This window comes from Crinia signifera, chromosome 4, assembly GCF_055691185.1.
Source record: "Crinia signifera chromosome 4, ASM5569118v1, whole genome shotgun sequence".
NCBI lineage: Eukaryota > Metazoa > Chordata > Amphibia > Anura > Myobatrachidae > Crinia > Crinia signifera.
The window spans coordinates 331,234,461-331,306,549 of record NC_139220.1 but is presented as its reverse complement, the minus strand read 5'-3'; positions in this window follow the sequence as shown (position 1 = coordinate 331,306,549).

Below are 72,089 nucleotides of genomic sequence, written 5' to 3'. Positions count from 1 at the left end.
CACTCGCGTAAGCGTCCTTGTCAAAACCTGCGTATTGTTCCCGCGACTATAACGTAGCGTCCCTGTAGTCGCGTAAGAGTCCCTGTCAAAACTGGCATAGTGTTCCCACGACTAGAGTAGTCACTCATAAATAGCGTGCTGTTGACCAGTTTAGTCAGCGTAGCCAGTCATAAATAGCATGCTGTCGACCAGCTTAGTCAGCGTAGCCAGTTGTTTGCGCGGCAGTTACGTAGTTAGCGTAGCGTGTTCACGTGCCAGCTTAGCGTAGACAGCGTCCCTGTCAGATGCAGTGTAGTGTTCCCACAAACAGCGAAGCGTAGTCAGTCAGCTGGTTGATTGAGCAGTACGCAGTTAGCGTAGTCAGTCAGCTGTTAGATTCCCTGAGAGTCAGACATATTACAGTCATGGCTGCTGGAAAGCTGACATTGTTCAACCTGCCACAGACTGAGAAGGAGTCGGTGGCATTTCTGCAGAGCCACAAATTCCTGGCTGACACCCAGACTGCCCCAATGGGCACCCTATGAGGCCGAGTGTCAGGGAGCGGATGTGGCGATGCCATATCCACAGCTGCAGAAAGAAGGTCAGCGTCAGGGCTGTGCAGTGGTTCAGAGGGTGCCATCTGACCTTTGTCATCCTGATCAGATTCATCTTCTGCTGGGCAGAGGAGCTGACAATCATCTGCTTCTGCGAGTGACACCTGGCCATCTCGCAGAAGACAACCATACTCTATAATTACATGATGCGGGAGGCCTGCACCGTCGACCTCCTGTCGCAGCCTCACCGGCGTATTGGCAGCCCAGGCACCATTGTTGAAGTGGACGAGAGCCTGTTTGCCAAACGGAAGAACCATGTTGGTCGCATGCTGCCCCAACAGTGGATCTTCGGGGGCATCTCCAGGGAGACCGGAAAATGCTTCATAACGGCAGTCAAGAGACGTGATGCCAGCACCCTTATGGCTGCCAATGAGAGGCACGTGCAACCGGGGACCACAATTTATACCGACTGCTGGCGGGCCTACAAAATGGAGCAGCTGGAGCAGGCTGGGTACCACCACACCAAGGTGAACCACCGGTACCACTTTGGGGATCCGGAGAGCGGGGATCACACCCAGAACATTGAGAGGCTGTGGGATTCCTGCAAGAGGCACAATAAGCGCCAAAGGGGCACTGCGCGCCATCAGCTGGACTCCTACTTGCAGGAGTTCATCTGGAGGAAGACCCTTGGCACAGAAGACCCCATCCAGCACATCCTGCACATGCTGACCCTGCTCCCCCAGGCAGAGAAAGGTGAAACCGTAGAGGCAGAGACAACTGCGTCAACTTCGGCTGCTATTTCTGCCAGTACAGTTTCCAAGGAATTACTTTTTCAATTTTTTTGTGTCTTTTTTCTTCTTCTTGTTCATTATATTGTCATTTGATCATTTTTCCTTGATTCTTCTTCTTAATCTGAACTAAAAACCAGTTACAAGTTAACACATGTCATCATTACTGTCTCAGATGTATGATATGGCAGGTGTGAATGTGTTCTCTAAACACCCCCACCATCCACGACAGCCCGAAGCATGGCGAGCGCGGCGAGGAAACGCGGTACGCGTCCTACCAAACGTTTTATACCCCCACTATCCACATCGGCGTGAAGTTGATTTTATAAAGTGTGGCGAGCCCGAAGCATGGCGAGCGCAGCGAGCCCCACGAGGGGAGGCAGAATACATGTGAAGTTACCTGCGTCTCCTCGCGGGGCTCACTGCGCTTGCCACGCTTCGGGCTTGTTGGCTCGCTGCGCTTGCCACACTTCGGGCTTGCCACACTTTACAAAATCGACTCCACGCCGACGTGAATAGTGGGGGTATGAAAAGGTCGGTAGGACGCATACCGCGTCCGTTCGCCACACTTCAGGCTGGCATGGATAGTGAAATAAACAAGGTCGACAGCTGTTACGTTGACAAGTGTCATTGTCGACAGGTTTACTAGTGTTTTTCACATTTTAATGGTCTGTGTCTTGTTTGGAATAATGCTGCACCCCTATACCCGACTAAAATTTAGACACTTTAGCATCTATATTTAGATGCACCCTTGTTAGCGGTTTAGACGCTGTACTTAGATGCTATAGCATCTAAGTACTAGAGGCACTCTTCAGATGTCCCCTTCGTTAGCAGTTTGCCGGGGTGTCTACTTTAGGGTCATACTGTCTACAGCAGTGGTAGCCAACCCTAGCCCTCGAGAGCTACCAACAGTTCACATTTTCCAGACAACCTAGCTGCTGCACAGCTACACTCATTAATCACTGACACATTTTAAAAGATCCACTGATGGAGCTAATTAGCTCACTTGTGATTCTGTGAGGAGACCTGCAAAACATGCACTGTTGGTAGCTCTCGAGGACTAGGGTTGGCTACCCCAGGTCTACAGCATTTAGGTCTACAAGCATTAGGTCTACACCACTAGGTCGACCTGCATTTAGGTCGACGTGACTGAAGGTCGACAGGGTCATTAGGTCGACTTTTATAAGGTCGACAGGGTCATTAGGTCGACTTTTATAAGGTCGACAGGGTCATTAGGTCGACATGGGGTCATTTGACTGTTTTATGAGTCGACATGTGCCGACAGATGGTATTTCATGCCCTACCATCCACTAGGGCATGGTGGGAGAATAAAATAGTGTGCCAAGCGTAGCGAGGCACCATGCCCGAAGCATGGCGAGCGCAGCGAGCCATGCAAGGGGACATGGTGCTATGTTGACTCTGTCGACGCTTGAAAAAAAAAAAAAAATACATTTGAAAAAAAAAAAAAAACATGTTGACTTTTTTACTGTCGACCTAATGACCCTGTTGACCTAATGACCTTGTCGACCTTCAGTCAGGTCGACCTAAATGCAAGTCGACCTAATGGTGTAGACCTAAAGCTTGTAGACCTAAATGCAGTCTGACGAATGATCCCATTCCTACTTTAGACGCCCCCTGTGTTAGCAGTGTGCCGGGCTGTCTATTTCTCTGTGGAACTACAAGTGCCACAATAACCTTTCAGCGCTGGGCTGCCGCGGAGTCACTACGCTGACAACTATGCAGCACAAACTGTTTGTACTGTGTGATGAGATGCCGCGGGAGCGGGCATCTCATAGCACACATGGCATCGGCAGAATCTGTGTGTGTATGGGAACCATAAGGCAGCCGTTGGATTACGCTGATAACGGAGCTTCAAACAAACAGTGTAGCGCTGCTGCCGGCGCTACGCTGATAACGTAGCTTAGAGAAGTAAGGCAGCCAGGACTCAAACATAGCGTAGCGTAAAGCTGGCGGAATGAAACTACACAAGTACCATGTAAAAATACAAATCAAGATGGCTAAATTAGAGACTGAACATAAAATAGCTGCAGATAGCAAATCCAATCCCCAAAATTTCTAGTTATATAACCGGGAAATGGTTAAGGAAGGAAAATATTGTCCCACTAAAAATAAGCAGGGTATCCTGGTAATAGAAGGAAAAGAGAAAGCGGAAATATTATTATTAAATAGTCAAAAATAGATTACAGAACCTAAATAGTAACAAATCTCGTGGCCTGGATAAAATACACCCTAGGATACTAAAAGAACTCCTGTCATAGCACTACCATTATATCTAATATTTGGGGAATCAATAAACACGGGGACAGTACCAAGGGACTGGCGCAAAGCTAACGTAGTATCGATATGGAAGAAAGGTAGCAAAAAGAGGATTTTGGTACTTACCGATAAATCCATTTCTCTGAATCAGCAGGTGACACTGGAAATCACATTGGGTTTAGAGTTGGGAATGCTGGGAGCTAGGCACTACTAATTTGTTTAGGGAAGGCTGGCTCCTCAGCCCCCAGTTAGGAAATTGTCCTACTAGAGGAGATGGTAAATAGTCAACTGAGACAACAAACATGCAACCAAACCATATCTATAAGCGTAACTAAACTTGCACGAAAGAATACAAAAGGCAGGAAAAACTCCGGAGCGGGGAGGTCGTCCAGTGTCACCTGCTGATTCAGAGAAATGGATTTATCGGTAAGTACCAAAATCCTCTTTCTCTATCATGCAGCAGGTGACACTGGAAATCTCATTGGGGAGGTTCCAAAGACCATGCCCCGGGTGGGAGAGCTCTGAGGATCCTGCAACACAAGACGACCAAAGGTCGTAGTGGAAGAAGCAAAAGTATCAAATTGGTAAAAGCAAACAAAAGTGTTCACTGATGATCACGTGTCTGCCCTGCAAAACTGAGAAGCCGTAGCTCCTCTTTGAGCTGCCCAAGATGTACTCACAAATCTAGTTGAATGAGCCCCCAAGGTCGAAGGTGGAGTCTTCCCCACCTGCACATACACCTGTGTATTGGTCAGACGTATCCACCTAGCCAAGGTCTGTTTTGACGCAGGCCAGCCTCTGCGGAATGCGTCATAGAGGACAAAGAGACAATCCGAATTTCTGATAGATGATGTCCTTGACACATAAATCATGAGAGCCCAAACAACATCCAATGTAGATTGAGAAGGGGAGTCACCCCGAAAGGCAGGAACCACGATGGGTTGATTTACGTGGTAATTTGACACCACCTTCAGAAGAAAGTACGGATGTGTACGCAAATCCGCTCTATCTTCATGGAAGATAAGATACGGGGCCTTAAAAGATAAGGTGCTGAGCTCAGACACTCGGCAAGCTGATGCTAAAGCCAGCAGTAGCACGGTCTTCCAGATGAGGAACTTCAGAGGTACATCCTCTAGAGGTTCAAACGTCCTGGACTGGAGAAAAGATAGAACCAAGGCTAGGTCCCACGGAGGTGTCGGCTGGACAAACGGAGGTTGGACCCATATTACCCCTTGCAAGAAAGTTTGGATTTCTGGGATGAGCGCTACCTTTTTCTGAAAGAGAATGGATAGAGCTGAGATCTGAACCTTCAGAGATCCCAAACGAAGACCAGCGTCCAGGCCCCTTTGGAGGAACAATAACATCCTGAACAACTTAAATGTTCTAAAAGGCCATCCCTGAGATCTACACCAGTCTGCATAGGAGCGCCAAATGCGATGATAATGTGCCGCCAAGCATTGTTTACGAGCTCTTAACATCATCGGAATGACAGATCCAGGAATTCCCCTGGCTCTTAAAACTTCGGTTTCAAGAGCCTCGCCATCAAATGGAGGGACGACAGCTTCTGATGGTGGAACGGACCCTGTTGTAGAAGGTCGTGCCGCTGAGGAAGAGGAACTGGTTTGTCCACCAGAAGTTGTTGGATGTCGGATAACAAACTTCTGCGCGGCCAAAATGGGGCAATGAGGATTGCCTGGACGGATTCCCTTTTCAACTTTTTGAGAAACTGGCCCAGAAGTGGAAAAGGAACAGGTACACCAAGCTGAATATCCACGGTATTGCTAGAGCATAGGTCCCTATGGTGTGTGGATCCCTTGTCCTTGCTACGTATCTTGGAAGCTGATGATTTCTTTGAGATGCCATCAGATCTACCTCGGGAGTTCCTCAACGATCCGTGAGTTCCAGGAACACCTCGGGATGTAGGGCCCACTCCTCCTGGGTGGAGATCCTCTCTGCTGAGAAAATCTACCTCCAGGTTTTTGACTCCCGGAATGAACACGGCGGTGAGAATCACCTGTCTGCTCTCTGCCCACTGTAGAATCTTGGATACCTCTGCCATGGCCATCCTGCTTCTCGTGCCTCCCTGTCGATTCACATAGGCAACTGCTGTGGCGTTGTCCGACTGAATCTTCACCGGCCTTTCTTGAAGATAATCCTGTGCTGCTAGCAAGGCATTGTAAATTGCCCTTAGCTCCAACACGTTGATGGATAATTGACTCTCTCTGAAGTCCCATCTCCCCTGGAGACGAAGACCGAGCACCACTGCTCCCCATCCTTAGACTGGCATCTGAGGTTAGGAGAATCCAGTCCCAGATGGCAAATCTTCGTCCCTGTCTGAGGTGATCCGAGTGGAGGCTTGACGAGCCAGAGCTGATAGCCGAATCAGTCTGTGTAGAGATAGATGTGAACCAACTCCTTTCCTTAGGAGATCCAGCTGGAAAGATCTTGAATGGAATCTTCCCCAAGTTACCGCTGGGAAGGAAGCTACCATCTTCCCCAAGAGCTGAACACACAGGTGAAGCTGAACTTGACACGGTTGCAGAACCCTGCGGGTCAACATTTTTATGGAACGGATCTTGTCCTCCGGTAAGAACACTCTCTGTGCTGTGGTGTCCAACCAGAGTCCCAAAAAAAAGAATCCTTTGGGAAGGAGTCAGAGTGAACTTCTTGAAATTCAGGATCCATCCCGGGTTGATGAGGGTCTGAACCATCAGATGTGCATGTTCCTCCAGTAGTGCAGCCGACGGTGCCTTGATGAGCAGGTCGTCCAAGTATGGTATTATGGTCACCCCTTGATGTCGGAGTGAGGCGATAATGACTGACAGAGTCTTTGTAAAAACACTGGGTGCCGACGATAACCCAAAAGGCAGGGCCCTGATTTGGAAGTGGTCCTTCCCTATGGCAAACCTTAGGTAAGCCTGGTGAGGCTTCCAGATGGGAACGTGAAGGTAGGCATCCTTGATGTCCAACGAGAGCATGAACTCGTTCGGTTCCAAGGATGCAATGACAGAGTGAATCGACTCCATCTTGAAGGGTTGGTATGAAACCAATAGATTCAGGGATTTGAGATTTAGGATGGGTCTGGCTGACCAGTCTGGTTTTGGCACTACAAAAAGATTTGAGTAGTACCCCTTGTTTCTGTGTCGCCGGAACCTGGATGACGACCTGAGACCTTAGTAAGATATCTATCGCCTCTTGAAGAGCCAATCTCTTGTCCAAAGACACGGGGAGAGCTGTGGTGAAAAACCGCGTGGGAGGAGGAAGGTCGAACTGGATTCGATATCCGTCCGAAATGAGCCTGCGAACCCAAGGGTCCTCCGAAAGGGATAACCACTGGTTTCTTAAGTCCAATCGGCGAGCTCCCACCTGCGGTTCCCCCACGAAAGCTGGCAAACCGTCATGCCATCGGTTTCTGTGGTGGCTTAGGTTCTTGAGGTCGAGTGTTGGAGTGAGGCCAGGCTACAGTCCTCTGGAGGACTGAAAACCACGTCCTCTACCTCGAAAGGAATGCTGCGGAGGCAAGGACTGAAAAGCCGGTCCTGTATAATGATGTTGCGCTGGTGGAGCTGTTGAGGGGAGGAATTCTGACTTACTGTAGCTTGTGAAATCCATTTATCTAGCTCCGGTCCAAACAGGATGTCTCCTGTGAATGGGAGTCCTTCCACTGCTCTCTTGGACTCAGCGTCCACTTGCCATGAACGAAGCCATAACGCTCTCCTCGCGGATATGGTGTTGGCCGAGATACGAGCAGATGTCAGCTAGATATCCTTTGCAGCGTCGCCCAAAAAGGCTGCAGATTCCTTTATGTGCTCTGCTAATTGACCAATTTCATCACGAGACATACCCCAGTCCAATCCTTCTAAGATCATTTCCGCCCACCTAGCATTGGCCTTGTTTACCCAGGCCGACACTATGGAAGGTCTTAGCTGGGAACCTGCCACCATGTAAATGGTCTTTAGGGTGGCCTCTAGTTTGCGGTCCGAGGGATCCTTCAAAGATGATGCTACAGGGACCGGTAATGTCGTCCTTTTGGATAGTCTGGACACGGATGCATCCACCGATGAAGGAGTCTCCCATCTACTTAAAGCAGCAGGGTCAAAGGGATATAAAGATGGGAAATGTTTAGGTATCTGTAAACGCTTGTCTGGGTGTTTCCATGCTGCTAAAAGTTGATCCTGGTTTGGGCAATTAAAAGCAATAGCAGACCTCTTTGTCTGACCAAACAGATCCAGCTCCTGAGGTTGAGGAGCAGGGTCCTCTGGTAAATTGAGAACCTGCTTTACCACTATAATAAAGGCTTCTATGCCGCCAGGGGTAGGTTCTGGTTCAACAGGATCATCCTGCACCTCCTCCCACTCCCCTTCCTCCATTTCTTTAAATGGAGGCTGTTCCTCGTCAAAATCATCTGACTGTAAAATAGTCTGCAAAGTCCGCTTTTGGCTAACCGAAGCATGTTTGTGGGTCCTGTTCATTGAAGAAGCTAAGGACTCCACAGATTTAGCCAGGGTTGAGGCCCACGCAGGTTCTGCTCTGCATGACTCGGCCAATTCTGCAGATAATCTGGACATATTCCCTGCTAGCAGGGAAGCCCAGTGGGGAGCAGGAGGCTCGTCCACCGGAGGCTCGTCCACCAGAGACCCAGGAGGGGAAGCAGAACAGATCTGACAAACCGCGGCTTCCAGTCTGCTGAATACTGAGAGAATTTTGCATTACAAGAAGTGCAAGTAAATGCCTTCTGGGATGCCTTGGTGTTTGACCTGCCCGTAATGTTCTCCGTGCAAGTCCGTTCTGTACAAGCCACTTGCACCCTCCTCTCACACACACACACCACACTTAAGACTTAACCAGAGGCTGTGGGTCCTGGAGGAGAGAACAAGCCCCGTTACCCACCAATCACCCCTGAATACACCCATAAAAGCACTGGCATCAATAAGACCACTAAAAACTTGTGGAATATAGTCAACACCGATCCAAGCCTGCCTAGCCTACAGGGTACCCGTATACAGGCAGGGTATATTAGAGGGCGCAACATCGGTGACAGCTTGGTCAAATCTGATGTTTCTTCCATGCAGCCTAACCCCCATCATTTTTTGTCCAGAAAAGGTGGGTGTTATAAATGCACTGGATGTGTGACCTGCAGCTACATGGTTGCGGGGAGCACATTCAGGCACCCCCATTCTGGCAAGACATTTCAGATCAAACAGGTACTCACATGCAGTTTGAAATATGTGGTGTATCTATTAACCTGTCCCTGTGGTCTTAACTATGTGGGAAAGACCATTTGTACATTTAAGGAACGGCTGGCTAACCACAGGGCAGCCATCAGAGCCGCAGTGGTTAAGGGGCATAGTGAACAATCAGTAGCCCGCCACTTTCTAGAGGCCAAGCACAACATTGCCACCCTGAGATACCGCATTATAGATCAGGCCCCAGATAACAACAGGGGGGGAGATAGAGAAAAGCGGTTGTTACAGATAGAAAGCCGCTGAATACACAGGTTGGGCACTCTTGCCCCAGGCGGCCTCAATGAGACCCTAAATCTAGGCAGCTTTCTGTGAGCAATTCTTTATATAAAAAATTTTTCAAGGCAGGTTTACTTTTACAAAATTTGTTTATGCACATTGACCCCTTATTTGGTGCAGTGCAGTGGCGTGCTTTTAGCATGCACTGACCATGTACCTCCCTAGTGGTCTTTACAGCAAGTACAGTAGGACATCTCTGGTATCTCATCCCAAAAAATGTATTTTGCTTGCATATTTGTTTATATATAAATATTGTCTAACACAATGTGACATTTGATGTGGAATACCATGAGTCCTACTAAACATATATGCAAATCCTCCATGTTCCGATGTACCTGACAGTGCCATACATTGACTGATATTTATTATGGAATTATTAATAGACACTCAGGTATTCCAAAACATGGACCACATTGCCATCTAGTGGTCCTTCAGTGAATTAGCTGTAGGAATTTGTTCGTTTTTGTTTTTTTTAAACCATTAACACTATGCACTTTACACATTTTGTGTCATTTTATATTGATAATCACGCATAGCATATCCTGCATAGTGCGGGTCTTACAATTGCAATATTTTTCTTATGTTTATTGTTTTTCTTTTTCCCTTAGTTACTGTGACCTCCCCGCCCGGAGACCCGTAGGGTCACTTCCTGGGTGAACCCGGAAGCAGAATGCGGTGGACCCGGCCGGGAGAAGGAGCAGCAGGGAGGGTCTTCCAAATGTAAGTTTTTTGTATTTAAACACTGCACAGTTGTTTGTTAGAGTTGAGCACTTTTTGGTCCGGACGACGGGGAAACCCGAAACGGCGTTGACCGCCTCACAATAAAGTTTATTTCTACTAAGCCCTGGAGTGACGCCTCACCTTCAGCTTTCATTATATCTGGTGGATACTCCACCCTGGATGGCACCCAGGCAAGAACACGACGAGTGCGGGGAGTGCCGGACATCAGCAAGACACATTATATATATATATATATATATATATATATATATATATATATATATATATATATATATATATATATATATATATATATATATATATATATATATATATATATATATATATATATATACACACATACATAGACGGAGGGTGGCTGGCACTCCAGAACGTGAACCCCATTCGGGGTTGAGTTGCCCAGGTGCACGGTGCTGACAGACAAGCTGACAATATAAGTAGAGTAGGGGGGTTATCCGGCACTCATAGGACTAGCACAAAGTAAACGGACAATGATCTCTACCATGGACCGGACCTGAATCTAGTGATGACTTTGCTTGAACTAACGCTCAAGCGAAACTACTTCCTTTTTGATCGCAAGTGGTACCTACAAATGCAGGGGTGTGCCATGGGATCATGTGTGGCACCGGCATTCGCCAATGCCTATATGTTCGCGACTGAACACCAAGCCTTCTTCACAGACCCAGACATCGCCAGGCACATTCTCTTCTTCAAGAGATATATTGATGACTTGCTCCTTATATGGACTGGTGATGAGACTTAGTTCCATGATCTGATGACCAGAATAAATGGTCAACCTGGGACAATCAAATTCACATACGAGATGTCAACCACCACTGTACACTACCTCGACGTAGAAATTTCAATTCGCAATAACAAAATCAGCACTGGTCTATACAGAAAAAGTACAGATCGGAATGCGACTTTACATGCAAAGAGCCAACACCCCATCTCTACCATCAAAGGCCTACCCTATTCGCAGTTTCTCCGGGTACACCGCATCACGGATGATCCAACACAGACCAACAAAGATATTGATGCCATGATCCTAGACTTCTTAGCACGGGGCTATAACTTGGAAGAACTGCTCTCGGCAAAACAGAAGGCCTTGAGCATTCCTAGAGAAGAGACCCTGATCCCCAAAACCGAGCAAGCTCAGACCCCCAGAAAAAGAATCCCATTTGTCCAAAGGTTCAACAACTCCAGCCCTCAACTCATCCGCGCCTGCAAACAACTGTGGCCCTTGATCTCCACAGATCCTACGGTCCCAGCATTACAAGACAGTACCTTGATGCCGAGTTTCTCCAGAAACCGAAATCTGAAGGATATCTTGGTACGGAACGATGTTTCCAACTTTACCAAACCCACTCCCACTAATTTCTTGACGAGGAAAGCCGGATGTTACCGGTGCACAGGCTGCACCACCTGCAGCTATTTAGAGACTGGTCCTTCTTTCCGTCACCCACAGACCGGCCGAGAGATACCCATACGACACATCCTGACATGTACCACAACCCATGTGGTGTATTTCATTAGATGCCCGTGTGGGCTTATGTACATTGGGAAGACCACCCGTCAATTCCGGGAGCGGATGGCCATGCACCGTTCCAGCATTCGACATGCCATCGAAGGGACAGCGAGCGCGATAGAGCAACCGGTTGCTCGCCATTTTAAGGAAGCAAGGCATGGACTGGCAACCCTCCGCTATAAAATTATTGACTGTATCCCCAAAAACCTGAGGGGGGGTGACCGTGACAAGCGGTTACTCCAGTGCGAATCCAGATGGATCCACCAACTGAAAACAGTCTTCCCCGGAGGCTTAAATGAGAATCTATACCTGGGATGTTTTTTGTAGCTTAGCCCGTGTTTTTCTTATGACATGCCTATTCATTTCATTTTTTGCTTGGATGCGCCTATTTCCCTAGGAGCCCTAACATCTTTATTTTTATTCAATTGCATCATTATCTTTTGAATACTTATTCTTCCCAAATATACATGTTTTTGGTTGATATCCCGTGAACAGGGAGGCTCAGACGGCATCCGTATAGTCATATTACTCCGTTATCCCCCTCTTGTTTACTTTCACAGTTCCAGCCAAAATGCTGGACTTTGTACTCATATACCCCTTTATTACATTGCTATGCCCTTGCCATTCCATTATTACTTATTTTGCTTCTTATTATGGGAATGTTTTTTTGACATGTTTCTCTTTCACTGTTTTTTCTGTGTGTAGGTGGTTGCTTGGTTACGCACGTCAGCCCGTACGTACACTGCCGGGAGGCACGGGAGCGTGCTCGTCGCGGGAGCGTGACGTCGCAGGTGGCGCCGGACCAGGGGCGGTCCCGTCCGACGCCAGGAACGAACCCGGTGGGCAGCGGCGGCGGCGTGATGACCAGCAGCAGGTATTTATTTCATTGTATGTGCTTCATTCTGTGTGATCTTGAAAACGGTATTAAAACCGAAACGTTGATCCGACTGCTACAGTTTGGCTGTTTACTTTGTGCTAGTCCTATGAGTGCCGGATAACCCCCCTACTCTACTTATATACATACATACATACACATATATATACACACATATACACATATATACACACACATACATATATATATATACATACATACATACATAGTGTTCATTCTAGCACCCGCCATATTTGAAAGCCCATGCAGTTCCTCTTCCCTGCCTGGGGTGTCGCTGTCTGTTGTAGTGCTTCTAGCATAGGAGGGGTCTGTATATCAGCTTTGATATGCAAACCAGACCTGTGCTAAAAACACCACAGCAAACAGCGACACCCCAGGCAGAGAGGAACTGCATGGGCTTTCAAATATGGCGGGTGCTAGAATGAACACTATATATATATATAGCAGAGACGGGCATCACTCAGGTAGTGGTGAACAAAACCAAGAGGGTTTATTAGTGCATACAGGCAACGTTTCGGGGCTGCGCCCCTTTCTCAAGAGTCTTGTTGTCTTTTGGCTTGAGAAAGGGGCGCAGCCCCGAAACGTTGCCTGTATGCACTAATAAACCCTCTTGGTTTTGTTCACCACTACCTGAGTGCCGCCCGTCTCTGCTTCCCATACACCAGGGCAGGAGGTATCCTGCTCATAGGAGGGCACCAGGGCAGCTCCACGAATCAGCATCAGGGAGTGCCGGATACTATTGTTATATATATGTTCTCTTATAGAGGGCAGTCAGTGTGGTCACTGCAATGCTAGGTACTTGTGTAATATCTCGGCGCCCGATTTTTTGCATTGCATTGAATCGCATGCAATATAGTGGCATACAATTCATGTAATGTGATTTTTCATTGTAAAGACCCAATTTTTTATTGTATAGTCACCCATGGGTGATTTCATCCCCCACTATCTAACTACGCATGGAGTTGATTTTATATAGTGTGGCGAGCACAGCGAGCCCGAAGCGTGGCGAGGGGACGCAGAATACATGTAAAGTAATCTGCTACGCTCGCCGCGCTATATAAAATCAACTCCATGCGTAGTTGGATAGTGGGGGTATGAAATCACCCATGGGTGACTATACAATTAAAAATCAGGTCTTTACAATGAAAAATCACATGGCATTTGCATGCATTAAGTAGTGGCATACAATGAAAAAATTGGTCGCAAAGATAATACACAAGTACCCAATGAGATATATATATATATATTAATGTGGCCAATCCCGGGATCGGCGGGAACCCGGGATTTGGCCCCTAAAACGCCGGGGTTTCCAATCCCGGGATTTCAGGATTGGACTGCGCATGCGCAGTCTAATGCTGGGCGGCGTCTGAGCGTGTGCTCAGACGCTGCCCGGCTTCTCGCTTACCCGGGCAGTATGGCTGTGCGCAGCGTGACGAGGCCAGAGGTCACGCTCGCAGGCCAAGCAGCTGCACAGACCCGTCCAGCATGACATCGTCACCCACCTGCCTGCCCGGCTCCTGCTGCTGACCGCTCGCCTCCCGCCTCACGCCATCATTAATCAGCTGCCCACCCTCCCAGCTTCACCGACCACCCTCCCGGCCGCACTGCACATGTAAGTAAATATGCGGGGTGGCCGGGGCAGCTTTTTTAATTAGGGAAGCCAATCCCGGGATCGGGCATTTTTCAATCCCGAATGGATTGGCAACTATGATATATATACATATAATGTAAGCTCCACAGGGACTGATGTGAGTGTTCAACTATACCCTGTAAAGCGCTGCGGAATATGTATGCGCTATATAAGAAACGGTTAATAAATAAATAACTATAAAGAAATATAAATATACTGGTTCCCTTACAGAGGGCAGTCAGTGTGGTTAGTGCAGTGCTGTGTGTATATATGTATATATATATATATATATATATATATATATATATATACTGGTTCCCATATAGAGGGCAGTCAGTGTGGTTAGTGCTGTTAGTAGAACAGACATATATAACACAATACTCGGCATGGTCAGACTGATCACATACCTTGCTGGGTATTACAGACCCCTCAGGACCACAGTAATCCGGGTCTCCCAGCTGCTGGTACCAATGTACAGGAGGAGTCAGTGCTGCTTCTGTCTCCGACTTACACCCCCTACTTCCGGGTCAGTGTGTGCACTATTGGCTGGTCCTCCCCTTCTGGGTCAGGCTGGTCGCGTCACTGCTATCATTGCACTTCCTGTTTGTGTCAGTCCCCACCCCCTTTCTATTCTTAGAGAGGTGTGTATACGGCGATGCTCCGGTTGCCATTTTATGTAAGGGCAAATCCCAGCTGGCTATATACTTTTTGCCCACAGTTCAGTCTCATACTACGGACGGTAATGACAGTTTGCAGGTTAATATTTAACTCCTTATGTACTGCAAATACACTTTAATATACGCCCATTACATAATATATCGCTAGGTCATAGTTATATGCATTTATTTCATTCGTTTTACAGATTAATCCATTGTCCGCAGGTTAATATAATTATTTTCTCCCACTATACCCTTAATAATAAAGGAATACATGTGTATATGGGTTTAGTCTTCACATTGAGAAATGTGGGTTTAGATGTAATACAAATATAGATCAGGTTTAGGCTGAAGGTATTGGCAGAGAGAGAGACTGACTGCAAATCTCTAGTGCACCAGCAGCAGCAGCAGCAGCAGCAGCAGTCATATAGCCACAGGGGCACCACAGGGTTATTACCACAGGGTCATTACCACAGGGTTATTACCACAGGGTTATTACCACAGGGATATTACCACAGGGATATTACCACAGGGTTGTTACCACAGGGTTATTACCACAGGGTTATTACCACAGGGATATTACCACAGGGGCACCACAGGGTTATTACCACAGGGATATTACCACAGGGATATTACCACAGGGCTATTACCACAGGGTTATTACCACAGGGTTATTACCACAGGGATATTACCACAGGGTTATTACCACAGGGATATTACCACAGGGCCACCACAGGGTTATTACCACAGGGATATTACCACAGGGTTATTACCACAGGGTTATTACCACAGGGTTATTACCACAGGGATATTACCACAGGGCTATTACCACAGGGCTACCACAGGGTTATTACCACAGGGATATTACCACAGGGATATTACCACAGGGATATTACCACAGGGCTACCACAGGGTTATTACCACAGGGCTATTACCACAGGGCTATTACCACAGGGTTATTACCACAGGGATATTACCACAGGGATATTACCACAGGGTTATTACCACAGGGTTATTACCACAGGGTTATTACCACAGGGCTATTACCACAGGGCTATTACCACAGGGTTATTACCACAGGGTTATTACCACAAGGATATTACCACAGGGTTATTACCACATGGTTATTACCACAAGGATATTACCACAGTACTGAGATATATTTATCAGGGCTCAACAAACCCCGGGGTACAGGTTGCCATGGTGACCAGATATTCCTCCCTGGCGACCAGATACTGTTAGGGGTACAGCCTGTCTCCAACTGAGGCGATAGGACATAGGACGCAGCTGCAGTGTGTCTGAGCTCCTGCCTAAGGAGGCCATACATAGCGGACAATCGCGTTCCGCTCTCCGACGCCGGGGCCTGCCACATGCGGTAAAGCCGCGGCCCCAGTATTGGGAAGCCGTGGATGTGTCAGTGCAACTATTCTCTGCCGAACCTCCAGCCACCCGCCCGCAGTGGTGTAGTCCTCCTGCCCCTGTCGACCCCCTCAGTGTGGCAGTTGCTGCTACGGAACTTGGCACCTCCTCATTGCCTCTGGCAGAGCATGTTAACCCCATGGCAATGAGCATATTAACCCCTGGCAGAGCATGTAAACCCCATGGCAATGAGCATATTAACCCCTGGCAGAGCATGTAACTCCTGACAGAACATGTAACTCCATGGCAACTAGCATGTTAACCTCATGGCAATGAGCATGTTAACTCCTTGCAGAGCATGTAACTTCTGGCAGAGCATGTAAACCCATGGCAATGAGCATGATAACCCCTAGCATCAAGCAGAACTTACTGTATGTGGCATAATATGTAATTATGGCGTGTGGTATTATATGTAATAGGCATTACAATGTGTATCATAATGAGTAATAGGCATTACGGCGTGTGGAATAACATGTAATGGGAATTATGGCGTGTGGTAAAATATTTGACAGCTATTTCAGTGTGTGGCATAATGTGTACTGGGCATTACAGTGTGTGGCATAACCAGTAATGGGCATTATGGCATGTGGTATAATCTGTAATGGGTGTTTGACATTATGGTGACATTTTTTAATGTTTCCGGCTCTACACTTTCATTCTGTATCCTACATTTTAAAGAAATTTTGTGAGCCCTGGTGTATATATGTATATACAGAGAGAGAGATAGAGAGAGAGTGCCAATGCAATAACTGAGTAACTCAGTAAGCTCCCACCGCAGACCAGCGGTGGCATGGGGGAGCCAGTGCCGGCAGATTGTGCATGGAGCGCCCTCCGTGGGGGCCCCGGGAAATTTTTGTACCGGGGCCCAGGATTTCTCTTGGCAGCCCTGATAGTGAATAGGAATGGACCTTAGTGCAATGATCTGCAGATAGCACAGGGTTGTCTACTTTTGAGAAAAATAAAAACAAGGGGCAGGTCTTGCGTCACCAGGGGGCGGACTACATGGTGAGGAGGACTGGACCTGAGTGCAATGCTCTGCAAGTAGCATATATGGTGAGGAGGACTGGACCTGAGTGCAATGATCTGCAGATAGCATACATTGTGAGAACTGGGGCACAGTGCAATGCTCTGCAGATAGCACAGTACATGGTGAGGAGGACTGGACCTGAGTGCAATGCTCTGCAGATAGCATACATGGTGAGGAGGAATGGACCTGAGAGCAATGCTCTGCATATAGCATACATGGTGAGGAGAACTGGGGCACAGTGCAATGATCTGCAGATAGCACATTACATGGTGATGACGAATGGACCTGAGTGCAATGCTCTGCAGATAGTCTAGATGGTGAGGAGGACTGGGGCACAGTGCAATGCTCTGCAGATAGCATACATGGTGAGGAGGACTGGACCTGAGTGCAATGCTCTGCAGATAGCATACATGGTGAGGAAGACTGGGGCACAGTGCAATGATCTGCAGATAGCATACATAGTGAGGAGGACTGGAGCACAGTGCAATGATCTGCAGATAGCATAGATGGTGAGGAGGACTGGGGCACAGTGCAATGCTCTGCAGATAGCACTCCACGCTATGTATGTCCCTCTACACTCTGCACTGTATACAGTATGTCCCTCTACACCAGGGATTTCCAACCTCTGTGCCGTGGTACACTAGTGCGCCTTCAGACTTTCTCAAGTGTGCCCCCAGATCTAGAGATGCCCAAACCAGTTTACAGCCACCACCAGTTCAACTGTTATTTACTGGTCTCTTCTTTTCATGTAAAGGGCCAATGTATTTTATTTTTGTTACCTGTGGGGACCAGTGTGATTGTTTTTTATATGGGGGCCAATAGGTTTGTTTTTTCCTGTGGGGGCAAATCAGGGGTGGGCTGGGCCGGGGAACAGGGTGCCATCTGCCCCCCAGGCTGCTCTGGCAGGTGTGCTGTGGGCCGCGGCCGCCTTAACGTTTTTGCACTGCCGGCGGCCATGTTCCTGTAGTCTTTTAAAAGATGTCCGAGTCACCTCAAACCCAACATTTCCAAAACAGAAATAATTATTTTTCCCACCAGCCAAATGTAATTACCGTACAGTATTGGTACGGTCCGGCCTAGTCATCGAGACACCTGGACTCTGCTTGGGAATTGTGATATCTGGATGCGCAGTTAGTTCCTGAGCTTTTTTTTTTCTTTTAATGTTAGAGAGGGAGGAGGGCTTCCATCTTCATGAGAAGCCTTTCCTTGCCCTTTGTGTTGTAAATAGCACGTTACCAATTTAACGTTTCTCATCAGATCATTAAATGTTTTGGGGGTAATTACGTTTAGGTTCTTGGATTTTACATTCCCTCCATGACATTTTGCATTGGCCTACGTAGACGACGTTGATGGACTTGCTTGTCAATGTCATGACTGATGCCAGTAGCTACAGCACTAATAGAATAGAATAGAATTCCTTTATTCGTCTCACAATGGAGAAATGTCAGTGTTACAGCGAGGTTCAAGTACAGATAAGAGTAATAGCATAATAAGAACACACATAATAAGATAAGATCCAAACAATATAACTCAAGAGTCTAGGAACATGCAGGTCTTCTTCAGACCATGACAGTTGTACATTCTGATTGCAGCCGGAAGGAAAGATCTGCGATATATCTCCGTTGAGCATCGAGGGTGAAGCAACCTATCACTGAAAGTAGCTTTCCTGATCTTTAATTGTTTGTCCTCCATTTCCATCAATACAAAGCACCCCAAGACTTATACGCCAGACTTAACAGCACCCAAAGACTTACACAATAGACTTAGCAGCACCGCTGGACTCAGGGGCGGATCCAGGAGAAAATGATATTGGGGGCACCATGGTAGGAGAGGGTATGGGAGGGGGAGGGGGGGTGTTAGTGGTGCCAGTGTACATGCTAAGAGAGTGAGGAGAGAGAGGAGAAGAACAGATAGAGGGTGGGAATGGGATTAAAAATAGGCCTTGGCATTTAAAGTACACAGGCCCACCTTAGCGTCAAAAGTGAAGGATGCAGTTGTGCGCAAGCCAAAGGTGCGCTCTGGAAAAGGGGGTGTTGCCACTCAAAAGGGGGCATGTCCTTGATTGTAGTGTACAACACCATGTACCACATCTACACATTATGCAACAAAATACTAGTCCCTATTGTGTCTATGTGCCTGTCTCCTGTGGAGGACCTCTTCTTCCCAGAGAACCCAGTATACCATATGAATGATAGGGAAATAAATATATTTTTAAATCTGTAATCACTGCTTCAGAGCCCAGCAGTGTACGCACATAGGGAGGGAGACAGAGCCAGCCAGGGTATGTACACAGGGAGGGAGACAGAGCCCAGCAGTGTATGTACACAGGGAGGGAGACAGCCCAGCAGTGTATGTACACAGCTATGGAGGCAGAGCACAGCAGTGTATGTACACAGGGATGGAGGCAGAGCACAGCAGTGTATGTACACAGGGATGGAGGCAGAGCACAGCAGTGTATGTACACAGGGAGGGAGGCAGAGCCCAGCAGTGTATGTACAGGGAGGGAGGCAGAGCCCAGCAGTGTATGTACAAAGGGATGGAGGCAGAGCCCATGAGTGTATGTACAGGGAGGGAGACAGAGCCCAGCAGTGTATGTACACAGGGATGGAGGCAGAGCCCAGCAGTGTATGTACACAGGGAGGGAGGCAGAGCCCAGCAGTGTATGTACAGGGAGGGAGGCAGCACCCAGCAGTGTATGTACAGGGAGGGAGGCAGCGCCCAGCAGTGTATGTACAGGGAAGGAGGCAGCACCCAGCAGAGAATATACACAGGGAGGGAGGCAGAGCGCAGCAGTGCACATACACAGGGAGGGGATGCAGTTACAATCCCGGCGGTCGGGATCCCGGCGTTCAGAATCCCGACGCCGGAATCCCGACCGCCGAAATGCCGACATTTTCTCCCTCCGTGGGTGTCCACGACACCCCTGGAGGGAGAATAAATTAGTGTGCCGAGCGTAGCGAGGCACCGGGCCCGCTGCGTGGCGAGCGCAGCGAGCCCGCAAGGGGGGGGGGGGGGGGGGGGGCGATCCACGTCCCCCCTTGTCGGCATTTCGGCTGTCGGGATTCCGGCGTCGGGATTCTGAATGCCGGGATCCCGACCGCCGGGATTCAATACTGAATCCACAGGGAGGGAGGCAGAGCTCAGCAGCAGTGTATGTACACAGGGATGGAGACAGAGCCCAGCAGTGTATGCACACAGGGAGGGAGGCAGAGCCCAGCAGTGTATGCACACAGGGAGGGAGGCAGAGCCCAGCAGTGTATGCACACAGGGAGGGAGGCAGCGCCCAGCAGTGTATGTACAGGGAGGGAGGGAGGCAGAACCCAGCAGTGCATATACACAGGGAGGGTGCACAGCAGTGTACATACACAGGGAGGGAGGCAGAGCCCAGCAGTGCACATACACAGGGAAGGAGGCAGAGCTTAGCAGTGTACGTACACAGGGAGGGAGGCAGGCAGTGCACAGCAGTGTGCATACACAGAGAGGGAGGCAGAGCCCAGCAATGTACGTACACAAGGAGGGAGGCAGAGCCCAGCAGTGTATGTACACAGGGAGGGAGGCAGGGCACAGCAGTGTACGTACACAGGGAGGGAGGCAGAGCCCAGCAGTGTACGTACACAAGGAGGGAGGCAGAGCCCAGCAGTGTATGTACATAGGGAGGTAGACAGAGCCCAGCAGTGTATGTACACAGGGATGGAGGCAGAGCCCAGCAGTGTATGCACATAGGGAGGGAGGCAGAGCCCAGCAGTGTATGTACAGGGAGGGTGGCAGAACCCAGCAGTGCATATACACAGGGAGGGAGGCAGAGCCCAGCATAGCATATACACAGGGAGGGAGGCAGAGCCCAGCAGTGTACATACACAGGGAGGGAGGCAGAGCTCAGCAGTGTATGTACACAGGGAGGGAGGCAGAGCTCAGCAGTGTATGTACACAGGGAGGGAGGCAGAGCTCAGCAGTGCATGTACACAGGGAGGGAGGCAGAGCTCAGCAGTGCATGTACACAGGGAGGGAGGCAGAGCTCAGCAGTGTATGTACACAGGGAGGGAGGCAGAGCTCAGCAGTGTATGTACACAGGGAGGGAGGCAGAGCCCAGCAGTGCACGTACACGAGGGAGGCAGAGCCCAGCAGTGTATGTACACAGGGAGGGAAGCAGAGCCCAGCAGTGTACATACACAAGGAGGGAGGCAGTACCTAGCAATGCATGTACACAGGGAGGGTGTACCCTCACCGGATACACCGATCGCCGTGCTGGGGGCAGCCCAGCACCAAGTTAAGCTGCTGGGTTGCCCCCAGCCCCCGTGCACCCCCAGCTGCCACCCGGGAGTGAATGGATGCCGCACACAGGCATCCATTCACCTCAGCGCAGGCTATCTGTCCTCTCCCCAACCTGCGGACGCTGCGGTTCACAGGTTGTACATCCCCCATTCATATAAATGGGGGCCGGGTCATCCAACCCGGGGTACCAATTTACACCGCCCTCTACCCAGGTCCTAGCCATGTTCCACCCAGGTCAGGACCTGGGTAGAAGTCCCGTTATCTGCAGATCTGTCTGGTTGGAACAAAAACCTGGTTATAGATGAGAGCAGATAAATCTTACTAGTGTATGGGCACCTTTAGACTATATAGTGCAGATCTGCACTATATTGTCCTGGCTGCCCTCTCTATCTGGCTGCCGATTTGCGCTCACATGGGAGCATCAGGCTTGCAAGCCCTCAAAAAGCATGCGATATGGCTTCCGATGTTGACTATATCGTCAACATCGGAAGCAGTATCGGCCCGTGTGTACACACCATAACTGTTTTGTGATACTTTGTTTATATTTTAGCCTTTTTATCGGAGATACATGTTTTTTTCCCACTGACTAACTCCATGCCTAGTTCTATCTCATTGAGGTGCTTGTTAGTTTTTTTTCTCTTTATTTACCAGTCACCGTTTATTCAGAGTTGCCTGGAGACATTGATTGTTGTGGTGGTCGGGGATACATTAAATCTGGATCATATGCACATATATTGTTGTTACTGTGAGTATCTGTTCAGCATTTATGTGTTTTTTTTTTTTTTTTAATATTAATATTTATTGACAATTTTAAACAATGACAGTACAGGGTACATGCAGGTACCAAAAATTTACAATGCTGAGGCATAAAGTTTATAATTGACACTGCTACAAACATCTCTTACATATTACATTACAGTTTTATATTATCTTGTTATATTTAGGAAAGAACATAGGTTAAAGGGTCATTGGGGTGAAGCCTCTCATCTAGATATATTCTCGTAAGACCCCCCTCTTCTCTCTCTCCCCTTCTCCCATTTCCCCTCTCTCTCCTCTCACCCTTCCACCCCCACTGCCCGCACCCTCTCAGTCCTCCAATGTGCTCTAGGTTGTTGTTTGCTCACAGTTTAGATGCCTCAAGGGATGGGGATAGGGGAATGAAAAAGGAAGAGGAGAGAAGAAAAAAAAAAAAAAAAAGGAAAAAAAAATAATAAACCAAAGAGGGAAAGAATGTACAAGGAGGGAAGGGGGATACTATCTTCATTGTAATACTAGTACCTGCTAAGAGCTACCTTTGGACACTACTAAGACTTAGACTAAGACAGAGGACATAACACAAGAGGAAGGGGGGGGGGGTGTTGTGTGTCGGCATGTGTGCAGCCCAACAGCTTAACCACATGGAGTGTAATTTGTCTACTCTGTATCGAGATTATTGAATGTCCGCCATGGGCGCCAAATTTCTATAAATTTTTCATATCTGTCCTCTACTTGACTAGACATATATTCCATTTGGTAGATAAACCAAATCGAGTCTCTAACTGTCAATGCAGATGGAGCTCTTTCGGTTTTCCAAAGAGTAGCTATATTAATTTTGACAGCGCCGAGAATGAACCATATAAGTGCCTGTTTTTCCCAATTAATTTTGGGTATCTTTAATGAAAATAGAGAGTATTCCGGGAGCAGTGGAAGTCTTACTTCTAACATCTGATATATTACTTCCCTGGTCCATCTCCAGATTTTTTGCAGGCGTGGGCATTCCCAGAAAATATGTATCATCGAGCCCTGACCCCCACAGCCGCGCCAGCATCTGTCTGGCGTTGCTGGGTAAATGCGGTTCAGTCTTTCTGGGGTTAAGTACCATCGTGTGTAGATTTTTAGAAAATTTTCTCTAAGTCTAATCGACTGTGAGGTAGAGTTTATATTCTTTCTAATACTAACCCAGGTTTCCTGTTCTATTTGTCTGCCAAAATCTGCTTCCCATTTTAGCTCGTGTGGTTCTCGGGTTTGGGTATCTTGATTTTGTAATGATCGGTAGATTTTAGATATAAGGCCTCTAGAGTGCGATCTCTTCAGAGCCAGTTCTTCTATTGAAGAAAGCTGAGATGTTTTATTGTGGACCTTATGCTGTATATAAAAGCTTTTCAATTGAATATATTGAAACGAATTTAAATCCGAAACTCCATATTTTGTTTGTATGTCTGTTATTGTATAAAAGTTACTACCTTGCACTAAGTCATTAATAAATAGAGGGCCTTGAAGGGGCCACAGTTTAATAAACCGTGGTTCTAAACCTAAGGGAAACTGTGGGTTATCCCATATAGGGGTTAAGCCTGAGGGCCGTGAGTTGGATTTATGAGTGGAATATAATTTATCCCATAATGAGATGGAAAAGTTTATCACTGGATAATCTTTCAAGTTTTTGGCGCGTGCTATTTTAGGTAACCACAGTTGCGAAGGCACCGCTTGGACACCCAGCAAATCTGACTCTAATTGAACCCACCGATGTTGTTGGGGGCAAGTATGCCAGGTTATCATTTAAGCTACTTGTGCAGCATAATAGTATAATCTTAAGTTTGGGAACCCTAGGCCCCCCTCTCGAGTTCCTCTGGTAAGAGTTTTTAGGCGAATCCTCGGTTTTTTACCGGCCCATAGATAGCGATTAATTAGGGCCTGCCACTTTTTATATATCTGATGGGGGATTTTTATTGGGAGTGATTGGAACAGGTAAAGTAGACGTGGGAGCACATTCATTTTGACTATATTAGCTTTTCCCGTCAAGGAGATTTGTAGGTTAGCCCAATCTTTTAGGTTATTCGATATTTCTGATATCATGTTGGGAAAATTTTGATGAAAAAGCTGGTGGTAACTTTTAGTTAGGTTTATCCCCAGATACTTTAGATGTGATTTTTTCCAAGTAAAAGAAAATATTGATTCTATTTCTTTTCTTATTGACTCAGGGATAAAAAAATCCAGGACCTCTGTCTTTGCTGTGTTGATTTTAAAATTAGAGATCTCACTAAAGGACTCAATCACCTTAAACAATTCTTGTAAAGAGTTAAGTGGGTCTGAGAGGGTCAGCAGAATATCATCGGCATATAATGCCGCTTTGTACTTCCCTGAGCCTATCTGAATCCCTGCTATTGTATCACATCTTCTAATTACTCCTGCCAAGGGTTCTATCATTAAAGCAAATAGGATGGGTGACAGAGGGCAGCCCTGACGCGTGCCGTTTTTAATGTCAAATAAGGGTGATCTATGTCCATTTACGGAGGTTCTGGCCCGGGGGTTCTTATACAGAGCCTTTATACCGCTAAGGAATCTCCCCTTAATTCCATATTTTGGGAGAAGGCTATACATATAAGACCATGAAATTCGGTCAAAAGCTTTCTCTGCATCTAAGCTCATTATAAGTGTAGGGGTTTTGACTTTGTTAATATGTGTGATCAGGTCAATTGATCGTCTGATATTCTCATAGGCTTGTCTATTAGGGATAAATCCCACCTGATCAGGGTGGATGAGGGAAGTTATTACCCTTGACAATCTATTTGCCAATATTTTCGAAAAGAGCTTTAGGTCCGAGTTCAATAATGATATAGGTCGAAAATTCTTACAGTGGGTGGGGTCCCTATCAGGTTTGGGGATAACTATTATCTCAGCCAACGTCGTAGCTGGGTCAAGTGTGCCGTCGTTCATAAGTTCTTCAAATAATATCTTTAATTGGGGGGCTAGAACTTTTTTGAATTTTTTATAGTATATCGCAGAGTATCCATCAGGCCCTGGGGCTGAAGCGTTTTTTAATGACATGATAGTTGTTTCTATTTCTTTTATTGTTATTGGAGCTTCTATTATAGCCACCTGGGTTTCTGAAAGGACTGGTAGATCACACTGTGACATAAAGGTATTGAACCGGTCCTCGAACTCCTGTGGGTTATATGTATTCGAGATATTATAAAGCTTCTTATAGAATTCTCCGAATTGGTTTGTTATCGCCTGAGGATCGTATAGGGGGTTCCCACTCTTATCCTTTATTGAAAATACTCGGTCACGCTGTCTCTTTTTTCGAATTTTATGTGCTAATATAGAATCTGCCTTATCTCCCTTCGAGTAATGCTTAAATTTTAGCCATTTCAACGCTTTGACCGTTTTTTCTGACAGTAATTGATATAGTTGGCTTTTTAAAGCTAATAATTTACTCCAGATTCTTTTTCTTGGATTTCTTTGATGTTTTTTAGATAGCTCGCTAATTTGTTTCTCAAGGTCGCCGATTTGCTGCTGATCCTTTAGTTTTTGTATTTTTGACATCTTCATTAGCTCCCCCCTTAAGACAGCTTTATGGGCTTCCCATACTACTGACGGGGAGGTGCCTTGCCCTGAGTTGAAATCAAAATATTCTATTAGATTTTTCTCAATCTTCCTAAGGTGATCTTTTTTACCGAGTATCGAAGGGTTCAGCCGCCACCGGTAACCTGAGCTCATGAGGGCCTCTACTTTAATACAGAGAGATACCGCCATATGATCAGACCATGTCAGTGGGGTGTTTACTACACTTACCAAGCCTCCTGTCAGGGCTTGGTCGGTTAAAAATAGATCCAACCTTGAATATACCTTATGGGGGATTGAGTAGTGGGTATATGTATTCTCCTTCGGGTACAGGAGGCGCCATGCATCGAAAAAATTATTAGTAGTGATAAACTTCCTCAAACGATTTGATTCTACTATTGCCTTTATTGGAGGGTTTTTTTCCCCTTTACGGTCCTGTTCTAATTCTACTACAGCGTTAAAATCTCCCCCTATAATAATCTTACCTTTAGCTAGGGTGTTTAGTTTCTTCATAAAAAATGGATAAAATTTATTTTGTTCTGCATTTGGGACATACACTGAGGCAATTGTAAACCATGTCTCCCCCGAATGCATTGTAATAACATTAAATCGCCCATCTATATCTGCGTATACCTGTTCTACTTTATAGGGGAGGTCTTTTCGAATTAATATAGCAGTACCCTTAGTTTTCTTTAGTGATGTGGAGTAATATCCCTCAGGGTATAATCTATTTTGCAAAGTAGGATGTTTTTTTATAAAATGCGTTTCCTGTAAGAGTATTATATGAGCATCTTGTTTTTTAAAAAAACGATAGGCCATTGATCTTTTAGCTGGAGAGTTTAGCCCATTGGCATTTATGGATACTAGTTTAAGAGACATTCTTTTGTCTTATTGACTTCGAGGTGGGCACATGCCAACACGCCATCTTGGGAAGGGGAGTGGGGAAAAACATGAGGGAGGGTGCGTAATTGACAAGACTAACATAAAACATAAGTACATATAACATGTACTGGTTCAGGATTACTGCCGTTAAATTTTTGCTAACGGCTAGCCCTAGGCTACTTCTCCAGGTCTTTCTCAAAGGGGGTATACCCTCGGGAGATGGAGCAGGTGTGTGGGGGAGGAAAAACGGTAAGACGAGAAAAAGAGAGGTCAGGTTAAACGAACAATCAAATATGAGTATCTACCATGCTCTATTATTCTATAGGCAATGTTTATATAGAGCGAAAAGTTAAAAGTAATATACGCAAACTATAAATTGGTATAGTCTCTTCAAAAACTATACCACCGAAAAACTCACAAACAGGTGTAACAGGGTCAATTAGATAAGCATTTTCAGCGCACTACAAAGTTGCTATATCTTCCCTTTATATTGTGAGGAAAAAGAAAGAGAAAAAAAAAAAAAAAAAAGGGAAATATTATAAATGTATAGTCTCATCTAAGTCTTTACCTCTAAAAAGCTCGCAAACAAGTGAAATAAAGTAAATTAAATAAACATTTTCAGTGAATATCAAGATTATTCTATCTTCCCTTTATACTATAAAAAAGGAAGAGGAAAAAAAAAAAAAAAAAAAAATTATAAACATGTAGACTCATCAAAGTCTTTACCCCTAAAGACTTGCAAACAAGTGAATTAATGTGAATTAAAAAAACATTTTCAGTGCATATTAAAGTTAGTTTATCTTCCCTTTATACTGTGAGAAGAATGAACGTGGGGGGTCGTAAACATATAATCTCATCCAAATCTATTCCCTTAAAGATTCGCAGACAAGTGTATCCAAGTGAATTAAATAAACATTTTCAGTGCATATTACAGTTAATGTTAATATATCTTCCCTTTATCCTGTGAGAAAAATAAAGAATGAGGGAAAAAAAAAAAAAGAAAGAAAAAACCATGAAGAGTAATAAACATATAGTATTGTCCAAGTCTATTCCCCTAAAAAGCTTGCAAACAAGTGCAATAAAGTGAATTAAATGAACATTTTTAGTGTATCTTGAAATTGATTTATCTTCCCTTTATACTGTAAAGGAAAAATAAAAATAAAAAATAAAATAAAAAATTAACACTCTAATTCAGATTAGTAATCTACTTAATCAACCAGTCCTGTTTTGGAGGCTGTTGAGGATCAGAACTTTTTCCCTGTTGCTGGGTGATCAATGACTGATCTATTGGAGAGATAGTAATGCCTGCATTTTTCAGGGTTAATAAACCCTCTTCAGGGTGTCTTAGCGTGTATTTTTTCCCTTCATAGGAAAAATGTAGGGCAAATGGGAAGCCCCATCTATAAGCTATTTTAGCTTCGCGAAGCGATTTTGTAATTAAGTTCAGTTCTCTTCTCCTTTTCAAAGTGATAGGCGATAGGTCTTGAAAGAACATGATTGACGAGTCCCTATACAAAGTTTTTGAAGACATCCTTGAATGGTCTAAGAGTAACCGTCTGGTCTGTTCGTAATGAAGACGAACTATCACATCCCTAGGCGATTGATCTTGAGGGGGGCGAGGTCTCAGAGCCCTATGAGCTCTATCAATTAGTAATTGGGGTTCACCAGATTCGGGGAGAATTTGCAAAAAGAGGCCCTTCAGGTAATCTGGTAAGGATGCATTATCGACAGATTCTGGGACGTTACGAACACGAATATTCTGTCTTCTGGAGCGGTTCTCCAGGTCTTCCACTTGGTCCTTGAGGACCTCAATTTCGGCTCTGATTGAACTATTGTCCTGGTGTAGGACTTGTTGAAACCTGCATACTTCGTCTGATTTGTGTTCCAGGGTATCAATTCTATTACCTAACCCTGCCAGGTCATTTTTGAGTTCTGTAACGGCTACTTTTAATTCCACTTTGAAAGAGTTAGTAATCCTACTCACTAAGGTGTCCAGTTGGTCTGGGTCTGATAATTGTGAACTATCTGAGCGTGAAGTAGAAACTGAGGGGCTAGGGGGAGGGCCCGAAGGGTCCGTTTGGCCCGCAGACTGTTTACTGTTTTTTTTGGAAGAAAAGAAAGCCGTCTGATCCTGTGCTTGTGGTTTTTTATTTCTGCCCGACATGGCTCACACTCCAATGAGATAGTATCAATTTAACTTAGTTCAGTCTCTCCCAGCTTTAATGATCTCACAAGGAGAATGTATTAAACCAATACTTCAACAGGGAGGTTATGTTTGTATTTATATTCTCCTCTGTATTTTAACTTCGAGTTTGCATGTATAGATACTCTTATATTTAGTTATATCACATGTTTATTGCATGTTTTGTATGGTTGTGATCATGTATCAAATACCCTTTTCAGGGTCTTACGTGTTTACTGGTGGAAACCCCAATCAGATTTGAAATGGCCCACTACCGTCTTCCTTCTTTTCTCCCTTCCTCTCCTTGCGTTCAGGTATGATCCCCAGGATGCACTTTATTGCTGTGCCAGCTTTCTTACCCACTCGTCCTCGAGGGAGACTCTCCTTCCGCTTCTAGGCACCAGGATTGCCGTAAGGTTTCTTTCTGGGGCAGCGGGGCGGCACTCGCCTCAACCTGCAGCGCCCAGACTTAACTGGGAGCCCGGCTCCGAGGTAGTGTGTTGCTCGCTATCCTCCCACCTCCTGCTTCAGCCTGCAATGAGGAGACCAAACGGCCCACCCGGCTCAGAAAATGCCTTGTAACGGTGAAGGGCTGATGTCGGGATTATGGGGATGGGTGCACGTTAATGCGAGGGGTCTTTCTCCTATTATAATCCACACCGGGCTTCCTGTCTCAACCTACAGCGGCCAGACCAAGTTGGTCGCCTGGCTCCGAGGCTGTCGGCGCGGTGCGGTATGCTTGTGTCAGTCAGTTATTAGCTCCCCTCACTGTTATAGCACAACAAATAGCATATCAGTGGATGTTTATTGTAGGCAAAGATTGTTACAAGCTGCTGGTGTCCGTATCTAGCCCCATACAGGCTTTGACGGCTCAGTCAGCTGTGTTCTCCCTCACTTGTGCGGCGTCTGTCAGATGCGGTAACTAGCGGTTATGTCGCTATTATGTCATAACCTCACTAGTAAAGCGTCTCTGGCCTCTGTGTGTTTGGACACTTATTGATATATTCTCACTCCGACTGCTGGAGTCCGTGTCTAGCCGCATGTAACTTCCACGGCTCCATCAGCAATTCTCCCCCTCACACATACGGCGCCTCCGCCGGACACTATTAGCAGAGGTTGTAATAGTCTAGCCTATTTTTTCACTTTGGGGACATAAGTTCTTTATGTTTTTGACATCATTAGCACATCAGTAACACCACATATCAAGCGCCTATGCGCATTTCACCGGACTTCCGGCTTAATCAGGGCAAGAACGTATGTATCCCAAAGTGACAAAATAGGCTAGACTATTACAACAAAGTATCAACACAGAAATACGAGTAACAGCACTAAGAAATCAGAACACCACTATCACTGTTTTTTAAGTCACTATTTCTTATCTGTAATGCACTTCTTTATCCTCTTTGTGGAGAGGAGAGATATTATATATATCCCCTCTTTTTTATGAAAGTATAAATAAAGGTTACATTTTAATAGAACAAAAAAGGAAAGCTATGAAACTCAGGTACAGCTACAGCTGCTGTATAAAGGAGTGTGTAAGGCTCCTTAAATGAATAAAGACAAGAAAAAACAAAGGCAAATGTTGTTGTATGTATTGCTTTGAATGTAATAAATGTTTTTTATAGCCTAATGTAGGTAATCATTTTCAGGATAAACCTAAGCGCTGTATTCCTTTGTTTTTTCTTATCCAAATTTTAATAGAACTACTGTTTCTCAAATTAGTTGAATGGACCGCACAACAATCCCCGGTGTGCACCCAAAAAATCTCAATTTTTTTCTTTCTTGCCATATAATGAGTGATATAGGTCTGTAAGACCCGGGTAAGGAGAGATCTCGCCCTGGTTTAGGGAGTACCTTTAGTATAGCGGAGTTAAAGTGTGAAGGGGGGAGATATTTTTCAAGTATAGAGTTAAGTACTAAGACTAGTACAGGGCTAACTTGTGGTAGGAGTCGTTTATAAAATTCACCATTGAGCCCATCTGGGCCTGGTGCTTTTTTTTCTTGAAATTTCATATTGCAGCCTCTACATCAGCTACAGATGGAGCGGGTCTCGCTCTTGCAGGGGATGGCAGAAGATTCGCCATCCGCCATCCCCCGGTAGACGCCGTAAGGGGACGTGCGCACACGCCGCATTACAACGGGGCTACCCCCGGGTCCCCGCTGCCTACCCACAACCCTGTCCGTCCCCCCGCCGACGGGAAACCGAGACGCGCGTGCGTGTGAGACGCAAGCACGTCTCAGTCAGATGGGGCGCCTCTCCGCCAGATTATGGAGCTGGCGCAGCGCCAGCAAAAATGAGAGGCGCTCCATCTGTATTTGAATAGGAGCAGTTAGTGCAGTAGCGTCAGATTGAGAAATTTGGGGGCTCGGCAGGGTCTCCCAGAAGTCAGTGGGAAGTTCAGGAAGAGGATCCGAAGGAGAGCTGTTCGGGGGAGGACCGGAGTACAGATCTGAATAAAAGTCGCATAGGACTTCAGCTATTTCAGCGTTAGAAGTCTTTTCGCCTGTCGATGTCTGAAGTGGATGTATAACCGCGGGGGGCTGAGTACCATTGAGTAGGTTGGTTAAAAGTTTCCCTACTTTGTTGCCAAATATATGGAATTTAAAATTCATTGAAAATAGGTGTCTATCCCCTAGCAATTGCATATAACTGTCAAAGTCAGTTTTGGCTAGGACGTAAATGTGTTTATTGGAGTCTGTGGGGTGTGACTTATATTGCTGAAAGGCTGTCGTTAGAGTGCGCAGTACTTTCAAATAAGTGGAGGTATATTCACGTTTCATTTTGGAAACGTAAGAGATGATAGCACCTCGAAGAACCGATTTAGCTGCAATCCAGAATAGGGATGGATCTGATACTAGATGTTGGGCATAATTAGTGGAATAGTCTCTCTAAGTGCTCTCCAGGTGTTGTTTACATTTTGTAGAATTGGCCAAGTATGTGGGAAATCTCCATTGTGCAGTCTTGGGAGTTTTAAGAGGCGATTCTATCGAGAAGTAGACCAAAGCGTGGTCAGATAGTACAATAGGAGCGATTTGGGTGGCAGTTATGGAAGCAAAAATCATATGTGAGGGTAAGACATAGTCAATTCTGGACATAGTGTTATGAGCTGCAGATAAGCAGGAGAATTCGCAGGGGTGTCAAACACAAGGCCCGCGGGCCAAATCCGGCCCGCCAGACCTCTTCATGTGGCCCGCACAGCCACCGCCAGCCTTCACCTTTTATTCTCGATATTTTATTTTAAACAAGAAAGCCACCTCTTCAGCGCATGCGCGGCAGCCTACAAGCCAGAGAACGTCTGCCCTCTAGCGCAGTGCCGCCGGTCGTCAACCCCTCCTATGCTCCCACCTGCTGTATAGGAGCCATAGAGAGGAAAGAGCAGGTCCGTCGTGGTGAATGCTGCTACTGCTGTGCGCTCCAGGTCACTTACTGCTGAGTATGCACTGCACAGTGACCGGGAGCACGCTGCCCCCACTCCTGGATAGATAGTGCGAGGAGCGCTACTCACAGGAGGGAGGGGGAAATGCGCCTGTGTGAGAGCGCAGTTGTGTCCTTGGTGGTGGAGCAGCTCAGACTGGAGTGGACGCATCAGAGCGGGTAAGTGTCAAACTCTCTGCCTATGTGTGTGTACTGGCACATTGCAGCCCATCATTAATTGCTGTGTCCCATGATAATAAGCAGGACATATGCCCTAAGACTGAGTGCTGCCCCCCTGTGCAGGCAGCGTGTGCCCTAATACACTGCAGTTCACAGCAATAGCAGGAGGGAAATGCTACTGCTGAGTATACCATAATTGAATGCAGTGACAATAATTTATGATAATAAAGAGTGGACACATAGTCCTACAGATACAACCGGCCCTTTGAGGGTCACCAAACTGCTGAGGCGGCCCCCGATGAATTTGAGTTCGACACCCCTGGTGTACAGGGTGTAAAGCTCTCCATGCATCAATTAACTGCAATCTTGACATGAAAGCAGGGATCCCTAGTTTTGGAAGGGAATGTGAGGAGGAGGGGATTAGATTTATCTAGTGAGGTTGAAGAGATTAGATTGAAGTCTCCGCACACTAAGGGCAGTATTCAATGAGAAAAATTCTCCGTGCCTGGCGAGAGATTTTTTCTCTCGCCATGCACTCGCCCTGTTCCGGAGGGCTCACTGCCACTCCTGCTCCCACTATTCAATGTGGTTAAGACTCGCCGCCACTCGCGGCGAGTCTTAACCCCTGCAGCGGACAAGCGTCCGCGGCAGGGAGCCGGGGGATGGTGGCAGCCAGGGAGATTAAAGTCTCCCTGGCTGCCCCAGAACATATGTGGAGGGGGGGAGGGCACCCCGGGACCAAGGCAGCACAAGCTGCCCCCCCCCCTATAGCCAGCGGGGGACCCAGTATTCACTGCACCCGATCATGCATATGTAATAGGATTTTAATACCGACCGGTAAATCCTTTTCACTGAATTCAGATGGGGTACTGAGGTCTTATAACCTTGGGGATTAGAGGGTATCCGACAGGAGACAGGCACATAACATTTTCTTCAACCAGGGTGTGCTGGCTCCTCCCCTCTATATCCCCCTACTAGCCAGTTAAGAAAACTGTGCCCGAAGGAAGGATAACGTATGTGAGGTAGGAACTAATCATTAAGATAACGTGGTGAGATTTGCACCAGCACACCACAACACACACAACAACTCTCTCAACTAAACGTAGTTAACCCCGTCATTGTGTTACTTAGGAACATAAAAGTATTTTTATGGAGCAATTTTGTCACCAAAACTCAGCTGCTCCTAAACAGGTCAACGGACCTATAACTTATCAGAAAACCAGACTTTGCAATTAGCAAAAGGCAATAACAGGATAATAACCTGTGCAACAGAGCCCCGCACTGAGGCGGGCGCTCAGTACCCCATCTGAATTCAGTGAAAAGGATTTACCGGTAGGTATTAAAATCCTATTTTCACCTTCATTCAGGATGGGGTACTGAGGTCTTATAACCTTGGGGAGGTCCCAAAGCTTCCAGAAAGGGCGGGAACGTGCGGAGCCTGTTGCAACACCGCCTGCCCAAACTGGGTATCATCCCTGGCCACAGTGTCAAACTTGTAAGATTTGACGAAGGCATGTTGACCAGACCAGGTGGCAGCTCTACATAGCTGCAAAGCTGAAACACCCCGAGCAGCCGCCCAGGATGCTCCTACGGCTCTAGTGGAGTGGGCTCTCACTGATGCCGGCATAGTCAGATGTGCTGACACATATGCTTGCTGTATAGTAGAACGAATCCATCTAGCAATTGATTGCTTCGATGCTGGGCATCCATTCTTTTGTGCGTCATACAACACAAAAAGACACTCCGTCTTACGGATCCTTGATGTTCGTCTCACGTAGATCTGCAGGATTCTAGCTACATCAAGTGACTCAGGAATATCCTTATGACCTGAGCAAGAAGGAACCACAATCGGCAGGTTCATATGGAACGCCGAGACCACTTTTGGCAGGAACTGCTGTTTTGTCCGAAGTTCTGCCCTGTCTTGATGGAAAATCAAGTAAGGGCTCTTACAAGAGAGAGCACCAAGCTCAGAAACTCTTCTGGCCGAGGCCAGAGCCAGTAGTGTCACCATCTTCCAGGTGAGGTATTTTAAATCTATGGAATCCACTGGTTCAAACCAGGCTGACTGCAGAAACTCCAGGACCACATCTAGGTCCCAGGGCGCCGTTGGCGCCACAAACGGAGGCTGTATCCTTAAGACTCCTTGTAGAAAGGTCTGGACTTCAGGGTAGACCGCCAACTTCTTCTGAAAAAAGACAGAAAGCGCCGATATTTGAACCTTTAGAGATCCCAGCCGGAGTCCCTTCTCAAGGCCCACCTGCAGGAAAAGCAGGAAACGGTCCAATTTGAAGTCTGCTGGCGGAAAACTCATGTGTTCGCACCAGGACACATATCTACGCCAGATCTTATGGTAGTGCGAGGCTGTCACTGCCTTCCTGGCCCGGGTCATGGTGTTTATGACCGAGGAATGGAATCCTTTCAGAGCTAAGATGTTCCGCTCAATCTCCAGGCCGTCAAACGAAGACGCCCTAAGTCCTGGTAGACGAAGGGGCCTTGTACCAGAAGGTCTCTTCTTAGAGGCAGCCGCCACGGGTCTTCTATCAGCATGTTTTGCAGACTTGCGTACCATGCTCTCCTGGGCCAATCCGGTGCTATTAGGATTGCCTGCACCCGCTGATGTCTGATCCTCTGTAACACTCTCCCCAAGAGTGGGAGGGGCGGGAATATGTATACCAGGTCGTATACCCAGTCCGTTGTCAGAGCATCTGTTGCCTCTGCTTGAGGATCTCTTGTCCTTGAGCAATACCTTACCACCTTGTGGTTGGTCCTTGAGGCCATTAAGTCTATCTGCGGGAGCCCCCACAGATCTACAATGCTTCCGAACACTTGAGGATGCAGACTCCATTCCCCGGGGTGGAGGTCGTGACGACTCAGGAAGTCCGCCTCCCAGTTGTCCACCCCGGGTATGAAGATGGCAGATATTGCCACCGCATGCGACTCTGCCCAGGTCAGAATCTTGAAGGCTTCTCTCATGCACGCTCTGCTCTTCGTGCCGCCTTGGCGGTTTATGTAAGCAACAGTCGTTGCATTGTCTGACTGGACTTGTATTGCCTGCTGTTCCAGGAGGGAGTGAGCCTCTAGAAGAGCATAGTGTACTGCCCTCAGCTCCAAGATGTTTATGTGGAGCTGAGTTTCCAAGTAGGACCACCTGCCCTGGAATCGCATTCCTTGTGCCTCCACCCCCCAGCCGTGGAGGCTGGCATCTGTGGTCAACAAGATCCAGTTCTGGATCCCGAATATCCTCCCTGCCAGGAGATTTGGCGTATGTAGCCACCACTGTAGAGACTGCCTTGCCTTGACAGACAGGCGAATCAGCCTGTGCATGTGGATGTGGGAGCCCGACCACTTGCTCAACAGGTCCCACTGGAAAGTTTGAGAGTGAAGCCTCCCGAACTGTAGAGCCTCGAAAGAGGCTACCATAGTTCCCATCAGTCTGATGCAGAGGTAGACCGAGACTCTTTCTGGGGCTAGCACCTCCCTCAACAGCTGTTGTATCACTGCAATCTTCTCCCTTGGAAGAAATACCCTTTTCTCCACCGTGTCCAAAATCATCCCCAGAAACTGAAGACGTTGGGAGGGAATTAGTGAAGATTTTGGTATATTTAGGATCCATCCGTGTTGGGACAGGAGCTGCCTTGTCGTCTTTATGGCCCCCAGCAGCTTGGACACTGATACAGCCTTCAGCAACAAGTCGTCTAAGTATGGGATGATGTTTATCCCTTGAGTCCTTAGTAAGGACATCATCTCCGCCATCACCTTGGTGAAGACTCGCGGGGCCGTTGAGAGCCCAAACGGTAGGGCTTGGAACTGAAATTGTTCGTCCAGGATTGCAAACCTCAGGAAGGCTTGGTGTGGGGCCCACACCGGTATGTGGAGGTACGCGTCCTTCACATCGATGGACGCTAGATATTCCCCCTCCTCCAGTCCTGCAATCACTGCTCTCAGGGATTCCATTTGGAATTTGAACACCCTCAAGTATGGATTCAGGGACTTTAAGTTTAAGATGTGTCGAACCGACCGTCTGGTTTTGGAACCAGAAACAGGTTTGAAAAATAACCCTTGTTCCTTTCTGAAGCTGGTACTGGTATGATGACCTGTGCTAGGACCAGCTTTTGCACAGCTTGTCTGAGGATTCTGCGATCCTCTGCTGCTGCAGGGAGTCCCGACCTGAAATATCTCTGGGGGGGGGGTGTTCTTTCGAACTCCAGCCTGTAACCGTGTGAAATAATGGCCCTGACCCAAGGGTCTAGGGCGGATGCATCCCACACGTGACTGAAGAACCTCAATCCCGAGGTGGGAGTGGCCCGTCATGCAGCGGGCTTAGGCGTAGCTGCACCTGTGCCACGGTCTCTTGTGGCAGCAGTTGCTGCCTTCCTAGGCTTACCTCTGGCGCCTCTATTGGCCATGGAGCCTCCCCTGGCCCTGGACCGAAATCTAGAGGTCCGAAAGGACTGCTGTGTACTCCCTGATGAAGGGCGTCTTACCGGGGTGGAGGCTGATGGGAGGAATGTGGACTTACCAGCCGTAGCCTTTGATATCAGATCATCCAGTTCACTCACAAAGAGTCTATCCCCAGTGAAGGGTAGGCTCTCTACACTGCGTTTTGAGTCCGCGTCAGCGACCCACTGCCGCAACCACAGGGCCCTGCGGGCCGACACAGCCATGGCCGAGTTCCGGGCATTAATTGCACCCAACTCCTTCTGTGCTTCGCACATCATCTTTGCTGTGTCCTGTATGTGACGTAGCTTTTCAGCTACTGTGGGCACATCCATGTCACCCAACAGGCCTTCTTGTATCTGGCCTGCCCATGTGAAGATGGCTTTTGCCATCCAACAACTAGCAAGCACCGGGCGTTGGGATGCCCCGCTGGCTGTATACATAGCCTTTACTGTGCTATCTAGTTTCCTATCTACCGCGTCCTTTAAGGTAGAGGTACCTGGGACTGGGAGCACCACCTTTTTTGAGAGGCGGGACACTGAAGCGTCCACAACAGGGGGTTCCTCCCACACCTTCCTGCCCGTGGGGTCAAAAGGGAAGGTGGATTTGAAACGTTTGGACAATGTAAAACGTTTCTCTGGATTTTTCCAGGCAGCTTTGAACACCTCTTCTAAGTCAGACTGTTCAGGAAAAACTATGTCCTGCCTTCTGTGTGACACAAAGAATGGGTCACCCTCCACTGGTGTGGCTAGAGGTAAATCTAGTACTTCTCTAACAGCAAGGACCAGGTTTTCAGTACCTTGAATGCTAGACTGAGACGCTTGTGAATCTACAATTTCATCTGCGTCACCATCGCCATCACCATTGCCATCACCATCATCCATATCGGAGTCAGGTGCCACGGCCTCAAGTGCCCTCTTGCGGGACACCCCTGGCATGGGTGTAAGAATATCCACCCTTGCTGACAGGACCTTTAAATCCTGCTGGACTTGCTTAGTCTGTAAATTATTTGTCGCCAGCTGTGATGAGACAGTCTCTAACATGGCTTTCATACCAGTAGCCCATGAAGGTTCCTGGGAGTCAGTCTGCGAGCTACTGCGCTGCGGAGACATGCTACTGAGCTGAGGTGACATACACTGGTCACAAGCGACTTGTGAGGTAGTGCTGGGAGCAAACTTGTTGCTGCAAATCATGCAAGTTATTTTTCTCACCATGTTGGAGAGATAATACCCCCTAAACACACTGCAATCACGCTGAACACACACACAGTGAATGTACAGTAGAATATATGTAGCTAACACTCTATGTGCAGGATCACATATATCTATATGACAGTGTAAAATTGCTTAATTAGCAGTGGGGGACTCAGAGTAAAATGGAGGACACCAGCACCCTGTAACCTGGACTATCGATTTGATAGACCGGCGTCTATGCACAAACACAATATTAACAATACTGTGTGTTGCTATCTGTGGCTTAAAGCACACAAGAAGCGCTATCAAGCGCTATACTTGCTGTCTCTGCTGAACGATCTCTCTCCCTTCAAGGCTGCGCTGAGGAGTGATCTCCGCTCTGCTGTAATGGCGCCAACAGCATGAGAAGAAGCAGGAAGCAGTGTACAGGCGCGCTCAGGTCCCGCTCTGAGCTAAGCCCCGCCCCTTGTAATGGCGTCCGGGCTAAACTAATATTTATACTGGCGCCTGGTAATCCTTTTTTTTAAAAAAAAAGGATATTCCCACATAGCGGTATATGCCCTGGTGGTCCAGTGGCAATGCCTGGCATCCAGTGTCGGCGTGGCTGCAGTGTTAAAACATCTGCGCGCGATCCCTGTGCAGGGCCACCGCGCCGCCATTCGCCGTTATGCCACACGCAAAACCGGCGTCCCCACTGAGGGGACCCGGTTAACACTCACCACCGACGTTTTCAGGCTGAGCCAGGGGTGTGCGGCAGCTGGGGGTGTGCTCGCTGCAGCGCAATGCCCGCGGTAACAGCACCCTCTCAGGTCGGTGGACCTGCAGCAGGGATCAGCTCGGTTCCTTGAAAGGCCTGCAGCAGTCCCTACCCCGGCTTCCCTCGTCGCAGGGAAGCTGTTAAGCCCAAACAGCAACCCGAAAATAATAAACTAAAATAAATTGAAGAAAAACTCTCTGGAGCTCCAGGAGTGTGCATCCTCTCCTGAGGGCACATTTTCTAAAACTGGCTAGTAGGGGGATATAGAGGGGAGGAGCCAGCACACTCTGGTTGAAGAAAATGTTATGTGCCTGTCTCCTGTCGGATACCCTCTAATCCCCAAGGTTATAAGACCTCAGTACCCCATCCTGAATGAAGGTGAAAATCGGGTGCAGTGAATATATAAATATCTAATGAGCGGCTCGAGAGCTCCGGCCCCCTGCTGGCTGCTCTGTGTAAAAAAAAAAATAATAATTTAAAAAATATTTTTTTTTATTAAATATATATTCATGTGCTATAAGCACATGAATAAAAATAACATGCCCCTTCACAGAAGAAAAATCCTGATTTTTTTACACCAAAATTAAAAAAACAAAACCTTTTAGCTTAAAAATTCACCTTCCAGTTCTCCATAAAAAGATGGAGAATTGCTACACGGAGAGACACGGCAAAAATCACTTAAAAAGATGGCGAAAATATCACATTGAATAGGGTGGTTCAATTTTGGAGAGCAAAATGCTCCGTCCAACGCGAAAATAGCACAAACTCGCCATAAAACAAGGCAAATTTTTCTCATCGAATACTGGCCTATGGAGAATTTGCCATTTTGGGGGAGAGTTTTGCAATAAGATGTTGGAAAAATCTTTTAGAATATACCTTAGGGGCGTAGATGTTGCAAAGGGTAAATTTGCTGGTTCCTAATGTTAGAGTTAAAATAAGGTAGCGTACTCTCTGATCTGTAACGACCTCTGTGACTTCATAGGGGACATTTTTGGGGATTAGGAGTACCACTCCTCGGTCTTTGAATGAGCATAGGCTAGATCCAAGTACCTGCCATCCCAAGGTATTACGTTTTTGCACCTCCATTGGGATCAAGTGGGCTTCCAATATGTATACCTTGCTTCTTAAGATACATGAGGATCTTCCGTCTCTCGGGAATTGATGCCACCTACTTTCCATGATCCCATGGTTAGTGTAGCCATAATTTGCAGGGAGATGGGTATATCTTCTGGGTTACCTGATGAAATGACAAAGAACGGAAAGAAACACCAAGGACAAGTGGGTGGGAGGATGACAAAGACGGGGGAGACATAAAGAAAACAACAATAATGCATCCTAATAGGATAAAACAGTATCACCGATTCACAAGGAACTATATGCAGTCTAAAGGTATCAAAGCCTGTGAATCTGGACTTCCGGATTTGTTATCTCCAAGGGTAGCAGTCAAACATGAATATAAAGCGTTCCGGTAATAGAACGGTGGGAAGAGATAAGCCAGGGCTCTCTGGCATCACCCATTATGAACTTATAGAGAAATTCTGAGTCACCTGGTAACCATTCTTATCACCCTATTGCGATTTCAGAACTTTAATAAAAATTGCATCCCATTAAATGTCACCCAAGGTGTTTTCGCTTTCTGTCTGAGCGGCAGCTTTCTACTCGCAGTCACCTGCCATTTTCTCAGATTACTGATCATCTCTGAATCAGGCCCAGGGACATAAGATGGCCAAGCTGTTATGTGTCACAGCAACTGATCTAGTCTGAGAGTTCCATCTGGAGGACAGCAGACAAGAAAGGACCACAGCAAGCAGGGAATATAATGCATCTCGCCTTGTACTTAGCAATCCCCGATTGGCAGGTAGACGCTGTGGTTATGTTTCAGCACCAGTAATAAAGACATCAATAATCCATTTGCTGAAGGATCATTAGTTTATTTAGGGTGTTATTATAGGTTACCAGATGGTCATCACTACAGGACCACCTAACTATCTGTAACATGTAGAAGAATGTACAAAGTATTATAGAGAAACAAAGTCTATAGTTATACAATCGGTAACAGAATCCCATTTATCCAGATCAGCTTTTATTCCCCTGTTCTGGGGACAGCTACTAGTAATATACATGGTTATTACAGATGTTGTTAGATCATCGTCCTTCAGTCTACATGCAGGTTATATCACTATATACTGTGTCATAGTAACATGTATACTGTTACTGGGCTGCTAATTATTATGGAGGATGTTAGTATCGTCCTATTACACAATGTGCTCTCCATCAGACCTGGTTAATAACATGTGAGAAGGAAGGATGTACTGTAACCCATAGCAACTAGAAATCCACTATAAGCATTCTAGTGTCAGCGACCTAACACATGTAATAATGATTGGTGGTACTTATGTAATATCTGGGCTCCCATTTTTCTTATGAGACCGCGTCCGCCCGCCACACTATATAAAATCAACTCCATGCGTAGATGGATAGTAGGGATATGAAAAAATGGGGTGCATTTAACATAGGAGCCCAGATAATACATAAGTACCTGATTGGTTACTATGTGATACAGGTAGTACATAGTATTCAGAGAGAGTGAGGTTAGGCAGCAACATAGAGGCATAAGGGAAAGGAGAGAGACCAGAGGAGACCTGTAGGGTGGTAAAAGCCGCATACAGGGTTCCTATAATCAGTGGTGTAACTATAGAGGATGAAGAGGATGCAGCAGCTAGGGGGGGCAGCTGCTTGGGGGGTGCCGAAAAGGAATCTCACTGAATTCTGTAAAAAAAATAGGATTTTAATACCTACCGGTAAATCCTTTTCTCGAAGTTCTTATGGGATACAGGGAGTCGTTCATAACGATGGGGAAAAGAGCTTATCCGAAGGAGACAGGCACATATAAAAATTTATACAGGGTGTACTGGCTCCTCCCCTCTGCTCCCCTCCCTCTAGCTTCAGTTAAGTGAACTGTGCCGAAGGAGAAGAACAATATGAGAGGAATATGTGTATATTTACCGTGGTGAGATTCATCCAGCACACCCAACATTCAACATAACAGACCACATTAGCAGCCCCATAACCTGGGAGTCTAAGGGCCTAAGAACATGTCAACATGACAACTATTTTGAACTGTGTTCCAACTGGAACAATGTATAGAATTATCACCTAAGTGACAATTTACACTCGTGGACCTTTAAGGTACACTATGTAAGTTTAAGTTACCTAGGTAACCTACACCCTTATGCCAGGAACAAGAAGTGTAGCAGAAAGGACCCAGTATTGGTCCATATCTCACAAAGTGAGCAAGGCAAACCTCCGCACAGAGGCGGGCGCCCTGTATCCCATAAGAACTTTCGAGAAAAGGATTTACCGGTAGGTATTAAAATCCTATTTTCTCTATCATTCTTATGGGATACAGGGAGTCGTTCATAACGATGGGGATATACCAAAGATATCAGAACGGGCGGGATTGTGCGGAACCTATTGCCGCAGCACCGCTTGCCCAAACTGAGTATCCTCAGTGGCCAGAGCATCAAACTTATAAAATTTGACAAAAGTGTGTTGGCCAGACCATGTGGCTGCTCTACACAATTGTAAGGCCGAAACTCCTCGGGCAGCCGCCCAGGATGTCCCCACAGAACGAGTAGAGTGGGCTTTCACCCCAACAGGCATAGGCAGCTTTGCTACCACATAAGCCTGTTTAATGGTTGCACATATCCATCGTGCAATAGACTGCTTGGAAGCAGGACGTCCAATCTTTTGGGCGTCATAGAGGACGAAAAGTCCATCAGTTTTGCGAATCCTTGCTGTTCTCCTGATGTAGACACAGAGAATCCTTACTACGTCCAAGGACGTTGGCACCTCAGAATGAGGCCCACCAGCAGGAACCACAATTGGCTGGTTCACATGGAACGCAGACACCACTTTGGGTAGAAAACGCGGGTTAGTGCGTAATTCTGCCCTGTCCTCAAAGAATATCAAATAAGGACTCTTGCAAGTCAATGCCCCTAGCTCCGAGACCCTCCTAGCCGAAGCTAGGGCTAGTAAGACCACTGTCTTCCAAGTTAAATATTTCAGGTCAATTTCCTCCAAGGGCTCAAACCAGGAGGATTTAAGGAACTTCAGTACAACATCCAAGTCGCACGGTGGAGTAGGGGCCACAAAGGGAGGCTGTATATGCAATACTCCTTGCAGAAATGTCTGCACTTCAGGAATATTAGCCAGTTTCCTCTGGAAGAAAACAGATAATGCAGATACCTGCACTTTCAAAGAGCCTAGGCGTAGGCCTAGATCCAGACCAGCTTGAAGAAAGCTAAGAAACCTTTCCAGTTTGAACTCTGAAGGAGTAAACTTTTCCTGTTCACACCAACCCACATATCTTTTCCAGATATGGTGGTAATGTGCAGCTGTTACCGGTTTCCTTGCACTTGTCATAGTTCTGATGACTGAAGTGTGAAACCCCTTCTGAGTCAGGATCTGCCGTTCAGCTTCCAGGCCGTCAAAGGCAGGTGTTCCAAGGCCTGGAAGACGCACGGTCCTTGCATGAGTAGATCTCTTTGCAGGGGTAGGCGCCACGAGTCCCTTTGTAGACTTAGAAGCTCCGGGTACCACGTTCTTCGTGGCCAGTCTGGGGCCACCAGAATCACCTTGGTTCCGTCTCTTCTTATCTTCCTTAGCACCCGAGCCACTAGGTGGGATCGGTGGGAAGACATACACCAGGCTGTTGAACGTCCACGGTATGGAGAGGGCGTCCACTCCTTCGGCCTGAGGGTCTCTTGCCCTCGAGAAGTACCTGGATACTTTCCAGTTGCTTCTTGATGCCATCAAGTCTACCAGTGGGGTCCCCCACCGAGCCAACAGAGAACTGAACACCTGGTGGTGTAGACTCCATTCCCCGGGGTGGAGCTCGTGGCGACTGAGGAAGTCTGCTTCCCAGTTGTCCACCCCGGGTATGAATATGGCCGAGAGCGCCTGGCAGTGACTCTCTGCCCAGGACAGGATCTTCGATGCTTCCCTCATACAGGGCCTGCTCTTGGTCCCGCCCTGTCTGTTCAGGAATGCCACAGTGGTGGCGTTGTCTGATTGGATACGGACCGCCTGACCGCTGAGGAGAGGGGCCGCCTTCAGAAGTGCGTAATACACAGCACGTAACTCCAGGTTGTTGATATGGAGGCGTGTTTCCCATAGGGTCCACTTGCCCTGAAAGGACTGACCCATGGTCACTGCCCCCCATCCCGTGAGGCTTGCATCCGTGGTGACGAAGACCCAATCCTGGATGCCAATCCGACGCCCTGCCAGCAGGTTGGGCGTGTGGAGCCACCACTGTAGTGACAGTCTGGTCCGAGATGACAACACAATACGCCGGTGCATCTGGCGGTGTGAACCAGACCACTTCCCAAGGAGATCGAGCTGGAAAATCCTGCTGTGAAACCTCCCGAATTGGAGAGCCTCGAAAGAGGCGACCATCTTTCCCAATAGGATAATGCACTGGTGCACCGTCACCTGGGGGGTCCTCAGCAAGTCTGTGACCAGCTGCTGGATGTCCAACACCTTGTCCTGTGGCAGGGACTCTCTCATGAGAGAGCCTTTACTAGCAGGTCGTCCAAGTATGGTATCACACAGATACCCTTTTTCCTTAAAACCACCATCATCTCCGCCATCACCTTGGTGAATATGCGCGGGGCTGAGGACAAGCCAAATGGCAGTGCGCGAAACTGATAGTGCTCGTTTAGCAGCGCAAACCTCAGGTATTTCTGATGAGGGGGCCATATAGGGATGTGAAGGTAGGCGTCCTTCGCATCTAAGGACGCCAAGAACTCCCCCTCCTCCAGTGCCGCTATCACGGCCCGCAAGGACTCCATCTTGAATTTGGTTTCTTTCAAGAAGGGATTCAGGGATTTTAAGTTCAGAATTGGGCGTACTGACCCGTCTGGTTTTGGAACAACAAATAGGTTCGAGTAATAACCCTGCCCCCTCTCTAGGGGAGGGACCCGGGTTATAACTTTGGCCTGTACCAGCTTTTGGATTGCTTGCTGCAACACCACTCGGTCCTCTGGGGATGCTGGGAGGCCTGATTTGAAGAACCTCTGAGGTGGCTGAACTGCAAACTCCAGCTTGTAGCCGTGCGTAATAAGAGCCTGCACCCAAGAATTGAGGCACGAGGCTTCCCAAACCTGGCCGAAGAACGCCAGTCTGGCTCCCACCTCTGCCCCGGATGGCCGCTCTGCGGTGGCCGAAGCGGAAGGCTTCCTGAATTTACCACGGGAGCCTCTTGCAGCGTTTGAACCACCCCTGGCTTTAGGGCGGAATTTACTTGCCCGAAAGGACTGCTGGGAGTGAGCCTGAAAAGGACGCTTCGGCGCCTGTGGAGTGGATGGTAGGAAAGTGGACTTTCCCGCCGTGGCTTTAGAGATTAATTCGTCCAAATCACTCCCAAATAACCTGCCACCTGTGAAGGGGAGGTTTTCTACACTCCTTTTGGAGTCAGCGTCAGCTACCCACTGCCGGAGCCAGAGGGATCTGCGCCCTGACACTGCCATGGCTGAGTTACGGCCGTTAATGGCTCCTAACTCCTTCTGCGCTTCACACAGAACTTTAGCAGTGTCCTGAATATGGTGTAATTTCTCAGACACCTGTGCTACTGTCATGTCGCCCAGAAGACCTTCCTGGATCTGGGAGGCCCACGTGTATATGGACTTGGCCATATAGCAACTAGCTAATACAGGACGCTGACACGCGCCACTAGCAGTAAAAATGGACTTCAAAGTGTTTTCAACCTTTCTGTCCGTGGTGTCTTTTAGTGAAGACGACCCTGGTACTGGGAGTACCATCTTTTTGGCTAAGCGAGACACAGAAGAATCAACCTCTGGTGGCTCCTCCCACACCTTACGTCCCTCAGGATCAAAGGGAAACGTGGACTTAAACTTTTTAGCCACTTTAAACCTCATTTCTGGGTTATTCCACGCTGACTTGAATGTACTTTCCAGGTCAGCCTGCTCAGGGAAAACCACCTGTTGCCTTTTCTGAGTAGCAAAGAAGGCATCCCCTGCTGTGGATTCAGCTAAGGGAAGGTCCAACACCTCCCTGATTGCCATAATCAATGTCTCTGTGCCCCGCAGTAGTGACTGTGAAGCATCAGGCTCGTCATCACCTGCGTCTGCATCATCCACATCATCATCATCATCCCCATCGTCAGCCCCGGAATCAGGGGTTTGAGAGGGGGCCTTTCTCTTACGAGTATCCCCAGGGGTGGGAGTAATTACATCCACTCTGGCAGAGAGGATAGCCAGCTCCCTTTGTACTGGGTCTGTGCTGCAGTAGCAGTTAACTGTGTAGTCACAGTTTCAAGCATGGTTTTTATACCTGTAGCCCAGGCTGGCTCCTGTGAGCTGTCCTGTGTGCTACTTTGCTGCCCAGTTAGTTGTGGGGGGACCCCAGTACTTTGTGGGGACATGCATGTCTCACAAGTAACCTGTGATGAAGATGCTGGCACACACTTATCACTGCACACCATACATGTAAGTTTTCTCACCATTGTGACAAACAAACAGTCTCCCCTCACACAGCGCGCACACACAGTGGATCTGCAGTGTGAAATTAACCAGACAAATACTATGTGTAGCCTTATCTGATCTTGTACAGCTTAACAAGCCAGTGGGGTGGTGTACAGAGGATAATGGAGGAGACCAATACACCTGATAACCTTAGCTCTCCGATTAGAAGAGCTGGTAATACAGTACAGTAATATATAACAGTACTTTACAGTGTAAGCAGGCAAGTGCACAAGTACACAAGCGCTGAAAACCTGAAGCTGTCTCTGCAAGCAGATTCCCTCTGATCCACACCGCTGAGGAGTGTCTGGAGCAGTACAATGGCGTTTCCAGCAGCCAGGGAAGAAGCAGGAAGCAGGTTTTGGCGCCCTCACAGAGCTGGTCTCACTCTGGGTAAGCTCCGCCCAGCGTAATGGCGCCGGAGCTTACCTGCGTTTTATACTGAGACTGACATTGGGGAATGTCCAAACCTCTTTGGTAACTGCCCTGGACAAAACAGGAACTGTACCCTGTCTCAGTGTAGGCAGGGGGTTACGCGGTCCCTGTGCAGGGCACCGCCATACCGCCATCTTGCCGCACAATAACCCGGGGACCCCACGGCGGGGGACCCCGGGGTAGTACTCACCACTGACGTCTTCAGACTGGACTAGGGGTGCTGCAGCGCAATGCCCGCGGTAACATCACCCACTCAGGACGGTGGTCCTGTGGCAGGGACAGCTCGGTACCTTGAAGTGGCCAGCAGCTGAACCCTTCCCCTAGTCTCCCACGACGCAGGACTGCTGTTAAGTCCAAACAGCAGCCCCAAAATAATAAAGAAAATAAAACAGAAGATAAAACTCTCTGGAGCTCTTCCTGATGCGTGCTTCTCCTGAGGCACAGTTCTCAAACTGAAGCTAGAGGGAGGGGAGCAGAGGGGAGGAGCCAGTACACCCTGTATAAATTTTTATATGTGCCTGTCTCCTTCGGATAAGCTCTTTTCCCCATCGTTATGAACGACTCCCTGTATCCCATAAGAATGATAGAGAAATTATATATTTTTTTATCTGTAATCACTGCTTCGGAGCCCAGCAGTGTATGTATACAGTGAGGGAGGCAGAGCCCAGCAGTGTATGTACACAGGGAGGAAGGCAGAGTCTAGCAGTGCACATACACAGGGATGCAGAGCTCAGAAGTGTACATACACAGGGAGGCAGGCAGAGCCCAGCAGTGTATGTACACAGCGAGGGAGGCAGAGCCCAGCAGTGTATGTACACAGTGAGGGAGGCAGAGCCCAGCAGTGTATGTACACAGGGAGGGAGGCAGAGCCCAGCAGTGTATGTACACAGGGAGGGAGGCAGAGCCCAGTAGTGTATGTACACAGGGAGGGAGGCAGAGCCCAGCAGTGTATGTACACAGTGAGGGAGGCAGAGCCCAGCAGTGTATGTACACAGTGAGGGAGGCAGAGCCCAGCAGTGTATGTACACAGGGATGCAGAGCTCAGAGGTGTACATACACAGGAAGGGAGGCAGAGCCCAGCAGTGCACGTACACAGGGAGGGAGGCAGAGCTCGGCAGAGCACAGACACAGGGAGGGAGGCAGGGCCCAGCAGTGTATGTACACAGGGAGGGAGGCAGAACCCAGCAGTGCAAGTATACAGGGAGGGAGGCAGAGCCCAGCAGTGTATGCACACAGGGAGGGAGGCAGAGCCCAGCAGTGTATGCACACAGGGAGGGAGGCAGAGCCCAGCAGTGTATGCACACAGGGAGGGAGGCAGAGCCCAGCAGTGTATGCACACAGGGAGGGAGGCATAGCAAAGCAGTGTATGTAGGGAGGGAGGGAGGCATGGCAAAGCAGTGCACGAACACAGGGAGGGAGGCAGAGCCCAGCAGTGTATGTACACAGGGAGGGAGGCAGAACCCAGCAGTGCAAGTACACAGGGAGGGAGGCAGAGCCCAGCAGTGCATGAATACAGGGAGGGAGGCAGAGCCCAGCAGTGTATGTACACAGAGAGGGAGGCAGAGCCCAGCAGTGTATGTACACAGAGAGGGAGGCAGAGCCCAGCAGTGTATGTACACAGAGAGGGAGGCAGAGCCCAGCAGTGTACGTACACAGGGAGGGAGGCAGAGCCCAGCAGTGCACGTACACAGGGAGGGAGGGAGAGCCCAGCAGTGCACGTACACAGGGAGGGAGGCAGAGCCCAGCAGTTCACGTACACAGCGAGGGAGGCAGAGCCCAGCAGTACACGTACACAGCGAGGGAGGCAGAGCCCAGCAGTGCATGTACACAGGGAGGGAGGCAGAGACCAGCAGTGCATGTATACAGGGAGGGAGGCAGAGCCCAGCAGTGTACGTACACAGGGAGGGAGGCAGAGCCCAGCAGTGTACGTACACAGGGAGGGAGGCAGAGCCCAGCAGTGCACATACAGAGGGATGGAGGGAGGGAGAGCCCGGCAGTGCACATACACAGGGAGGGAGGCAGGGCAGAAGAAAAGCATTTGCTGCATTCAGAACATTTATATGGCTTCTTCTCCTGTGTGACTCCTCTGATGTTGGACAAGATGTGACTCCTGGGAAAAACATTTGCAGCATTCAGAACATTTATATGGTTTCTCTCCTGTGTGACTCCGCTGATGTTGGACAAGATGTGACTTCCGGAAAAAACATTTGCTGCATTCAGAGCATTTATATGGCTTCTCTCCTGTGTGACTCCTCTGATGTTGGACAAGATTTGACTCCTGGGAAAAACATTTGCAGCATTCAGAACATTTATATGGTTTCTCTCCTGTGTGACTCCGCTGATGTTGGACAAGATGTGACTTCCGGAAAAAACATTTGCTGCATTCAGAACATTTATATGGCTTCTCTCCTGTGTGACTCCTCTGATGTCGGACAAAATGTGACTCCTGGGAAAAACATTTGCTGCATTCATAGCATTCATATGGCTTCTCTCCTGTGTGACTCCTCTGATGTTGGACAAGATGTGGCTTATTGGAAAAACATTTGCTGCATTCAGAGCATTTATATGGCTTCTCTCCTGTGTGACTCCTCTGATGTCGGACAAGACGTGACTTCTGGGAAAAACATTTGCTGCATTCAGAGCATTTATATGGCTTCTCTCCTGTGTGACTCTTCTGATGTCGGACAAGAACTGACTTCTGGGAAAAACATTTGCTGCATTCAGAACATTTATATGGCTTCTCTCCTGTGTGACTCCTCTGATGTAGGACAAGATCTGACTTCTGGGGAAAACATTTGCTGCATTCAGAACATTTATATGGCTTCTCTCCTGTGTGACTCCTCTGATGTAGGACAAGAAGTGACGTCTGGGGAAAACATTTGCTGCATTCAGAACATTTATATGGCTTCTCTCCTGTGTGACTCCTTTGATGTCGGACAAGACCTGACTTCTGGGAAAAACATTTGCTGCATTCAGAACATTTATATGGTTTCTCTCCTGTGTGACTCCTCTGATGTAGGACAAGAAGTGACGTCTGGGAAAAACATTTGCTGCATTCAGAACATTTATATGGTTTCTCTCCTGTGTGACTCCTCTGATGTAGGACAAGAAGTGACGTCTGGGAAAAACATTTGCTGCATTCAAAACATTTATATGGCTTCTCCCCTGTGTGACTCCTCTGATGTTGGACAAGATGTGACTTCCGGGAAAAACACTTGCTGCATTCAGAACATTTATATGGCTTCTCTCCTGTGTGACTCCTCTGATGTAGGACAAGAAGTGACTTCTGGGAAAAACACTTGCTGCATTCAGAACATTTATATGGCTTCTCTCCTGTGTGACTCATCTGATGTAGGACAAGAACTGACTTATGGGAAAAACATTTTCTGCATTCAGAACATTTATATGGTTTCTCTCCTGTGTGACTCCTCTGATGTATGAGAAGCTGTGATTTACATGTAAAGCCTTTGTCACACTCAGAGCACACATGTGGTTTCTCTCCTGTGTGACTTCTCTGATGTCTGAGAAGGTGTGATTTACATGTAAAGCCTTTGCCACACTCAGAACACACATGTGGTCTCTCTCCTGTGTGACTCCTCTGATGTCTGAGAAGCAGTGATATATATGTAAAGCCTTTGTCACACTCAGAACACACATGTGGTTTCTCTCCTGTGTGACTCCTCTGATGTCTGAGAAGCTGTGATTTATATGTAAAGCCTTTGTCACACTCAGAGCACACATGTGGTTTCTCTCCTGTGTGACTCATCTGATGTATGAGAAGCAGTGATTTACATGTAAAGCCTTTGTCACACTCAGAACACACATGTGGTCTCTCTCCTGTGTGACTCATCTGATGTCTTAGAAGCTGTGATTTACATGTAAAGCCTTTGTCACACTCAGAGCACACATGTGGTTTCTCTCCTGTGAGACTCATCATGTATGAGGTGAGAACAAATTAGTTGCTGAAGGTTTCTTCTGTCCAGCAAATACAATTGTGTTTGTTCCTCCTCCTGAGGTGTAAGGAGATATGATGTATTTAGTTGGCTTGATCGGAGAACAATTTCCCTTTCCACGTCTTTTTAATTTGAATCCTGCTCCTTATATGTCCTGTAAGAAAGTAAATATGTAAAAGCATAATGTTACCAGGATAACGCTACTATTATTGTATAACATGTAAACTAGGCAGGTGGGGGAACATTGTGGAAGAAGCAAGGGGAAGGGAGGAAAAAGGGAACAAGGTGTAAGAAAAGTGTATGAGAGACACACAGCCAAGAACAAATATTGTCCATGATACGGATTTATCATTTCAGGAACCTTCTGCAACTGTAACAGGTAACATGACAGGGGCAAAGGAAAAGCGAAACCTGAAATGCCATTATCTGAATGCTAGGAGTTTAACTGGTAAAATGGGGGAACTAGAGACCCTAGTTTTGGATCTCATAGGTATTACTGAAACTTGGTGGGATGAATCACATGAGTGGCGAATATAGAAGGTTATAGTATGTTTAGGAAAAACAGATTAGGTAGAAGGGGGGGGGGGGTATGTTTATATGTTAATCCATCCTTAAAACTGTACATAAGGGAAGACATATACGAGAGCACAATGGAGTCAGTAGAATCTGTATGGGTAGAAATCACAGGTAATATTAAAGGGGCTACAAAATTTATAGTAGGAACATGTAATAAGCCACCCAGCATAAATACGGAGGAGGAAAAAGACCTCTTGCTACAGGTGGAAAAAGCTTAGGGGACATTATTACTATAGGTGACAAACTACCAAAAATAAATTGGAAATCTAGGTCAACTAGTACCGCTAAGGGAAATGTTTCATTGGATGCCCTAAATCCCCACTATTTGTACCAATTTATTGAAAGTCCAACCAGAAATAACAATATCCTGGATCTCTTGAGAAGCAACAACGGGGACATTGTTACTAACATAACCATAAGGGAGATATTGGGGAACAGTGATCACAATATGATCACATTTTATTTACATTTTAACTAAGATAATAATATTGGAGCAACTAGGTCCTTAAATTTTGGAAAAGCAAACGTTGGAAAGTTTGAGGAGTCCTTAAATTATATAAACTGGAAGGAATTATTTAGAGGTATGGATACTACTAAAAGGTGGCAAACTTTAAAAAAAAAATACTGCTGGAGGGCACTGATCAATTTATTCCTAGGGTAAATAAAAGAACAAATGTCAAAAGGAAGCCTATGTGGCTTAACAGCAAAGTCAAATTTGAAATAGATAAAAAAAGGAGGGCACTAAAAATGTTCAAACAAGATGGGACACCCAAAAATGTACTTGTGTAGTTTCACGGCGCCAGTTACGTAGTCAGCGTAGCGTCCATTTCAGAATCGGGTTAGCATAGCGCTGTTGCCGGCGCTACGCTGATAATGTAGCGTCCTTGCAGTCGCGTAAGTGTCCTGGTCAAAACCTGCGTAGTGTTCCCGCGACTATATAACGTAGCGTCCCTGTAGTCGCGTAAGAGTCCCTGTCAAAACTGGCATAGTGTTCCCACGACTAGAGTAGTCACTCATAAATAGCGTGCTGTTGACCAGTTTAGTCAGTGTAGCCAGTTATAAATAGCATGCTGTCGACCAGCTTAGTCAGCGTAGCCAGTCGTTTGCGCGGCAGTTACGTAGTTAGCGTAGCGTGTTCGCGCGCCAGCTTAGCGTAGACAGCGTCCCTGTCAGATGCAGTGTAGTGTTCCCACAAACAGCGAAGCGTAGTCAGTCAGCTGGTAGATTGAGCAGTACGCAGTTAGCGTAGTCAGTCAGCTGTTAGATTCCCTGAGAGTCAGACATATTACAGTCAAGACTGCTGGAAAGCTGACATTTTTCAACCTGCCACAGACGGAGGAGTCAGTGGCATTTCTGCAGAGCCACAAATTCCTGTCTGACACCCAGACTTGCCCCAATGGGCACCCTATGAGGCCGAGTGTCAGGGAGCGGATGTGGCGTTGCCATATCCACAGCTGCAGAAAGATGGTCAGCGTCAGGGCTGTGCAGTGGTTCAAAAGGTGCCATCTGACCTTTGTCACCCTGATCAGATTCATCTTCTGCTGGGCAGAGGAGCTGACAATCATCTGCTTCTGCGAGTGACACCTGGCCATCTCGCAGAAGACAACCATACTCTATAATTACATGATGCGGGAGGCCTGCACCGTCGACCTCCTGTCCCAGCCTCACCGGCGTATTGGCAGCCCAGGCACCATTGTTGAAGTGGACGAGAGCCTGTTCGCCAAACGGAAGAACCATGTTGGTCGCATGCTGCCCCAACAGTGGATCTTCGGGGGCATCTCCAGGGAGACCAGAAAATGCTTCATAATGGCAGTCAAGAGACGTGATGCCAGCACCCTCATGGCTGCCAATGAGAGGCACGTGCAACCGGGACCACAATTTATACCGACTGCTAGCGGGCCAACAAAATGGAGCAGCTGGAGCAGGCTGGGTACCACCACACCAAGGTGAACCACCGGTACCACTTCGTAGATCCGGAGAGCGGGGATCACACCCAGAACATTGAGAGGCTGTGGGATTCCTGCAAGAGGCACAATAAGCGCCAAAGGGGCACTGCGCGCCATCAGCTGGACTCCTACTTGCAGGAGTTCATCTGGAGGAAGACCCTTGGCGCAGAAGACCCCATCCAGCACACGCTGACCCTGCTCCCCCAGGCAGAGAAAGGTGAAACCGTAGAGGCAGAGACAACTGCGTCAACATCGGCTGCTATTTCTGCCAGTGCCATTTCCAAGGAATTACTTTTTCAATTTTTTTGTGTCTTTTTTCTTCTTCTTGTTCATTATATTGTCATTTGATCATTTTTCCTTGATTCTTCTTCTTAATCTGAACTAAAAACCAGTTACAAGTTAACACATGTCGTCATTACTGTCTCAGATGTATGATATGGCAGGTGTGAATGTGTTCTCTAAACACCCCCACCATCCACGACAGCCCGAAGCGTGGCGAGCCCTGCGAGGAGACGCGGTACGTTTTATACGTTTTATACCCCCACTATCCACATCGGCGTGAAGTTGATTTTATAAAGTGTGGCGAGCCCGAAGCATGGCGAGCGCAGCGAGCCCCACGAGGGGAGGCAGAATACATGTGAAGTTACCTGCGTCTCCTCGCGGGGCTCACTGCGCTTGCCATGCTTCGGGCTTGGTGGCTCACTGCGCTTGCCACTCTTCGGGCTTGCCACACTTTACAAAATCGACTCCACGCGGACGTGAATAGTGGGGGTATGAAAAGGTCGGTAGGACGCATACCGCGTCCGTTCGCCACACTTCAGGCTGGCATGGATAGTGAAATAAACAAGGTCGACAGCTGTTACGTTGACAAGTGTCATTGTCGACAGGTTTACTAGTGTTTTTCACATTTTAATGGTCTGTGTCTTGTTTGGAATAATGCTGCACCCTTATACCAGACTAAAATTTAGACACTCTAGCATCTATATTTAGATGCACCCTTGTTAGCGGTTTAGACGCTGTACTTAGATGCTATAGCATCTAAGTACTAGAGGCACTCTTCAGATGTCCCCTTTGTTAGCAGTTTGCCGGGGTGTCTACTTTAGGGGATACGGTCATATTGTCTACAGCAGTGGTAGCCAACCCTAGCCCTCGAGAGCTACCAACAGTTCACATTTTCCAGACAACCTAGCTGCTGCACAGCTGCACTCATTAATCACTGACACATTTTAAAAGATCCACAGATGGAGCCAATTAGCTCTCCTTCTGTGAGGAGACCTGCAAAACATGCACTGTTGGTAGCTCTCGAGGACTAGGGTTGGCTTCCCCAGGTCTACAGCAATTAGGTCTACAAGCATTAGGTCTACACCACTAGGTCGACCTGCATTTAGGTCGACGTGACTGAAGATCGACAGGGTCATTAGGTCGACAGGGTCATTAGGTCGACTTTTATAAGGTCGACAGGGTCATTAGGTCGACATGGGGTCATTTGCCTGTTTTATGAGTCGACATGTGCCGACAGGCGGTATTTCATGCCCTACCATCCACTAGGAAATGGAGGGAGAATAAAATAGTGTGCCAGGCGTAGCGAGGCACCGTGCCCGAAGCATGGCGAGCGCAGCGAGCCATGCGAGGGGACGCGGTGCTATGTTGACTCTGTCGACGCTTGAACAAATAAAAAAATACATTTGAAAAAAATATATATATTTTGACCTTCAGTCAGGTCGACCTAAATGCAATTCGACCTAATGGTGTAGACCTAAAGCTTGTAGACCTAAATGCAGTCTGACGAATGATCCCATTCCTACTTTAGACGCCCCCTGTGTTAGCAGTGTGCCGGGCGGTCTATTTCTCTGTGGAACTACAAGTGCCACAATGACCTGTCAGCGCTGGGCTGCCGCGGAGTCACTACTGTGACTGTGCGATGAGATGCCGCGGGAGCGCGCATCTCATAGCACACATGGCATCGGCAGAATCTGTGTGTGTATGGGTACCATAAGGCAGCCGTTGGACTACGCTGATAACGGAGCTTCAAACAAACAGTGTAGCGCTGCTGATAGCGTAGCTTAGAGAAGTAAGGCAGCCAGGACTCAAACATAGCGTAGCGTAGAGCTGGCGTAATGAAACTACACAAGTACCATGTAAAAATACAAATCAAGATGGCTAAATTAGAGACTGAACATAAAATAGCTGCAGATAGCAAATCCAATCCCCAAAAATTCTAGTTATATAACCGGGAAATGGTTAAGGAAGGAAAATATTGTCCCACTAAAAAAATAAGCAGGGTATCCTGGTAATAGAAGGAAAAGAGAAAGCGGAAATATTATTATTAAATAGTCAAAAATAGATTACAGAACCTAAATAGTAACAAATCTCGTGGCCTGGATGAAATACACCCTAGGATACTAAAAGAACTCCGGTCATAGCACTACCATTATATCTAATATTTGGGGAATCAATAAACACGGGGACAGTACCAAGGGACTGGCGCAAAGCTAACGTAGTACCGATATGGAAGAAAGGTAGCAAAAAGAGGATTTTGGTACTTACCGATAAATCCATTTCTCTGAATCAGCAGGTGACACTGGAAATCACATTGGGTTTAGAGTTGGGAATGCTGGGAGCTAGGCACTACTAATTTGTTTAGGGAAAGCTGGCTCCTCAGCCCCCAGTTAGGAAATTGTCCTACTAGAGGAGATGGTAAATAGTCAACTGAGACAACAAACATGCAACCAAACCATATCTATAAGCGTAACCAAACTTGCACGAAAGAATACAAAAGGCAGGAAAAACTCCAGAGCGGGGAGGTCGTCCAGTGTCACCTGCTGATTCAGAGAAATGGATTTATCGTTAAGTACCAAAATCCTCTTTTCTCTATCATGCAGCAGGTGACACTGGAAATCTCATTAGGGAGGTTCCAAAGACCATGCCCCGGGTGGGAGAGCTCTGAGGATCCTGCAACACAAGACGACCAAAGGTCGTAGTGGAAGAAGCAAAAGTATCAAATTGGTAAAAGCAAACAAAAGTGTTCACTGATGATCACGTGTCTGCCCTGCAAAACTGAGAAGCCGTAGCTCCTCTTTGAGCTGCCCAAGATGTACTCACAAATCTAGTTGAATGAGCCCCCAAGGTCGAAGGTGGAGTCTTCCCCGCCTGCACATACACCTGTGTATTGGTCAGACGTATCCACCTAGCCAAGGTCTGTTTTGACGCAGGCCAGCCTCTGCGGAATGCGTCATAGAGGACAAAGAGACAATCCGACTTTCTGATAGATGATGTCCTTGACACATAAATCATGAGAGCCCAAACAACATCCAATGTAGATTGAGAAGGGGAGTCACCCCGAAAGGCAGGAACCACAATGGGTTGATTTACGTGGTAATTTGACACCACCTTCAGAAGAAAGGACGGATGTGTACGCAAATCCATTCTATCTTCATGGAAGATAAGGGGCCTTAAAAGATAAGGTGCTGAGCTCAGACACTCGGCAAGCTGATGCTAAAGCCAGCAGTAGCACGGTCTTCCAGATGAGGAACTTCAGAGGTACATCCTCTAGAGGTTCAAACGTCCTGGACTGGAGAAAAGATAGAACCAAGGCTAGGTCCCACGGAGGTGTCGGCTGGACAAACGGAGGTTGGACCCATATTACCCCTTGCAAGAAAGTTTGGATTTCTGGGATGAGCGCTACCTTTTTCTGAAAGAGAATGGATAGAGCTGAGATCTGAACCTTCAGAGATCCCAAACGAAGACCAGCGTCCAGGCCCCTTTGGAGGAACAATAACATCCTGAACAACTTAAATGTTCTAAAAGGCCATCCCTGAGATCTACACCAGTCTGCATAGGAGCGCCAAATGCGATGATAATGTGCCGCCAAGCATTGTTTACGAGCTCTTAACATCATCGGAATGACAGATCCAGGAATTCCCCTGGCTCTTAAAACTTCGGTTTCAAGAGCCTCGCCATCAAATGGAGGGACGACAGCTTCTGATGGTGGAACGGACCCTGTTGTAGAAGGTCGTGCCGCTGAGGAAGAGGAACTGGTTTGTCCACCAGAAGTTGTTGGATGTCGGATAAACTTCTGCGCGGCCAAAATGGGGCAATGAGGATTGCCTGGACGGATTCCCTTTTCAACTTTTTGAGAAACTGGCCCAGAAGTGGAAAAGGAACAGGTACACCAAGCTGAATATCCACGGTATTGCTAGAGCATAGGTCCCTATGGTGTGTGGATCCCTTGTCCTTGCTACGTATCTTGGAAGCTGATGATTTCTTTGAGATGCCATCAGATCTACCTCGGGAGTTCCTCAACGATCCGTGAGTTCCAGGAACACCTCGGGATGTAGGGCCCACTCCTCCTGGGTGGAGATCCTCTCTGCTGAGAAAATCTACCTCCAGGTTTTTGACTCCCGGAATGAACACGGCGGTGAGAATCACCTGTCTGCTCTCTGCCCACTGTAGAATCTTGGATACCTCTGCCATGGCCATCCTGCTTCTCGTGCCTCCCTGTCGATTCACATAGGCAACTGCTGTGGCGTTGTCCGACTGAATCTTCACCGGCCTTTCTTGAAGATAATCCTGTGCTGCTAGCAAGGCATTGTAAATTGCCCTTAGCTCCAACACGTTGATGGATAATTGACTCTCTCTGAAGTCCCATCTCCCCTGGAGACGAAGACCGAGCACCACTGCTCCCCATCCTTAGACTGGCATCTGAGGTTAGGAGAATCCAGTCCCAGATGGCAAATCTTCGTCCCTGTCTGAGGTGATCCGAGTGGAGGCTTGACGAGCCAGAGCTGATAGCCGAATCAGTCTGTGTAGAGATAGATGTGAACCAACTCCTTTCCTTAGGAGATCCAGCTGGAAAGATCTTGAATGGAATCTTCCCCAAGTTACCGCTGGGAAGGAAGCTACCATCTTCCCCAAGAGCTGAACACACAGGTGAAGCTGAACTTGACACGGTTGCAGAGCCCTGCGGGTCAACATTTTTATGGAACGGATCTTGTCCTCCGGTAAGAACACTCTCTGTGCTGTGGTGTCCAACCAGAGTCCCAAAAAAAGAATCCTTTGGGAAGGAGTCAGAGTGAACTTCTTGAAATTCAGGATCCATCCCGGGTTGATGAGGGTCTGAACCATCAGATGTGCATGTTCCTCCAGTAGTGCAGCCGACGGTGCCTTGATGAGCAGGTCGTCCAAGTATGGTATTATGGTCACCCCTTGATGTCGGAGTGAGGCGATAATGACTGACAGAGTCTTTGTAAAAACACTGGGTGCCGACGATAACCCAAAAGGCAGGGCCCTGATTTGGAAGTGGTCCTTCCCTATGGCAAACCTTAGGTAAGCCTGGTGAGGCTTCCAGATGGGAACGTGAAGGTAGGCATCCTTGATGTCCAACGAGAGCATGAACTCCTTCGGTTCCAAGGATGCAATGACAGAGTGAATCGACTCCATCTTGAAGGGTTGGTATGAAACCAATAGATTCAGGGATTTGAGATTTAGGATGGGTCTGGCTGACCAGTCTGGTTTTGGCACTACAAAAAGATTTGAGTAGTACCCCTTGTTTCTGTGTCGCCGGAACCTGGATGACGACCTGAGACCTTAGTAAGATATCTATCGCCTCTTGAAGAGCCAATCTCTTGTCCAAAGACACGGGGAGAGCTGTGGTGAAAAACCGCGTGGGAGGAGGAAGGTCGAACTGGATTCGATATCCGTCCGAAATGAGCCTGCGAACCCAAGGGTCCTCCGAAAGGGATAACCACTGGTTTCTTAAGTCCAATCGGCGAGCTCCCACCTGCGGTTCCCCCACGAAAGCTGGCAAACCGTCATGCCATCGGTTTCTGTGGTGGCTTAGGTTCTTGAGGTCGAGTGTTGGAGTGAGGCCAGGCTACAGTCCTCTGGAGGACTGAAAACCACGTCCTCTACCTCGAAAGGAATGCTGCGGAGGCAAGGACTGAAAAGCCGGTCCTGTATAATGATGTTGCGCTGGTGGAGCTGTTGAGGGGAGGAATTCTGACTTACTGTAGCTTGTGAAATCCATTTATCTAGCTCCGGTCCAAACAGGATGTCTCCTGTGAATGGGAGTCCTTCCACTGCTCTCTTGGACTCAGCGTCCACTTGCCATGAACGAAGCCATAACGCTCTCCTCGCGGATATGGTGTTGGCCGAGATACGAGCAGATGTCAGCTAGATATCCTTTGCAGCGTCGCCCAAAAAGGCTGCAGATTCCTTTATGTGCTCTGCTAATTGACCAATTTCATCACGAGACATACCCCAGTCCAATCCTTCTAAGATCATTTCCGCCCACCTAGCATTGGCCTTGTTTACCCAGGCCGACACTATGGAAGGTCTTAGCTGGGAACCTGCCACCATGTAAATGGTCTTTAGGGTGGCCTCTAGTTTGCGGTCCGAGGAATCCTTAAAAGATGATGCTACAGGGACCGGTAATGTCGTCCTTTTGGATAGTCTGGACACGGATGCATCCACCGATGAAGGAGTCTCCCATCTACTTAAAGCAGCAGGGTCAAAGGGATATAAAGATGGGAAATGTTTAGGTATCTGTAAACGCTTGTCTGGGTGTTTCCATGCTGCTAAAAGTTGATCCTGGTTTGGGCAATTAAAAGCAATAGCAGACCTCTTTGTCTGACCAAACAGATCCAGCTCCTGAGGTTGAGGAGCAGGGTCCTCTGGTAAATTGAGAACCTGCTTTACCACTATAATAAAGGCTTCTATGCCGCCAGGGGTAGGTTCTGGTTCAACAGGATCATCCTGCACCTCCTCCCACTCCCCTTCCTCCATTTCTTTAAATGGAGGCTGTTCCTCGTCAAAATCATCTGACTGTAAAATAGTCTGCAAAGTCCGCTTTTGGCTAACCGAAGCATGTTTGTGGGTCCTGTTCATTGAAGAAGCTAAGGACTCCACAGATTTAGCCAGGGTTGAGGCCCACGCAGGTTCTGCTCTGCATGACTCGGCCAATTCTGCAGATAATCTGGACATATTCCCTGCTAGCAGGGAAGCCCAGTGGGGAGCAGGAGGCTCGTCCACCAGAGACCCAGGAGGGGAAGCAGAACAGATCTGACAAACCGCGGCTTCCAGTCTGCTGAATACTGAGAGAATTTTGCATTACAAGAAGTGCAAGTAAATGCCTTCTGGGATGCCTTGGTGTTTGACCTGCCCGTAATGTTCTCCGTGCAAGTCCGTTCTGTACAAGCCACTTGCACCCTCCTCTCACACACACACCACACTTAAGACTTAACCAGAGGCTGTGGGTCCTGGAGGAGAGAACAAGCCCCGTTACCCACCAATCACCCCTGAATACACCCATAAAAGCACTGGCATCAATAAGACCACTAAAAACTTGTGGAATATAGTCAACACCGATCCAAGCCTGCCTAGCCTACAGGGTACCCGTATACAGGCAGGGTATATTAGAGGGCGCAACATCGGTGACAGCTTGGTCAAATCTGATGTTTCTTCCATGCAGCCTAACCCCCATCATTTTTTGTCCAGAAAAGGTGGGTGTTAGTTGCGGGGAGCACATTCAGGCACCCCCATTCTGGCAAGACATTTCAGATCAAACAGGTACTCACATGCAGTTTGAAATATGTGGTGTATCTATTAACCTGTCCCTGTGGTCTTAACTATGTGGGAAAGACCATTTGTACATTTAAGGAACGGGTGGCTAACCACAGGGCAGCCATCAGAGCCGCAGTGGTTAAGGGGCATAGTGAACAATCAGTAGCCCGCCACTTTCTAGAGGCCAAGCACAACATTGCCACCCTGAGATACCGCATTATAGATCAGGCCACAGATAACAACAGGGGGGGAGATAGAGAAAAGCGGTTGTTACAGATAGAAAGCCGCTGAATACACAGGTTGGGCACTCTTGCCCCAGGCGGCCTCAATGAGACCCTAAATCTAGGCAGCTTTCTGTGAGCAATTCTTTATATAAAAAAATTTTCAAGGCAGGTTTACTTTTACAAAATTTGTTTATGCACATTGACCCCTTATTTGGTGCAGTGCAGTGGCGTGCTTTTAGCATGCACTGACCATGTACCTCCCTAGTGGTCTTTACAGCAAGTACAGTAGGACATCTCTGGTATCTCATCCCAAAAAATGTATTTTGCTTGCATATTTGTTTATATATAAATATTGTCTAACACAATGTGACATTTGATGTGGAATACCATGAGTCCTACTAAACATATATGCAAATCCTCCATGTTCCGATGTACCTGACAGTGCCATACATTGACTGATATTTATTATGGAATTATTAATAGACACTCAGGTATTCCAAAACATGGATCACATTGCCATCTAGTGGTCCTTCAGTGAATTAGCTGTGGGAATTTGTTCGTTTTTTTTTTTTTTTAAACCATTAACACTATGCACCATGCACTTTACACATTTTGTGTCATTTTATATTGATAATCACGCATAGCATATCCTGCATAGTGCGGGTCTTACAATTGCAATATTTTTCTTATGTTTATTGTTTTTCTTTTTCCCTTAGTTACTGTGACCTCCCCGCCTGGAGACCCGTAGGGTCACTTCCTGGGTGAACCCGGAAGCAGAATGCGGTGGACCCGGCCGGGAGAAGGAGCAGCAGGGAGGGTCTTCCAAATGTAAGTTTTTTGTATTTAAACACTGCACAGTTGTTTGTTAGAGTTGAGCACTTTTTGGTCCGGACGACGGGGAAACCCGAAACGGCGTTGACCGCCTCACAATAAAGTTTATTTCTACTAAGCCCTGGAGTGACGCCTCACCTTCTGCTTTCATTATATCTGGTGGATACTCCACCCTGGATGGCACCCAGGCAAGAACACTACGAGTGCGGGGAGTGCCGGACATCAGCAAGACACATTATATATATATATATATACACACACACATATACACATAGATACATATATATATATATACATACATACATAGTGTTCATTCTAGCACCCGCCATATTTGAAAGCCCATGCAGTTCCTCTTCCCTGCCTGGGGTGTCGCTGTCTGTAGTGCTTCTAGCATAGGAGGGGTCTGTATATCAGCTTTGATATGCAAACCAGACCTGTGCTAAAAACACCACAGCAAACAGCGACACCCCAGGCAGAGAGGAACTGCATGGGTTTTCAAATATGGCGGGTGCTAGAATGAACACTATATATATATATATATATATATATAAATCAGAGACGGGCATCACTCAGGTAGTGGTGAACAAAACCAAGAGGGTTTATTAGTGCATACAGGCAACGTTTCGGGGCTGCGCCCCGTTCTCAAGAGTCTTGTTGTCTTTTGGCTTGAGAAAGGGGCGCAGCCCCGAAACGTTGCCTGTATGCACTAATAAACCCTCTTGGTTTTGTTCACCACTACCTGAGTGCCGCCCGTCTCTGCTTCCCATACACCAGGGCAGGAGGTATCCTGCTCATAGGAGGGCACCAGGGCAGCTCCACGAATCAGCATCAGGGAGTGCCGGATACTATTGTTATATATATGTTCCCTTATAGAGGGCAGTCAGTGTGGTCACTGCAATGCTAGGTACTTGTGTAATATCTCGGCGCCCGATTTTTTGCATTGCATCGCATGCAATATAGTGGCATACAATTCATGCAATGTGATTTTTCATTGTAAAGACCCAATTTAATATTGTATAGTCACCCATGGGTGATTTCATACCCCCACTATCCAACTACGCATGGAGTTGATTTTATATAGTGTGGCGAGCGCAGCTAGCCACCGAGCCCGAAGCGTGGCGAGGGGACGCAGAATACATGTAAAGTAATCCGCTGCGCTCGCCACGCTATATAAAATCAACTCCATGCGTAGTTGGATAGTGGGGGTATGAAATCACCCATGGGTGACTATACAATTAAAAATCAGGTCTTTACAATGAAAAATCACATCGCATTGCATGCCTTAAGTAGTGGCATACAATGAAAAAATCGGTCGCAAAGATAATACACAAGTACCCAATGAGATATATATATATATTAATGTGACCAATCCCGGGATCGGCGGTAACTCGGGATTTGGCCCCTAGAACGCCGGGGTTTCCAATCCCGGGATTTCAGGATTAGACTGCGCATGCGCAGTCTAATGCTGGGCGGCGTCTGAGTGTGTGCTCAGATGCTGCCCGGCTTCTCGCTTACCCGGGCAGTATGGCTGTGCGCATGATGGGGCCAGAGGTCACGCTGCGCAGGCCAAGCAGCTGCACAGACCCGTCCAGCATGACATCGTCACCCACCTGCCTGCCCGGCTCCTGCTGCTGACCGCTCGCCCGCCCGCCTCCCGCCATCATTAATCAGCTGCCCACCCTCCCAGCTTCACCGACCACCCTCCCAGCCGCACTGCACATGTAAGTAAATATGCGGGGTGGCCGGGGCAGCTTTTTTAATTAGGGAAGCCAATCCCGGGATCGGGCATTTTTCAATACCAAATTCCCGGAATGGATTGGCAACTATGATATATATACATATAATGTAAGCTCCACAGGGACAGGGACTGATGTGAGTGTTCAACTATACCCTGTAAAGCGCTGCGGAATATGTATGCGCTATATAAGAAACGGTTACTAAATATATAACTATAAAGAAATATAAATATACTGGTTCCCTTACAGAGGGCAGTCAGTGTGGTTAGTGCAATGCTGTGTGTATGTATACATGTGTGTGTATATATATATATATATATATATATACTGGTTCCCCTATAGAGAGCAGTCAGTGTGGTCAGTGCTGTTATCCCCAGCACTGCCCGCTGTTAGTAGAACAGACATATATAACACAATACTCGGCATGGTCAGACTGATCACATACCTTGCTGGGTATTACAGACCCCTCAGGACCACAGTAATCCGGGTCTCCCAGCTGCTGGTACCAATGTGTAAGTACAGGAGGAGTCAGTGCTGCTTCTGTCTCCGACTTACACCCCCTACTTCCGGGTCAGTGTGTGCACTATTTGCTGGTCCTCCACTTCCGGGTCAGGCTGGTCGCGTCACTGCTATCATTGCACTTCCTGTTTGTGTCAGTCCCCACCCCCTTTCTATTCTTAGAGAGGTGTGTATACGGCGATGCTCCGGTGGCCATTTTATGTAAGGGCAAATCCCAGCTGGCTATATACTTTTTGCCCACAGTTCAGTCTCATACTACGGACGGTAATGACAGTTTGCAGGTTAATATTTAACTCCTTATGTACTACAAATACACTTTAATATACGCACATTACATAATATATCGCTAGGTTTTAGTTATATGCATTTATTTTATTCGTTTTACAGATTAATCCATTGTCCTCAGGTTAATATAATTATTTCTCCCACTATACCCTTAATAATAAAGGAATACATGTGTATATGGGTTTAGTCTTCACATTGAGAAATGTGGGTTTAGATGAAATACAAATATAGATCAGGTTTAGGCTGAAGGTATTGGCAGAGAGAGAGACTGACTGCAAATCTCTAGTGCACCAGCAGCAGCAGCAGCAGCAGCAGCAGTCATATAGCCACAGGGGCACCACAGGGTTATTACCACAGGGATATTACCACAGGGTTATTACCACAGGGCTATTACCACAGGGCTATTACCACAGGGTTATTACCACAGGGATATTACCACAGGGTTATTACCACAGGGATATTACCACAGGGCTATTACCACAGGGTTATTACCACAGGGCTATTACCACAGGGTTATTACCACAGGGATATTACCACAGGGTTATTACCACAGGGATATTACCACAGGGTTATTACCACAGGGTTATTACCACAGGGCTATTACCACAGGGTTATTACCACATAGCTATTACCACAGGGTTATTACCACAGGGTTATTACCACAGGGCTATTACCACAGGGATATTACCACAGGGATATTACCACAGGGCTATTACCACAGGGTTATTACCACATAGCTATTACCACAGGGATATTACCACAGGGTTATTACCACAGGGCTATTACCACAGGGTGATTACCACAGGGCTATTACCACAGGGTGATTACCACAGGGTTATTACCACAGGGTTATTACCACAGGGATATTACCACAGGGCTATTACCACAGGGTGATTACCACAGGGCTATTACCACAGGGTGATTACCACAGGGTTATTACCACAGGGTTATTACCACAGGGATATTACCACAGGGCTATTACCACAGGGTTAGGCCCCCCATACATTAGCCCGACTTGTCCTAGGGACAAGTCGGACCCGATTTCCCCGGCAGCTCCCCGGGAGGTTTCCATCATGATAAGGCACTTGATGTGCCAAGTTGTGCATATGATAAATCGCCATGCGATTTATCATATAAAACTCCCGGGGAGCTGCAGGGGGAGAGCGGGGTGAGGGACACGGGGGAGCCGGGCATTGTAGCTGTCAAATAGGCAGCGGGCGGTGGGGGGGCGCTGGAGAGCCGGGCTGGGGACACAGGCAGCAGCGGGCGGGGGTGGACGCCGGTGAACGAAGCTGGCCGGGCGCAGCATGACCGGGGACGGGGAGAACGCTGCAAGTAAAAAAAAAAACATTACAAATGAATTGGAAGCCAGTGATTGGCTGAGAGCTCTCTCAGCCAATTGCTGATTGGCTGAGAGAGCTCTCTCAGCCAATCACTGGCTTCCAATTCATTTGTAATGGTTTTTTTTTTTTTCTTGCAGCGTTCTGAATCTCCCCGTCCCGGGTCATGCTGCGCCCGGCCAGCTCCGTTCACCGGCGTCCACCCCCGCCCGCTGCTGCCTGTGTCCCCAGCCCGGCTCTCCAGCATCGCCCTCCCCAGCGTCTGTCACCGCTGACGCTGCCCGCTCTCCCCCTGCCTGGCTCTGGCGTCCCCCGCCCGGAGGCTGCACATAAGATTCAGGAAATCTTATGTGCAGCCGGTCCGACTGCCCGACTCCGATCCGATGCGCACGGGACCGCGCATCGGATCGGGGGGGCTGTCAAACCATGCGATTTGGGCCGATTTCATGGCCCGATTCATCCGAATCGGGTGAAATAGTGCCCAAATCGTATAGTGTATGGGGGCCTTTATTACCACAGGGATATTACCACAGGGTTATTACCACAGGGATATTACCACAGGGTTATTACCACAGGGTTATTACCACAGGGCTATTACCACAGGGTTATTACCACAGGGATATTACCACAGGGTTATTACCACAGGGATATTACCACAGGGTTATTACCACAGGGTTATTACCACAGGGATATTACCACAGGGCTATTACCACAGGGTTATTACCACAGGGATATTACCACAGGGTTATTACCACAGGGATATTACCACAGGGTTATTACCACAGGGATATTACCACAGGGTTATTACCACAGGGTTATTACCACAGGGTTATTACCACAGGGATATTACCACAGGGTTATTACCACAGGGATATTATCACAGGGTTATTACCACATAGCTATTACCACAGGGATATTACCACAGGGTTATTACCACAGGGATATTACCACAGGGTTATTACCACATAGCTATTACCACAGGGATATTACCACAGGGTTATTACCACAGGGATATTACCACAGGGTTATTACCACAGGGTTATTACCACGGATATTACCACAGGGTTATTACCACAAGGATATTACCACAGTACTGAGATATATTTATCAGGGCTCAACAAACCCCGGGGTACAGGTCGCCATGGTGACCAGATATTCCTCCCTAGCGACCAGATACTGTTAGGGGTACAGCCTGTCTCCAACTGAGGAGATAGGACATAGGACGCAGCGGCAGTGTGTCTGAGCTCCTGCCTAAGGAGGCCATACATAGCGGACAATCGCGTTCCGCTCTCTGACGCCGGGGCCTGCCACATGCGGTAAAGCCGCGGCCCCAGTATTGGGAAGCCGTGGATGTGTCAGCACAGCTCTTCTCTGCCGAACCTCCAGCCACCCGTCTGCAGTGATGTAGTCCTCCTGCCCCTGTCGACCCCCTCAGTTGGCACCTCCTCATTGCCTCTGGCAGAGCATGTTAACCCCATGGCAACGAGCATGTTAACCCCTGGCAGAGCATGTAACTCCTGACAGAACATGTAACTCCATGGCAACTAGCATGTTAACCTCATGGCAATGAGCATGTTAACTCCTTGCAGAGCATGTAACTTCTGGCAGAGCATGTAAACCCATGGCAATGAGCATGATAACCCCTAGCATCAAGCATGAAACCCATAGCAATGAGCATGTAGTTAAGCGGAACTTACTGTATGTGGCATAATATGTAATTATGGCGTGTGGTATTATATGTAATAGGCATTACAATGTGTATCATAATGAGTAATAGGCATTACAGCGTGTGAAATAACATGTAATGGGAATTATGGCGTGTGGTAAAATATTTGACAGGTATTTCAGTGTGTGGCATAATGTGTACTGGGCATTACAGTGTGTGGCATAACCAGTAATGGGCATTATGGCATGTGGTATAATCTGTAATGGGTGTTTGACATTATGGTGACATTTTTTAAGCGCACTGTCCCTATTTCCGGCTCTACACTTTCATTCTGTATCCTACATTTTAAAGAAATTTTGTGAGCCCTGGTGTATATATGTATATACAGAGAGAGCAAGACAGAGTGCCAATGCAATAACTGAGTAACTCAGTAAGCTCCCACCGCAGACCAGCGGTGGCATGGGGGAGCCAGTGCCGGCAGATTGTGCATGGAGCGCCCTCCGTGGGGGCCCCGGGAAATTTTTGTACCGGGGCCCAGGATTTCTCTTGGCAGCCCTGATAGTGAAGAGGAATGGACCTTAGTGCAATGATCTGCAGATAGCACAGGGTTACCACAGGGTTGTCTACTTTTGAGAAAAATAAAAACAAGGGGCAGGTCTTGCGTCACCAGGGGGCGGACTACATGGTGAGGAGGACTGGACCTGAGTGCAATGCTCTGCAAATAGCATATATGGTGAGGAGGACTGGACCTGAGTGCAATGCTCTGCAAATAGCATATATGGTGAGGAGGACTGGGGCACAGTGCAATGATCTGCAGATAGAACAGTACATGGTGATGAGGACTGGACCTGAGTGCAATGATCTGCAGATAGCATACATTGTGAGAACTGGGGCACAGTGCAATGCTCTGCAGATAGCACAGTACATGGTGAGGAGGACTGGACCTGAGTGCAATGCTCTGCAGATAGCATACATGGTGAGGAGGAATGGACCTGAGAGCAATGCTCTGCATATAGAATACATGGTGAGGAGAATTGGGGCCCAGTGCAATGATCTGCAGATAGCACATTACATGGTGATGACGAATGGACCGGAGTGCAATGCTCTGCAGATAGTCTAGATGGTGAGGAGAACTGGGGCACAGTGCAATGCTCTGCAGATAGCATACATGGTGAGGAGGACTGGACCTGAGTGCAATGCTCTGCAGATAGCATACATGGTGAGGAAGACTGGGGCACAGTGCAATGATCTGCAGATAGCATACATGGTGAGGAGGACTGGAGCACAGTGCAATGATCTGCAGATAGCATAGATGGTGAGGAGGACTGGGGCACAGTGCAATGCTCTGCAGATAGCACTCCACGCTATGTATGTCCCTCTACACTCTGCACTGTATACAGTATGTCCCTCTACACCAGGGATTTTCAACCTCTGTGCCGTGGTACACTAGTGCGCCTTCAGACTTTCTCAAGTGTGCCCCCAGATCTAGAGGTGCCCAAACCAGTTTACAGCCACCACCAGTTCAACTGTTATTTACTGGTCTCTTCTTTTCATGTAAAGGGCCAATGTATTTTATTTTTGTTACCTGTGGGGACCAGTGTGATTGTTTTTTATATGGGGGCCAATAGGTTTGTTTTTTCCTGTGGGGGCAAATCAGGGGTGGGCTGGGCCGGGGAACAGGGTGCCATCTGCCCCCCAGGCTGCTCTGGCAGGTGTGCCCTACCGTTTTTGCACTGCCGGCGGCCATGTTCCTGTAGTCTTTTAAAAGATGTCCGAGTCACCTCAAACCCAACATTTCCAAAACAGAAATAATTATTTTTCCCACCAGCCAAATGTAATTACCGTACAGTATTGGTACGGTCCGGCCTAGTCATCGCAAACCACAGAGACACCTGGACTCTGCTTGGGAATTGTGATATCTGGATGCGCAGTTAGTTCCTGAGCTTTTTTTTTTCTTTTAATGTTAGAGAGAGAGGAGGCTTCCATCTTCATGAGAAGCCTTTCCTTGCCCTTTGTGTTGTAAATAGCACGTTACCAATGTAACGTTTCTCATCAGATCATTAAATGTTTTGGGGGTAATTACGTTTAGGTTCTTGGATTTTCCATTCCCTCCATGACATTTTGCATTGGCCTACGTAGATGACGTTGATGGACTTGCTTGTCAATGTCATGACTGATGCCAGTAGCTTCAGCACTAATAGAATAGAATAGAATTCCTTTATTCGTCTCACAATGGAGAAATGTCAGTGTTACAGCGAGGTTCAAGTACAGATAAGAGTAATAGCATAATAAGAACACACATAATAAGATAAGATCCAAACAATATAACTCAGGAATCTAGGAACATGCAGGTCTTCTTCAGACCATGACAGTTGTACATTCTGATGCAGCCGGAAGGAAAGATCTGCGATATATCTCCGTTGAGCATCGAGGGTGAAGCAACCTATCACTGAAAGTAGCTTTCCTGATCTTTAATTGTTTGTCCTCCATTTCCATCAATACAAAGCACCCCAAGACTTATACGCCAGACTTAACAGCACACCATGACTTACACAATAGACTTAGCAGCACCGCTGGACTCAGGGGCGGATCCAGGAGAAAATGATATTGGGGGCACCATGGTAGGAGAGGGTATGGGAGGGGGAGGGGGGGTGTTAGTGGTGCCAGTGTACATGCTAAGAGAGTGAGGACAGAGAGGAGAAGAACAGAGAGAGGGTGGGAATGGGATTAAAAATAGGCCTTGGCATTTAAAGTACACAGGCCCACCTTAGCGTCAAAAGTAAAGGATGCAGTTGTGCGCAAGCCAAAGGTACGCTCTGGAAAAGGGGGTGTTGCCACTCAAAAGGGGGCATGTCCTTGATTGTATTGTACAACACCATATACCACATCTACACATTATGCAACACAATACTAGTCCCCATTGTGTCTATGTGCCTGTCTCCTGTGGAGGACCTCTTCTTCCCAGAGAACCCAGTATACCATATGAATGATAGGGAAATAAATATATTTTTTAATCTGTAATCACTGCTTCAGGGCCCAGCAGTGTACGCACACAGGGAGGGAGACAGAGCCCAGCAGTGTATGTACACAGGGAGGGAGGCAGAGCCCAGCAGTGTATGTACATAGAGAGGGAGACAGAGCCAGCCAGGGTATGTACACAGGGAGGGAGGCAGAGCCCAGCAGTGTACGCACACAGGGAGGGAGACCGAGCCCAGCAGTGTACGTACACAGGGGGGGGGGAGACAGAGCCCAGCAGTGTACGCACACAGGGAGGGAGACAGCCCAGCAGTGTATGTACATAGGGATGGAAGCAGAGCCCAGCAGTGTATGTACACAGGGAGGGAGACAGCCCAGCAGTGTATGTACACAGGGAGGGAGGCAGAGCTCAGCAGTGTATGTACACAGGAAGGGAGACAGAGCCCAGCAGTGTATGTATACAGGGAGGGAGGCAGAGCCTAGCAGTGTATGTACACAGGGAGGGAGACAGAGCCCAGCAGTGTATGTACACAGGGAGGGAGACAGAGCCAGCCAGGGTATGTACACAGGGAGGGAGACAGAGCCAGCCAGGGTATGTACACAGGGAGGGAGACAGAGCCCAGCAGTGTATGTACACAGGGAGGGAGAAGGAGCCCAGCAGTGTATGTACACAGGGAGGGAGACAGAGCCAACCAGGGTATGTACACAGGGAGGGAGACAGCCCAGCAGTGTACATACACGGGGAGGGAGACAGAGCTCAGCAGTGTACACACATAGGAAGGGAGACAGAGCCAGCCAGGGTATGTACACAGGGAGGGAGGCAGAGCTCAGCAGTGTACACACATAGGGAGGGAGACAGAGCCAGCCAGGGTATGTACACAGGGAGGGAGACAGAGCCCAGCAGTGTACGTACACAGGGAGGGAGAAAGAGCCCAGCAGTGTATGTACACAGGGAGGGAGACCGAGCCCAGCAGTGTACGCACACAGGGAGGGAGACACAGCCCAGCAGTGTACGCACACAGGGAGGGAGGCAGAGCCCAGCAGTGTACGCACACAGGGAGGGAGACAGAGCCCAGCAGTGTATGCACACAGGGATGGAGGCCGCGCCCAGCAGTGTACACACACAGGGAAGGAGACAGAGCCCAGCAGTGTACGTACACAGGGAGGGAGACCGAGCCCAGCAGTGTACGTACACAGGGAGGGAGACACAGCCCAGCAGTGTACGCACACAGGGAGGGAGGCAGAGCCCAGCAGTGTACGCACACAGGGAGGGAGACAGAGCCCAGCAGTGTATGCACACAGGGATGGAGGCCGCGCCCAGCAGTGTACGCACACAGGGATGGAGGCCGCGCCCAGCAGTGTACGCACACAGGGAGGGAGGCAGAGCCCAGCAGTGTACGTACACAGGGAGGGAGGCAGAGCACAGCAGTGCACGTACACAGGGATGGAGGCAGAGCCCAGCAGTGCACGTACACAGGGATGGAGGCAGAGCCCAGAAGTGTACGCACACAGGGAGGGAGGCAGAGCCCAGCAGTGTATGCACACAGGGAGGAAGGCAGAGCCCAGCAGTGTATGCACACAGGGAGGGAGGCAGAGCCCAGCAGTGTATGCACACAGGGAGGAAGGCAGAGCCCAGCAGTGTATGCACACAGGGAGGGAGGCAGAGCCCAGCAGTGAATGCACACAGGGAGGGAGGCAGAGCCCAGCAGTGTATGCACACAGGGAGGGAGGCAGAGCCCAGCAGTGTATGCACACAGGGAGGGAGGCAGAGCCCAGCAGTGTATGCACACAGGGAGGGAGGCAGAGCCCAGCAGTGTATGCACACAGGGAGGGAGACAGAGCCCAGC